The 71,401-nt window shown below is 43.0% G+C and overlaps 4 protein-coding genes across 4 annotated transcripts in view; 3 read left to right on the forward strand and 1 right to left on the reverse strand.

Moving 5' to 3' along the window:
* The first annotated feature begins 4,904 nt into the window (after window positions 1-4,904).
* On the forward strand, window positions 4,905-7,872 carry cfd (complement factor D (adipsin)). The gene is made up of 5 exons (XM_062397390.1): window positions 4,905-5,061; window positions 5,876-6,032; window positions 6,133-6,274; window positions 6,360-6,650; window positions 7,396-7,872. Exons 1-5 carry the CDS (start codon window positions 4,998-5,000, stop codon window positions 7,573-7,575), a joined length of 834 nt encoding a protein of 277 aa, XP_062253374.1. The 5' UTR covers window positions 4,905-4,997; the 3' UTR covers window positions 7,576-7,872.
* Window positions 7,873-9,553: 1,681 nt separating this feature from the next.
* On the forward strand, window positions 9,554-27,863 carry dnaaf9 (dynein axonemal assembly factor 9). Its single transcript, XM_062397334.1, has 37 exons — window positions 9,554-9,708; window positions 10,774-10,853; window positions 11,032-11,157; window positions 11,241-11,365; window positions 11,684-11,780; window positions 11,966-12,072; window positions 12,170-12,247; window positions 12,344-12,445; window positions 12,581-12,636; window positions 12,730-12,865; window positions 13,200-13,281; window positions 13,405-13,441; window positions 13,528-13,612; window positions 13,696-13,772; window positions 13,887-13,931; window positions 14,047-14,092; window positions 14,169-14,280; window positions 14,446-14,516; window positions 14,663-14,710; window positions 14,816-14,906; window positions 15,027-15,130; window positions 15,258-15,401; window positions 15,757-15,842; window positions 15,957-16,058; window positions 16,824-16,941; window positions 17,022-17,110; window positions 17,252-17,377; window positions 17,521-17,646; window positions 20,071-20,108; window positions 20,778-20,913; window positions 21,256-21,342; window positions 22,056-22,162; window positions 22,643-22,717; window positions 23,555-23,742; window positions 23,875-23,940; window positions 25,251-25,344; window positions 25,608-27,863. Exons 1-37 carry the CDS (start codon window positions 9,653-9,655, stop codon window positions 25,712-25,714), a joined length of 3,450 nt encoding a protein of 1,149 aa, XP_062253318.1. The 5' UTR covers window positions 9,554-9,652; the 3' UTR covers window positions 25,715-27,863.
* A 4,088-nt stretch (window positions 27,864-31,951) lies between these two features.
* ky (kyphoscoliosis peptidase) lies at window positions 31,952-37,165 on the reverse strand. Its single transcript, XM_062396565.1, has 7 exons — window positions 37,106-37,165; window positions 35,627-36,219; window positions 34,781-34,895; window positions 34,561-34,678; window positions 34,177-34,368; window positions 33,760-33,950; window positions 31,952-33,652 (listed from the first exon to the last, which is right to left on the reverse strand). The coding sequence occupies exons 2-7, from the start codon at window positions 36,197-36,199 to the stop codon at window positions 32,325-32,327; spliced, it is 2,517 nt and encodes an 838-aa protein (XP_062252549.1). The 5' UTR covers window positions 36,200-36,219; window positions 37,106-37,165; the 3' UTR covers window positions 31,952-32,324.
* A 19,756-nt stretch (window positions 37,166-56,921) lies between these two features.
* The window catches only part of slc4a11 (solute carrier family 4 member 11), a 63,525-nt gene continuing 49,045 nt past the window's right edge, over window positions 56,922-71,401 (forward strand). Inside the window, exon 1 of the mRNA XM_062397452.1 lies at window positions 56,922-57,051. Within this exon, the coding sequence (XP_062253436.1) occupies window positions 57,015-57,051 (37 nt within the window). The 5' untranslated portion in view covers window positions 56,922-57,014. The remainder of the gene's footprint in view (window positions 57,052-71,401) is intronic.

Genomic DNA, 71,401 nt, shown 5'->3' on the forward strand with positions numbered 1-71,401 from the left:
TCAGCATCTTTTTAAACTTTCCCCCCCAGCGCATCACACTGCACTTTGTGTACCTGCCGCACCAGTTGCTCAGTAACTTCCATAAATCACAGCCACACGTCAGGATCCGTGAATGAGTCATGAAAAAAGCTGAAGAGCCGGGGATCATGTGCCAGCTTTAAAAGTTCATTCTGTGTGTTTCGTAAGGTTCCAAGATAAAATCAGTTCTTCAGTAAAACAGAGCAACACACTGCTTTGTTTATCATCTCTAAACCATTTCCCTTCCCAACCATTTGCAGCACAGGGGCACGTACCTGAGCTGCTCGCTCATTAACAGGCTCCAGAGGTCGGCCGGTGCCTGGTCCAGAGTCCAGGTCAAACACTGATGACCACTACAACACAAAATTTATTTGAGAAAGATCCAAGTTTCAAACTTTACTTGCAGAATGATGAACAAAACCCCACAAAGCGTCAGAAGTCAGAGGAATAGTCAACAAGCTGCAGGAATTAAAACTGTTTTCACACATGAGTTGGACTCCAGATGAAGAACTGATGGATAAATAAAGGAGATCGAGTCTTTGCAGTTTTTGGGAACAGACGATTAGATCAGCAACTTTTTAAAAATCGTCTTTAAACTTACTTCTACTTCTGTTATCTGAGCTGTTTGCACTTCATGTGATTCTGTGTAGATGTACAAGGATACACTGTTTGTTCATGTTTGTATTTCATTACTGACACCACAATGTTGTGATTGTTTTGTGTGTATTTGCTTGAAAAGCGATGCACAAATAAAATAAAAACTTTAGGTATTTTGTTGCAGCCTTTGTACTTCATTGTTAAATCATTTAAAACCCAGCCCTGATTTCCTGTTGTGTTGGAAATGATATGAACTTTAACAGCACGACAAAACATCCATCGTGTCAGCAGGTTCGAAGCAGCCACATGTAACCTGCATTCTTCTGTGTGTGATGGACCTGGTCATCGGCTTTGAAATGAAACACGTTAATAGTTTAAGAGCTAGAACAAACTCCAGGGATCTCTGATGAGCCGATGGCAACGAGCGATGAAAGTCGTAAACAGAAAAGTAATTTAATAAGTAAGAAAAAGACAAATAGACGGAGTGAACGATTGATTGATTGATGGATAGAAAACTCTGCCAGACCGACTCACATGCAGGTGCTGACGCAGCGTCTGAGAATGAGAGGCGGAGGTGGAGTGAGCGAGCGAGGGAGGGAGGAAATGGAGAGAGAGAGAGAGAGAGGGGGGGGGGGAGAGAGAGAGAGAGAGTGAGCGAGGGAGGGAGGGAGGGAGGACATGGGAGAGAGAGAGAGAGAGAGAGACGAAGAGAAAGAGAGAGAGAGAGATGGAGAGAAAGACAGAGAGAGAGAGAGAGAGAGAGAGAGAGAGAGAGAGAGAGAGAGAGAGAGAGAGAGAAAGAGAGGGAGAGAGAGTGGGATACAGTGATGAAACATTCTTAAAAACAATAAAGTGGAAAATGACAGTTAACTCACCTGATAATTGGTTCAGTGCCAGACCACACACAGGGATGAGCACTCACACATACACAGACACACACTCACACTCACACTAACACACACACATTTTGCATACCTGGCTGGGTGGGCTCGGTTGCTCAATATTTAAAGTGCAGAAGAATTTGCCGTAAAAAGTGAATCACTGAGAGATTGTGGATGTCCATATTTCCAGCAAATCTTCATCATCATCATCATCATCATCATCATCATCATCATCATCATCATCATCATCACCATCATCATCATCATCATCATCATCTTCATCATCATCATCATCATCATCATCATCATCATCATCGAGGTGGATTCATGTGTCTTTACTTGTTTTAACCTATAATTTCTCACTGTTCTGCTCTTCCTAACTTGTAATTGTGAGAATATGAGTCATGACTTAATTGTCTTATTTCCCCACTTTACACTAACACGACCACATGATTCCCCCCCCCCCCCCCCCCCCCCCCCCAGACACGAGGCAAGGAGGCTCTGACTCAGCACCTGTGTGACTTTAATGATCATAATTGATCTGTTTTTCAGTTTAAGAATGAGCGTGATGACCTGAAACTGACAAACACTTCCATCGATAGACACTTTGCTCATGATTGTAACTGTTTAACATTTGTTCACTTTAATGCAACTGCCTCAAGAGAATGTGTATTTCAGAAATAGCCTATTTTTTGTCTAGTGGCGGTTGTTTGCAGCTCGTACCTGCAGGGGGCAGCACAGGTTTAAAAGTGAAGGTACCTGAGCTCGGGTGTGGGTCTGAGTCTCATAAACATCATAAACTTTAACACAGATGTTGCTGATGTTTGTGTTTTCACTTCATCTGTCACTTCTGCTGTTTGTGTGAAGAATTATTGTTGTTGTCAGTTTATGCTTTTGTTTTGAAGGCACTGGGCCCCAGTAGATTTTACATGTGAGGGAAACCAGACACCAGAAGGGGTTGATGGTTTTTTACCAGAGAGAGAGAGAGAGAGAGACAACAGAAGCCTTTTGAAAGTTTGTTTGTTTGTTGTTTGTTTGTTTGTTTGCAGAAAAGAGAAATAAACCATGTGATGCCTGCCATGGACGGCTCTTCTGTTTCCACTGTGGGACTCAGACTCGTTTCTCAGATGTTCCCGTCCAGTTGGCGTTCCATGTGTGGGCCTGCATCTCACACCATCTTCCTCCTCCTCGTCATCCTCCTCTTCCTCGTCATCCTTATCATCATCAGGTTTCTTCTGTCCCATGTATTCACTACAGGTCGTCGCTCGGGGCCGTCTCCTCCTCTTTGCTCTTTCATCCTGGATCCGGGCTCTGACTCCTTCTGGTCCTCAGCCTCCCTCCTTCTGCTTCCTGTGCATCTCATGGGTCGGATGGATGGGGCAGGAACAATCTACATCCTGGTCATTTACAAAGCGTGTTATTGGACAGAGAGGGGGATTATAACTTGAAGCATCTCGCACCGATCTCAAAAGCATGTGTAAATCAATCTGTGGGGTGATTTCTCAAACAGTTTAATAAGATGAACAAATACCTAATTTATGAAAAGAACAAAAACAAGAAGAGGAATCAAAGCACATGAACACATGTAAGAAAACCACAGCAGGTGAAGTTATATTTCAAATTTAGTTTGATTATTTAGAACAAGGTTGAAAAAGACAAGGATGTTGCTTCTTCTGACTTGTTTTCAGGCTAAAAATAAATTAAATATGAATCTATGGTCAGTAATGTTATTGAATATTCATGTTGTTGTGTTATTAGTTTTTTTTCTACTAATTGATTTGCTGATTTCTATTTTTCGATCTTCAAATTGAAAGAATCTTCTCATAACTGATCATAAAGCTTAACTTTGTTTTGAAAGGTGCGATATGAGTAAAGTTCAGAGTTATTATTCACATTGTTATGATTAATACATGAACTGGGAATGTGGAGTGAAAAGTTATGTGGAGGAGATGAGGTTATTGGCACGGAAACCCAGTTATAATCAAATATACTGCATAGTGTTCATCTTTTATTTATGTGTTTTCTTTAGAGCAAATAAATGCAGAACCTTTAATCAGACGTATTCTATTGAATACTACAGGTAGAATCTGAACAATGTGGCGGCAGCAGGAAAATAAAACAAATCCAAGTTGACAGGACGTCCAGAGAGAATGAATTAGCAGCTACAGACGTGGAACAGAACAACATTGGTAAATTTCCCTGGATGGAATATTGGACCTGTTAATCTCTTGCCTCTCTTCCCAAAGCTCCTCCAGCTCAGATGTAATCAGCTCGACCGAGGCCTGCATTTCTCTCCAGTGGGATTATTCTGTCCAAACAGCCGCCAACAGGAGTTTCAGTAAAACAAACATGTGTCAGAACTGAACTGGACGCAGGCATTAATCTAGGGGTGGAGGTCAGAGACTCGTGGAGACAACAGGGTGAAAGTGGAGGTAAAGCTGCCAAAGCTGCACCGCATCACACACACCGAGAGGTAGCATGTCCCGAAATGTACCAGAGTCTTCTCCTGGGGAAGCTGTCAAAGAAAACAGGTTGAAAATCACTTTGCAGAGAAAATAAATCATACATTCTGAGATAGGTGTATGAATAGTTCCTGTGTGTGTTTGTGCGGTAGGAATGTTTGTGCAGAACACAGAGTTCATCTGACGGGTTGGGATCGTAGCTGCAAAATTGTTTCTCATGTTCTTTCTGCACATTGGCTGCGTTTGGTGTTTTCCTGTCAGATTAACGAGAAGCAGAAGAAGATAACGTCCTCTTCCATGAGGTCAGCTCGGGTTCGTCCAAATCTCAGTGTTGTGTAACTTTAAAATGTCAGATCAGGACATAATAATATAAATGAAACTGCTGGAGTTGTGTTTTTGGCTCTGTTTATGATTTTTATTTATTATCTATACTTAAGATAAGAGATCAGACTTTCCTGTGCCGGCTTGCTCCAACATCACAAAAGATATAATATAATAGGATAGAGTAAATAAAACGTTGCTAGGTCTAAAAATATAAATGTAAATAAGTGTTAAGTAAACTAAATGAAAATATAAAGTGTATAAAGAGTAATGCAGAAATGTGAATAAAATAAGTCTGTTACATGAGACAGTGAAACTAATACTACATAAAAGCTGCAGTAAGTAATAAGATAAAAGTAGAGAAAATAAAATATAATATTACACATAAAACATTACACTCACACAACTTCACCACAAATTGAGAGAGATGTTCCTGTTGTGAAAAATGAGAAGCTGAGCCTGACCCACTGAATTCTTGGAAATACAAAGTTTGGACGCAGTGTGTTAAATAGAAATAAATATCTTTGAAAGTGAAAGAGACGTCAGAGGACATGTTTGATGTTTTCCTGTTTTCCACTCCAGGAAACTGGGACCAGCAGGACGGTCGCACTCCCACTCGTGTCGTGCTCCTTATCTGCTTGATGGATGTTTCCTCTCTTTCACCAGGAAAACTTTAAAAACAGAGACTCGCTGTTTCTGCTTCAGTCAAACCAACATCATGGCGTCGGGTGGAGAACTGTTTGTGGCTGCTGCTGTTTTTGTTGTTTCCCTCATTTCACAAAGTGAGTTTGAGATATTGTTTCCTTATCTAATATTTCATCTGTTGACTTGTGGGTAATCTACGTTTGAAATCTCTTTCTTTCTTATTCATTCTTTTTGCTCATTAAGAATTATGTTTTTCTGACTTTATAGTTACCTCAGAGTCTGGAGCTTCTTCTTAATCAAATCTCAAAACATATTTTTATTACACAAAATTGGCTGATTTTGCCTCATCACACTTTTTATTATTTCAATGAGTGCCTCATTGCTTTAATTTCTGTCGCACATGTACAAGTTGTAGTATTTCTATTTCTATCCTTTCTTCTATTATGACAAAGTTTTCATGTTGTTTTTAAGTTGAACTATTATTATGATATATAATATTATTATTGACATATTAAACCTGCTGCCATGTAGGTTGTTGCTAGTTGTTGTAGTTGGTTTCGTTTGTGGGTTTTTATTTGTTTGAAGGATTTTGTGAAAACCTGGGGAAGTGATTGGGCCTCGGCCGGAGGAGAGCACTTTACATTTTAATGCGAACGAAGATTAAAGAACAGATAAATGAATATTACATGACTTTTTTACTGTGACTTATTACAAAGAAGGGTTTAGGTTTTCAGACAACTTCCTCTTATCTTTATACTTTATATTTCCGCTCTAAAAACTATAAAAAAAACGTGTGTGAGATCAGCCTTGGTGGAGGATTCTGCTGGGAGCCATCACAATGTGACCGAACCTTTCCACATGTGAACCTCGTGCGCTGCATGTTGAGCAAAGATAATTGTTCAGGTGTCTTTGACTTTATCTCCTGTGTTTGTGGGTTTTTGCTCATTTCAGGCGAGGGGATCATTGGGGGCAGAGAGGCATTGCCACACTCTCGGCCTTACATGGCCTCCATCCAGGTGCCAGAGGGGGAGAACCTGACACATGAGTGTGGGGGGTTTGTGGTGGCAGATCAGTGGGTGATGACGGCAGCTCACTGTCTCTCCACCGGGTGAGGAACCTTCTCCAGAGCATGATGTGTGTAGTTATGTGGGAATAACTTTGTTTTGAAGGTTGTTTAAAGCAGTAACATCACTGTGCCCTCTTCACAGTCCTAACGGGAGGAAGGTCGTGCTGGGTGTCCATTCTCTGAGTGAACCCGAGGAAACAAAGCAAACCTTTGACATTTTGGAATCTTACACCCACCCAGACTACAGCCAGTCAAATTACGATAACGACATCGCTCTAATTAAGGTAAGTTGTATATTTTGTGTTGGTTGTAAAGTCACCACCATGGAGAGTGAGTGGGAAAGGTCCATGTCATGCTTGGTTCCTGCAGCTGGATCGTCCGGTCACCGTGTCCGAGGCTGTTAAACCGGTGGCGTTCCTGCGAGTGGGGGGGACAAACCCCGGCACCGGTGCAGAGGTGGACGCGGCTGGCTGGGGTTCCCTGGACGACCTGGGCTCCAGACCCGACAAGCTCAAAGAGGTGTCGGTGGACATGTTCAGCTCGACTCGCTGCAAACGCAGTGACTACTACGGCAGGAAGTTCACCAGCAACATGATGTGTGCTCACAGGGTTTGTCCAGATCCCTGTGATCAGCCGTTCAGGAAAGAAGACACTTGTGATGTAAGCTTTAGCTCCGACAGAAATATAAATGCTCACATCGCTCACAGTCAGAAGTATGATACTGCTTCTGTTTTATGGTGCAAATACTACGCATACCAATGAAGGTATTTGAAGTACTCTGCCGCCATCTAGTGGTCAGAGTGTAAAATACATACTAGCCCCATGGGACTGTGTAGCATATATTTTGAGGTATTAAGCTGTATTTGAAATACTGTGATGATGGAAAAGCAATGATTGTACAGAAAACATATGTTGTTATTCAATTTCAAGCAAAAGCAGCAGCAATATAATAATCTACATGCCAAAATTTGTTAAATTAAGGTTATGCCCTATTATGCCTGATGTCGCTAATTTGCATCATACCTAAATTGATATCAATTTTTTTCGCTATATTGACATTAACAATCTCCACTTAATTTAGCATCTGTATGACTTGGAAATTAATTCAGGCAATAAGGGGTTAACTGATCTCAGTTCAGCTTCACTCTTTAACTGGAGCTGATTGTGACAGTTGAAGCTGAGACTCTCAGTCAGTTCTTGTCACAGGAAATCGAACCCACTCACCAGAGTTACAGGGAACAGACGCTCAGGGAGTGAATGTTCACACTCAGTTTAACAACAACTGCTGTTTAATGGTAATTAAAAGTTGCATTGTGCTGCTTTAAGCATCCTAGGGTCACCGTCGTTCTGTCAGTGTAATGTTTGACCCTTCAGACTTCCTGATTGTCTCTGTCTCTTCCTCCAGGGAGACTCGGGGGGTCCTCTGCTCTACAATGGAGTTGTGGTCGGCGTCACTTCCAACGGGGGAAAGAAGTGTGGCCAAATTAGAAAGCCTGGAATTTACACCATCGTCTCCCACTACACTGCATGGATCGACGACACCATGTCCCTGCAGCCGAGTGCAGCAAGCGACCAGAGCAGCTAGACAGAGCACAGCCGAGACCTGATACACATGGTTTATAGTGTTGAGCAGGTTTTATACAGGCTCAAGCAATTCAAAGTGTTTTACTATATGAAGCTGAGGTGTGCACATGTCGTTTGTAAGTAGAATTCATGACTCTAGAGAAGTCATACAGCAAACATTCAACAACCGCCTACACAAACATATTCACCTGAATAATATCTTGCTTACTAGATTTCACATTAGTATATTTTTTTAAACAAATGTGTGTAGGAAGGAATCGATAAATTACCTACAAGAAAATAAATATCCTATATTTCATACTTTTCTGGTGTTTTATTTGAAGTTTTTTAAAAATGTTTACTTTTACATCCCCTCTCTTAACCTTAAATCTGAAGCTCTGGCAAGAACAGGTCATGTCAGCCAATCAGAAGAGGAGCTCACAGCCTTTTCCTCTTCTAAATGAAGCCCCGTTAATAAACACACGTCCCTGTTGCAGATTGTGATAATAACACATTTAAAAGAAAAACTATTTTCTATGTAATTCAATACAATTCAAATGGAAAACTCACTTTAAACACCAAATCACAAATGATCTTAGATATCAACCTCTGAAACACTTCACTGATCTTAAATCACTGATTTATCTGTTGGAATTAAAACTGAATGTTAGATAAAAATGATTTATGCTCATATCAGTGTGTAACTGTATCTCCCCCTAGTGGGTGAAGCTGCAGCCAAATCCCCAAAAATATAATTGTCCTCCTGCATCTCAGTACTCTCTTCACTTGTGTACTTCTTGACATGATCTCGTAATGTACGGCTGCTAACTGTGTTCACTTTAATATTATTCCTATAAATCCAGATTCTGTAGAAACTCTCAATGAGATGTTGTGAAGTTGTTTGAATAAATTAGATGGATTTGCTTCTTATTCCCTGCAGACAAAGTATTATCTGATACTTTCTGAGCTACAATAAGGGATTATTCATATGGAGAAATAATTATTTAGAAATTATCCAGAATATTTTACCAACACGTTTGACCTCAACCCTTGTTATTAATACTTTACATTTATTTCAATGCAGGTACTTTCTTACTTTAGATAACATTGATGTGGTACTTTAACTTGAGAACATTTGTGTGTATTTATTTGTACTAATACTGAAGTACTACCTCCACTACTATGAAGTATTATTACTATTGAGTTACTGCTGAATCTTAGTGCATCACATGCTGAGATAAACAAAACCTGCAAGTAAACAAAGAGGAAATCATTTCAAAGTGTCAAAAGAATCAGAAATAAAAGAAAATGAACATTGATATCAGATGTAAGTAGTTTAGTGGGTCGCACACACAAATACACACATACACAAACACACACAGTCACTCACTGAGACACATACACATACACATACACATACACATACACACTCCCACAGTCATACACACACAAACACACACTCACACTCTCACTGTATCATACACACACAAACACACACAAACACACACACACAAACACACACTACACAAACACACACACTACACAAACACACACACAAACACAGACTCACACTCCAACAGTATCATACACACACACACACACACAAACACACAAACACACACTACACAAACACACACACACACACACACACACACACACACACACACACGCACGCACACACACTCACACATATTACAGGGGAATTGCACCATCACCCCGAGCAGCTGCGCTACTGATGCTGTCAAAACAGGACTGTACCACTCAGTAAAATAGGGAGGGATGGGGGTGTCTTCCTCTCAGCCCAATTGGTAAATCCCCTGTGAAAGACTCACTCGACATGACACATAATTTAATATTAAAAGGGATACAAAATAAACTTGTAATAAACTCATAATTAAAGTTGTACAGTGTCGGTGTTTCCTCCGAGGTCACGTCAGCAGAGCCTGCCCCCCCTGCTCCCGGATGTAGATGTATCCGCTGTGTTGTGTGTTCTCCAGGGTGATGGAGGAGAGGATGTAGCCGCTCGGGCCCGAACTCATTTTCTGAAAAACACGCAGCGTTCATTCGGTTTTTAAAAAGCACCGCGACCTCGCGACACGATGTCCGGTATCAGGTCCGTGAACGGGAGACTGTCCGGGATCAACCCCGCTGTCAGGTGACGTTACGGGGGTCCGTGCGGGGCTGTGATGGGCAAAGCTAACCGGGCTAATGCTAACCGGGGCTGCTAGCCCAGACGGTTTAACGTCCGTTAACCGGGAGCTCGGTTGAGTTACCGTTAAAAATACGATGCTAACGTTTAGACACACGTCCAGTAGTTCTATTTTTATTTATTTGAATCTGCTGCTGAAGCGACGTTCATGTGTCTGTTTGATTTTAATGGAGCGTCCTGTTTGTCTGAGGCTGTAATAAAAACCCAGCAGTGGTTTGAAATCACATGATATGGAAGATATTCAAATAAATGTAATTTTTAAAAATATATAAATATTCAGAGAGGCATACAAATACAATTGAAAGAGGTGTTATCCCTTTATGTAGGTTAATAGTACAGTTCAGTATCGATTTAGAGTCAATGGGACACATGACGTTATAATAAGCTGTTATAATAAATATATGAAGGCATTTTAATGGTAATAGTAGATTCATATGAAATAAAAGCAGCAGTAAAATCTACTAGAAAGAAGTGAGACGTGTTCATCTATTGTAATTATCCAGTTTGGAATTTGTCAATTGGTCACATGACATAAAAATATGATTAAAAAAGTCATCTAATATGAATAATATTCTAAAACTCAATGAAAGGATGTGTGTCTAATTGTTCTAGGGTAATAATATCTGATATTATTTACAGTCAGTGGGTCACATTAAAAACAATGGAGGTGTTTTCTCTTATTCAAATGTGAATTTACATATGGTTCCTGTGTGGAAGCTCCATGATCAGGAATGAATACCAAACATCCAGCTTCACACTGACATCACAGGTTTCCAATACAACATTCCTGCAATAAATCCTGATTATTAACAGTTGGATAATTTTCTATTGTCTCATAAATTAAATAAATTGTGTGTGTGACTTGAGATAATGTTTGCACCTCATGTGAGATAATTTTATCTCTCTGAAGTTTGAGAGATCAAATTAAACTACATATAAGGTCCAATGTGTTGGTAGTTTTTTTTCCCAGTAAATTACTGGTGGTTCTAAAGTATTTGTTATCTTTTCCAGTTGCTGTCGAATGCGCCAGGTCCAGTCTCTTCTCTGCGAGGGAGGTGCCACAGCTCCTGATGGCGTCCTGTGCTCTCTTGGTACGTTTGTTGTTTTTGTTTCACCTTTTGTGTCTTTACTGGACCTGGTTAACTGACCTGGGATCTGTTGAGTCCTGAGGAAACTATTTATAACAGATGGGCGAATACAGGAAGTTATGAGTGGCCCTAACAACAAACCAGCTAATGAACATCAGTGCAACGTTTCTGTGTGATTCAGGAATTGACAGCAGATATAATGGGGGGTGCACTGAGCTGGCGAAATACCTTTTCTACGGACTCTATGAAAGAAATCCGCTGAATCTGGATCACGCCCTTGAGGAGTTTCCAGAAGAAATGCTCGATGGTGAGTTCACTGGATCGTCAATCATTTATTTGTGCTTATTTTAGTGTTTAGTCACTCGGACTCACAACTGCTCCCCTTGACAGATGTGATCCTGCTGATCAAGGCCGAGTGTGTTCATCTGTACTGCAACCCACTGAACTACAGTTACCTGTTGCCCTACGTCTCCCACTGGAGGAACCTGCATCTGTACTGCATGACAGAGGCAGAGGTAATACACCAATTATACATCCTGTGTGATTAATCTACGAGTAGGAACCTTATCAAGGGTATTCAGGCTTGTTGATTCTTCCACTTGGCTGCAGTTTGAATCCTTGCAGATTCATATCCAACTTTTGCAAGCACTTGTTTACGAGTCAAGTCAGTTTAGGTTGTATTCTAGCAAATAGAATATAGAAATACACCAGATATTTCCTGAAGAGTACTCATATCGCTTTGAAAACTCACATAGATCAAGTAGTTTGTAGTTTGGATTGTTATTCCTTTACTGAGTTGCACACCCCTGTACTTTCCCCACCTCTGTTCCCAGTATGAAGATGAGGAAGCTGCGGAGGAATTCAAAATCTCCAGCTTTGTCAGGATGGTTCAGGACTGCCATCGCATCGGAGTACCGTTCAGCTCCCAGGGTACCTTTCATCACCTTTTAATCACCACAGTGTTTCCACGGCTAACACATTTAAGGGATAATTAAAAGTGTTCAAACAGTAATTGCATGACATTACGTATCAGTGTCAGTGTCTTAATAGCTTGTACTTACTGTGTAATTACACCAACAGCCCATGTAATTACCTTTTATTTACTGTTTTTTAAGGACACATCCAGAAGTTTGATATGTTTATGGTGGAACAGTGGCCCCTGATTCAAGCGTTTGCCTTGGAAGGCATCGGTGGAGGAAGCTTCTTTACCATCAAATACAAGGTTCGTTTAAAAACATGTGACAAATATGTTTTCTAGTCTCTGAGCTTCTTCTATGTGCTTGTTTTATTCACTTTGTTTATTTCTGTTTTTCTTCCAGCTTATAGATATAAGTGAGAAACTTTGGCAGGTGTACACCAGACTGGACCCAGTGTCTCTGGCTAGTCTACTCGCTGAGGTATTGATGACTTGATCATTTGCTGTTTTAACCTTCAACCTATTCTGTTGTATTAATACATGACACCTAACGTTGTTGTTGTTGTTTTAATCTTAGGACTTGATTAACTTTGAGAAGCAGTGGAGTGGCTTTTTCTCCAGCATGGACCTGGAGAGTCATCTGTCCATCCTGGAACTGTCTGAAGCTCAGGCCGGAGAGGTGAGGTTATACCTCTCAGAATCCTACGTGATAGTTATATATTTTTATTCTAAAATTACTAATAAACGTCGGGAGAGAATATAGTACCTAAATGAGATATTAAGTGTTGTAATGTGTTTTCTCATGAATCTACAGTCATTCCGTTCGTATTACTCTCACGGACTGATCTCCAGCAACATCACAGATAAAAGGTATTAAGCATATTGAACGAACTACAGTTTTATTTTCTTGTAGTTTTTATGAAGTAAATTACTATGGCTCAATCAAACGTTTCTTTGTTTCAGGAAAAGCCAGCAGCCCTTTGTGATGTTTGGGAAGCACTCGTCATCAGAGGACCTGGAGAACGATTCCTTCAACTTCCCTTCAGAGAGTCATCAGGTCCGCAACACGGGGCCTCAGGGTTCTACAGCCACACACATGGTGAGAAGCACGGAGAGGAGAGCCGCTGCAGGCTGGTACTCGGGTGGCGTCTGAAACAGGAGTGTGTGAAACACTGAGCAAGCCAACACTGTGAAATCTAGAATGAGGAAAGAACCTCATTAAATGATCCTGAATACAAACACAACATGTCTCCTTTAAAGACGTATGCAAGCCTGCAGCACCACCTGGTGAAGTGTTTTACTACAACCATCAGAGAGTGATGTACCGAGCAGTGTTCTGACAAATCCTCTTGAACCCTTCAGACCTGGAAACATGTGTTTGCTGATCACCTGTGAATAGAGTCCTTTAAAGACACATGTTCCTTGTCCATCAGGTTCTGCAGTGTGTGGCTCCTAAAGGACCCTTAGCCTGCTCCAGAACTTACTTCTTTGGGACGACCCACTCTCCATACCTGGGTGAGTTTTTACTGCATTTATTTACTGTGTTTTACAACTTTGTATTTGTAAAACATTTCATTTACAACAGTTTAAAGTACGAACTAATCCCATAATTGACATTGCTCTGTATTTCACCCACAGGAAATCAAACTAAGGATCCGAAGAAAATCGAAGTCTTGTAAGTGATTTATATTTTGATAGATAACGTTTCTAGAGATTAAATGTTTGAGAATATTGGAATGAGAGAGTTCTTCTATTTTTCAGACTTTTATCACAGATTTATTCAGCTGCCGTCCAAGCCGTCCTTTCAGGAATCAAGTGCTACTCCTGCACCTCGAGTGCCACCAAAGTAAGAAACAAACCAAAGCACCCATTTTAACATTTGTCTCACAGCAAGTACAATCCCTTATAGAGACGTGTTGATTATTCCAGGCCAAGGATGTAGCAGAGACCACTTTCCTTGTGGCTTTGGACTCGATGAGCTTAAGCCAGTACCGCAGTTATCTCAGGTACAGATTGATTTTCATGGTTTCACTGTTGTTCTCTGTGTGAGACGTTTAGCCAAGCGTGGAATGAAATGTATTGTTTGAATCGCCTTTTGATTGTGTGTTTTCTCTCCTCAGGTCCAAATGTGAATTCAGCATTCAAGCCGTGAACAAGGAAGGGAGGTGTGTGTGTGTTGACGTGTCCTGTTAGGTCATCTGTTAAGCCTCTGTGTTGTCTGCACGTCTCCTTCACTCGTTATTTGAAAGAGAATCACAGTCTTTTATCCTTTTGTTGCAGGATCATCCCTCTGACTGACAAGCAAAGCCGTTATGTATTAAAAACAGTAAGTTAGAAACATTGAAATTAACTTTGTAGAATTTTGTTCATCTTCATCATCACTGATTGTACTTTTTTCGAAGGCCTCCATGACCGTCCACGACATCCCCGACCTGCAGAGCAACAGAGGCGACCTGGGCTCTGCAGTCTTCTCCGAATCCTTCTTAGAATCCAGCATCAATATCCAGCAGAAAGGTAAAATATGGATTCAACTCAGTGCAACTAGAAGACAGGAGGCTTTTTGAAAAAACAGCGGAGTCGTCTAAAAATAGACTTCTTCCTGCCCTGAGGATCATGATTGTGATTCATCTTCCACGTTTGTTCTTCTGTGGCGCGTGTTGTCTGTTTCCTCTCCTGCAGATGGCACTGTGTCCTCAGACAGCTGCTACACCATCCTGACTACAACCGTGCCTCGCTATGCCTGCTGGCCGGTACGTGCACCGCTGAAAATGAGATGATTAATATAATATTGTCAAGATCACAACCATGTTTTGGATTTGGAATAATTACTTTGTCTACATTCCAAATACACATCATGAGGTTTTTTATTCCAACGTTGTTTGTTTGTTTTCTTCAGATGGAAGCGGATGTGAAGCAATCTGAGCAAGCCCAGCATCTTACCAAGGTAGATTCACAGGCTTTATCTGCTCACTCCACCAATGCCTGTCTGCCCCCGAGTATTGTACGTATGAGTGTGGTGTGTAACAACCCACAATATGTGTTTTAATAGAAGGAGGAAGGCACTTGCTTGGGAACTGCTCTGACTGTGGCAGATGCTGCATATGCTTTCTCCAGCAGCGAGCTCTCCACGCCTGAAGAAGGTGACACTCTCACTTGACTCACTTTTCATACTTCCCACTCAGCTTATCGTACGTTACGTGACAAAGAGTTGTGATTCTGTGTAATCTATTTTTTATTGCTTATCTAAATTTAAATTATAGGAAAGATCATCTTCTTCTCTGAGGGAATCCTGTTCGTCCATTCTCAGTATGGGAGCATTACTCTGTCCAAGGATCACATCAACACCATCAAGTTCTATGAACCGGTATGTGTGTGTTAATAATGTGACTGGATTAGTTTTCACATTATATCGTCAGTTGTTTTGCACGTGTTTTTGCACATGAACCCATCTGTACATTAACTCTTTGTTTTATGTGTCCTCTTCTCACCAGGACTCAAGTGCCGTGGCTTCTCTCTTTGTAGAGTACGACAACAGCTTCCTCCCACACCTCCCATTCCCTCTCCACAGCTCTGACCAGTGTATGGTCTTTGCCCTTCAGCCGAGGTCAAAGAGCCACAGGGCCTTTTATTCCAAGGTAAGACCTTCGGCCAGTGACCTCTGACAGGGATCGTCTGAGTGGAGCTGATTCAGAACCTCATCACGACCATGTAACATAAATCAAAGGATTTCTTGATAGGAGTGGTGAACACAGTAAATATAGGAATAGTTATTATAGCATTACTCTGTGTCTAAAAGGACACGTTATAAGTATCAACCCCCGTTTATCAAATATATACTTTGTCTAGTACTTCACTCCGACTATGACTGAAAATATTTATTCTCAGTATGAGTTATTGATAAGATAAAATATATATGTTTTGGTTTTCCTACTTGATTCTTTATTCTACCTGTCCAGTGGTTTGACCCTTGTCCTTTATTGTTGTGTGCAGGTTTTCTCAGTTTGGCAAAGCTCTGAATCTGGACTCACTCTGCAGCTGCTGGACCAGGATCGACTGAGCTGGACCCAGAAAAACATGTAAGGCTGCACATTTATATTTCAAGCTGTATACAAATATCTTATAAGCTGTCTTATCATCAATCAATCCCTTTAATAATTAAACAATTGCATTTGATCTCTTTTTAATGTCAGGCACGCCCGACTCCAGAAGCTGCACAACAGTCAGGAGCCTCCAGTGGCCAAACGCAGAGGCAGCCTGAAGCCTTCATACTCTCAGCTGCCAGAGCAGGACATGTTAGTACACAGAGCAGTCTCACACTGAACTCCCTCCGGGTTGCACTGAGAAAGTAATAAAACCTGATGCTGCCACAGGTATTGCTTATTCATCAGTATGTATTCCCAATATAGTATTTAAGCCTGTGTTTCTTGACGCAGAGTTTTTATCAGTGCTGACCAGCCACTCTTGGAAGGTGTATAGAAGATAATGTAGCCTCATTATCTGGCCAAAAATACGCAGCGCACACACTCTATGACTATGATCAGTAAAGCTGAAACAAGGGAGCATGGGGAGGCTCTTCTTGGCAACTTTTTAGTCCTCCCTAATCGCTCCTAAATCTGTCACCGGGTATAATTAGACGTCCAACTGTTTTATGTACTCGTACCCAGAATTAACATACTGTACAGTGCTTATGAATTATAGCTGCTCCCCTTTGCACAACCTCGCATTTTCCGTGTCACATCTAACGGCTTTCCCTCCACCAGAGATTTAAAATGAATTTAAAAATGTTTGTGCTAAAGCTCCAGCAAATGCAAGTGTAGAGAATTCAAAACAGTGTTTGTGGAATGAAGGAAGAAGTCTCAGCTGTTATTTTGCTGCAAAGTCCATAACACAGGGCCTTAAAGTGCCTTAAAGATATTTCATACTTTAGATAAGTCTTTATTTTATTAACGTTAATTTAACACATCACGTGGGGATGTAATTCTTGGACTCTGATCGGTGTGACACAGACAAGGTTTTAAATCTGCTCTCACTGATCGCTGCCTTCTGTCCTTCGTCAGGTTCCTTCAGCACTTTGCTCTGAGCAGCATCGGCCAGGAGCCCATTCTGTACGACCACCTGGGAGTGCTCTTCCCCTCCGCCGAGCTGAAGAACCCAGTCGCTGGCCAGGGAGACAAGGTGAGCGGGTGGAAATGACAACTCTATATGGTAGAGCTGATGAAATAAATATCTGAAGTGGACTTTTTAATGTGTGATAGGTGGTCGTTACCATCGTCACTGGACTAACTGGAAGCCACAAGGAAAGACTCTGTGACTTCCTGATCCAGCTGAACAAGGAACGTGGACGGTAAGAGCAACAACTTCCAACAAAATGCTCTTTGTTATGGTTTTGTGAAGTGTTATTCTTTTCTGCTCATACTTCTATCCTAATAAGAATGACTCCAAGAGAACAGAAATGATTGAAATGAACTTTTCCTTACATCTGGAGGTGGGTGGTGTACGAAGCTGGTACCGACAGTTTCTCAGCCTCTCACCTCCAGCAGTATCTGTCCAGCTTCCTGGAGAGCCAGCGAGGCCGAGGAGGGAAACCCCGTCTGTTGCTGCTGTCCCCTGGGTAAGTCCACTGCTCAGAATTTAAAAAGACCTGCCCAGAAAATCAGAGCGCAGCTAAATTATAATTTTACCACATAGAACGTGTTTTTTCTTAACCTTTGTTTGTCAGTGTCTTTAAAATGGACAAATGTTCTTCTTGTGCAGTTACACAGATGTTCTAGATGTGGTCCAGGCTGTGCTTTTCCACCCTGACCCGGTTATACAGGCGTGTTTCTCCATCGGGGCTGTCACTGCCTGTGTGGACCCGTCTGCTTCCTGTTTGGAGCACAGGTGAGATATCTAGTGCGCCTCTAGCTCTTGACGTAAACACTGAATAAGTATGGACTGGATTGGTTAAGTTGGCAGGTGAACTTGATAGATGATGATGATACGAACAAACAAATGTGCAAGTGTACATTTCAAGAAATCTCACTTTGAACATGAAGAAGAAATAGATCCTAAATTGTTTTGTTTGCTGTGAAGGTTAAAATCCAATTGGGTTTAATTTACATCCAATATCCTGAGTGTCCGTGTAAGATAATATCAATATCAGTGTTTCCCTACAGAATTAGATTCAATCTGTGGCGACTAACAAACTCAGATTTTGTGCTGAAGAGCTCAAAGTGACACGTACAGTGCAGCGAGTGCAAGTAATACACTGAAGTCTCCATGCCTGCTGAGAGAGAGACAATAAACAACACTCTGCCACTGTTTAGGTAATTAATGGAAACACTGAATTCACTATTGATTTAATTATATCCTGCTCTGATCAGAAAACAATCAATATAATGATCAACCTGCACCAAACAGTTGGATCCTTCCGTGTATGTCATCGTCCAGCTGTTGCTTCACAGTTGATACCCTCAAGAGGAACCTCCTGCCTCATGCTCGTGTTTTTTATCAGATTCACAAAACGTGGAAGCAAAAACATATATCTGTGTTTTCAGCTGTTAATATTTTTCGTTTGTGGTCAATTGCAAGAAGTTGTGTTTGCATGCATCAAAGAGCAGCGACCAACAACGACCGTAAGCTGCATGTTCATCCACACAGACGCTGACAGACAGCGGCGGATGTTGATACATTTTTGAAGCGATGGACGTTTCCAGGACGAGGTCACATGACACTTTTAGCTATTAAAACTCAAGGCTGGTTCCCTTTTGCAGAGCGGATCAGTCCTACATTTAATCTCACTCTCCTTTTGTTACAGGCTTTAGATGAAGCTTACAGAGCTTCTCACTATCATAGATTGACTGAGCCGCTCCGCACAATATGACATACCACTCAAGTTAATGGGCTGTGTACAGCCGAGCTGGGCTGCCCAGTGATACTCACAAGCAGTTGGAGTCACACCGTGGTCCTGGAACCCGGAGAAATGTATCTCAAGATGTGCCAATGAAAAGTTTAATAATTCAAACTGTTCTTCCAAACAACAGGAAGAACTAAATCTGGTTGAAAAGCTCCCGCAGTCTCTTAGATGAGATGATTTCCCATCAAGCCTAACTTTAATAATAAATCTGAAGGGTGTTTGGATCCTGTGCTATAAACAAGCTGTGATGTCTCTCCTTGGCTCAGCAGTGGAAAAATGTGTAATGAGAGGTTTAGCAATGTTGTGATCGCTGACTTTTCCATTTGAGGCATCTTCAGCAAGGCCCCTCTCACTGTCTGTTGCTATAGATTGTCTGGAGGTCTGTGGAGCCGTACTATGGCGCTAATTGGGTGTGGTCAGCTCAGTTTAGGCCTGACCTGCCCGTCAACCCCCCCCCCCCCCCCCCCCCCCCCCCCCTGCATAGCCCTCTAATCCCCCAGATCCACATGTGCGACCAACACACCCTCCTCAGTGAAGCTCATCAGTCAGTCATGATCCATTCTTTGGGATGGATGTAGACAGTTCATTACATCAGGACAGGAAAGATAAATGCCTTTCAAATTGCTTACCCCTCACCCCCCTCCTTCAGGCTGACTCAGTGCTGCGGGAGGGGGGGGGCAGCAGTGGCTGGAGGGGGACCAGGCTCACCACGGCTACTCAGAAAGCACAGTGTCTAACTCTGATCGATTTGAAAACTCTGGATACATTTTGTTAAGATTAAATGAGATTTCAGAAAGCTTTCACATTGGTCATAGTCGTCAAAAATGCCTTCTGATGGATAACTGGCTTGTTAGCCGAGGGCCATAACATGGAATTAGTCTGTTTATGGCTGCACAGCCTTGGCAAGCGCCCATTAGTCATAAATAGAGTGATTGTTAGAGATGATATTGTGGAACAAGTCGCGGGTTAAAGGTCCAGCGTGGAGGATTTAGGAGGATCTAGCTGCAGAAATAGAATTGTAATAATCATAATTATTTTTTCATTAGTGTATAATCACATGGAACTAAAGATTGCTGTGTTTTTGTCACCTTCAAAAGAGTCCTGTATATCTAAACTGGGAGCGGGTCATCAAACGTGGAGTCCGCTATTCTTTTCCATCATAAATATGAAAGCATGGTTGATATTTAGTTAACGACCAATTTAAACACAGATCTTTGTTCGTACCTCAGGATCATAAACCTTAGTTTCAACAGAATCTCTATTATCATTGCAGCAGGGACAAGTTCAGTCCAAATACATGTCCAATTGACTCATGGACAGCAGTTTTAATACACAGTAAATTTAGCAGTTTTAATCCACAGTAAATGTTGTATATTTAACCCAAGTTTTACTTGTATCTTTGCTGTTAGGTTTGCTTTTCCCAAGCTGTTGGAGCAGTGCAGCCAAGGTAAGTCGCGTTCTGCTTTACAACAAAACACATAGAATTGAAATCTTCTGTAAGAAGTCGTTTTCAACACAGCCATGTTACCAGGTTGTAATATTAAACTTGTAAAGGTCAGGAAATGTATGAATTTGTCAAATGAAGTCAGAGGAGAGTTTACAGTATAACAACATCATGATTTCAGCTTCTCACAGTAAAGAAGCAAGTTGGACATCAGTGAGGAAGTGATGTGTTAGTGTGACGGGGGGTTGTTGTTACACGGAACTCTGACAGTCTTACTACACCTACACATATTTTTTAATAGAAAAGTAAATCCTCTCTTATCCCTCTTACAGCTTTCCTCCAACGCCATGATAACAGCATGATGGACTTTTTTTTGTTCTTAAAGATTTTATACAAAGTTAAATAAGGACACTGTGACGTTCAAATGTTCAGAAAGCGAAAGGTTGTTCAGCAACACATTGCCCAAACAACAAAATTATACACAATCCATATTCATTTCTGTGCTCATATTACCTCTGAAGCCGCCAGCTTGCAGCCTTGATAGAGCAGCAGTCGAACCAGTAAACAGACAGAGTGTGAAATAGTGTGTTTCAGCAGTGGCTACTGTATTTTCAGTAAAGTGAGTTTCTCCTGGAAATTCATATTCCCTTTTTGTGCCTTGATGCATGTCAGGTATTGTGAGTACAGTGGTGTTCACGGGGCTGACAGCGGAGCAGAAGCACCCTCTCATGCAGCATGTTCAGCAGCTGGTACGCTCTGCCAACCCCACTGCAGCCTTCATACTGGCAGAGAGAGGAGCTGTCACCAGGTAGAAACCCACAGCATCACCATCAATGCTGACATTTAACTGCTTCTCTCTTCTCACCCAAGATATTCACTCTCCGTGCTTCATCTTATTCTACTTTCTGTGTCTGTGTTTAAAAACTGGTCAGTGATGTCATGAACATTTCCCTTGGCTTTCCTTGCTTAAAGAACATTTCAGTGTTTGGCTTAAAAGCCTATTATAGATAGAAGACTAATACAAGTCTTCAGCTTAACTGATTTAGATGTTTTGGGGCTGATATCAATACAGATATTAAGAAGTAAAATGTATCATTGCACCTTTAAGAGTTAAGTATTCACTGTTTGTTGTATTTTCTGTGTTTATTAGGAATGAGGATGTGAATCTGATACTGTCTGAGACCAGCTTCCACGAGCCTCAGATGCTCAGAGCGCGTTATGTCCTCTACCCTGGATGGTAAGACCCTCGGCCTGTGTTCCCCTCTCCTCGCCCTGACCTCCACGTGTCCTCCCGTGTCAACACTCAAACTTTTGACCGCTGAGCTACAGATTGCCGTTGATTCCTGCCTCAGTGTTCCTCGGCCCTGCCTCCCTGCGGTTTAATTGCCACTCGGCCGCAGCGGTGGGGGTATCGGCTGCTGATTGCTGCAAAGCCTCCCAGGACATCTTGTGTTCTGTCACCAGATGCCTCTGGGCTGCACAGTAACAAGCTGTTGGCCATGCAGTTGCCATGTACACAGAGGGGGTCTCCTTCCCTTTGGATCCACTCCATTCAGCCTTCATGCCTCAGTGGTCAGCCTAATATGAACCTCTGCTAAATCCTCCCCACAGATCATACTCTGGATATCGGACCAGTGTCTGGCACTGTTGATTTACTCATCCTCGAGCTTTAGTTTGTTCTGTATGTGTATGTGTGTGAGTTCCAGCTGCTTCTTCCCACACGTCCTTAACGCCAAACTTTCTAAAACCTGCTGATAAGAGAGGTTCCATTTACAAACTCATCAACCCCTTCCACACTTTGAACAGCATATCACACTCGCTGGCCTCCTTCCTGTGAGCAGCTGGTAGAGTAAACAACGTTACAGCCAAAGGAAAAAACTGCAGCACAAACACTTGGCTCGCTTTAGACTTAACTTTGTCACCATTTGTGTCACGTGTTCGGTCTTTCAGGTGCAAAGGGCGCTTCTGCTCCGGTTCTGGGTCTCTGGTCCTCACCCAGCAGCACGTGGCTTTTAACGGGCCCCTGGAGAGGCCTCTATTTGTTACCCGGTGTAAAGGTGAGATGGAAAGAAGCCCCCCCCCCCCCCCCCTCTTCCCTCTTCTCCTTTTTTTGACTCCTACACGTGACAGAGGCTCCAGATATGAGCTGGCAGGGTGTGATGATGATTACATAAGCTGCCTCTCCTCCAAATATGGAGATAAGTGAAGTCTCAGAGTGATTGTCAGCCAACGCTGGGAAATAATCTGTATTCCCAAAAGATGCACGTCTTACTGCCAGTTTGTCTTTTCAGGGATTTTGTTGATTGTATTGTTATCATCCTTATTTGTTTTTATTTTGTTTTAGCTATTTAGATTTTTCACTTATTTACTTTTAATTAAAACAAATTATATCTGTAATATCCTCTGAGTTATTATATATTAATCTCATGTTATGAGGTCATGTATTTGTCTTATTAAAATATGTCATACATATATAAACATAATTATTATTATTTAATCCATATTCCTCACTTCTATTACTGCTCATGTTTCTGTAGCACTCAAGTCATCCCTGAAGTCCAGCCCCTTCCGTGGAAACGTGTACAACGTTAAGGGAAAAGTCAAATTCTCTGGTAAGGAATTTAATATATATATTTATTTTTTATTTCCTCATTAAATAAAAATAATTATGGCTTGTGCTAACTATTACAATTTTCAGATCACTTTTCGAATTGCCAGTGTCTTGGTTTTGTTTAGCATCGATGAACAAATGTGATTTCTGTCCTTGGTAAATATTTGACCTGCATTTGCGTTTCCCAACCTTTTGGGACTGATTAGAGAAAGGCTGCCCTCGGGGGCAGAGAGGAAGCTTCGGACGGTAGGAAATCTGCTCAGTTGTTGCTCTGGTGTCTGGTGTTTAGACTTCAGCTCATAGTCCACTCGTTTGCTTTCCTCCCCATAGTTCTCTCACTCCTATTTTTCATCTGAAAGAGCTGTGTAGAGCTGTTGCATGAGGAGAAAGTGCAGGTGCCTGTGAGGAGATGTGCAGAGAGTGTGCAGAGAGTTTTGTACAGAGTCGAGAAGATGGAGGATGGAGGAGTGAGTGTGGAGACTGTTTGATCCTCTGAGAAAAACTCACATTCCCTTTAGTGTGAAGTGTGCATCTCAGTCACTGTGTGTAGGGTAGTGTATCATTTACATCACCTTCTATTCAGTTATTTTACTTTGTTGTATTTAGCCGTCGTACATCCAGGACATATTTTTTACGTTGGGTGAGGGCACACTTGATGTGTTTATTTATCTTGTGTTGTTCTCACGTGACTTGTGTGAGCCATTTTGGGATCAGAGGGGCTGTATGGATGTTTCAGCATTAACACCCCACAAACAGCATGCTGTTGCCACATGAAGCTGCCACAGCAGGTGTCGCTCTAGGTGTGAACTGTGTGTGCGATGTTGGATGGAACATTCAGACTCGGACCAAGTGATGGAGGTGAGCTACAACACGGTGAGCGGGAGAATGAGCGTGGTCTCTGAGCAGAGCGCTGACCCGCCCCCCCCGGGCCCCAGGGAGACCGGCGCCTCCTGCTTCCTGGTCTTTGATGGCGTGGGCCTGACGGAGGACGGACTGAAGGACTGGATCAGACTGTGCACCAAGCAGGTAGACGTTCACACAGCCCCCTGTCTGTGCTGGAAATACACTCTGAGACCTGTGCATAGATATTTGATCATGAGTAGGATCAAGACATAAGAGAAGAAACTAAATCCAAGTGTCTGTTTCTGTTTTTTACAGAGACAAACAAAGAAGCCAAAGAAAACTAAAAACAGTCTTTCACCACATGAAATCAAGATTATACATGTAAGTGTGTTATATCTATAATCGAACATCTTTATATAATATAGCAGTGGCTGGGTTCTGGGTGGGATGTACTGCATTGACTCCACTTCTTCCCTACTTAGCTACAAGCAGAATACTACTAGCTCCAGGAAAAGATCCCTTCACAACTCAAATGTATTTATTTACATGGAAACTGGAACATGGAAGAGAAACCAGTGTTTTTTCGGGTGAGATGCAGCAGCTTTAGAAAGTTGGAAAGAAACTAATTAGAATAGCACTGTAGCATTCAGACTGTTTGCTGTGGAGCTGCAGTTTTGTTCCCCCGCATCCTCTTTGCTGTAGATATCCATTAGGTATGTCCCCCGTGTGGCAAACGGAGTTGACTGTATATGGCAGAGGCTCACACCTGCGTATATAAGGTCCAACACTTCACACGGTCAGGACACAACCCGAGTCTCTGAAGACCTCCTCTATAAAACTGTGACGAGGCATAGATCAGGGTGAGGGCATAAACCCATTTCTAAAGCTCCAAGTGTTCCCGGGAGCTCATTGGCCTCAATAGTTGTGAAATAGAAAAAAACTTTGGAACCTACCAGAATCCAGCGGTCACTCAAAAGTCCTCTGGGGGGGGGGGGGGGGGGGGGGGGGGGACCTGCTGAAAGGACGGCCGCCGCAGCAGCACTTCATCAATCAGGCCGTTTTGATAGAGTCACTTTGGGTAACAGGCAGGTTGTAGCTCATCAGGAGTTTTTTAGATGACATTTAAGACACTTTGAGGACATAAAGAAAAATATTCTCAGGACTGACCGGTCAAATATTGAACCCTTGTTGTGGAACCCAAAAACAAGCTGTGTAATATCATCCTTATTTTGATTAGGGTATCGAGGGGTCTAAAATAATGCGTACTAGGTCTTAAATATGTTAGGTGGGTCTTAATTATATTTAAGTATATATTATATATTTGGTTTTGTAAGAGAAACGTTTTGTCTGCGTGCTAATAGGCTAATTTATCATACTTTTTAAATCATTCAGGTTTAAAAAGCTCATAAAAAGTATTTTTGAAACCTGCAGAAATACCAAGTATAACCTGCAAACAGCAGCATTGTATTATGATGGTGCTTCTCACTGCCAGAATCCAGATGTGCACAGCTTGTAGACTCATCCAGGAAGACTTGAACCTAAAGGGTCTTTCACACTCGACTGAATGAAGGGTCTTTTAGATGTTTAGACCTTTTACAACTGGAACTGGTGTCTAAACGTTTATCTGTGGGTGATTCTCCTACATTGATGTCGGCCTGTAACTGATCCTGATATGACATGTTTCTGTTCAGATGACCAGACACCTGGACCCACTGCCAGCGGGGTACTTCTACAACGGTTATCAATATGTGGACATCTTTGGAGAAAAAAGGTCCTTCCATCCCAGTATCCTTTTCATTGTGTTCACCTTGTTCTGTTTAACTACACCTGATCCATCTCCCAGGCCTGGAAACAGATTTATCCTCATATATTTTAAAGTTAAAAACGAAACTCCGAGTCACTTTGAGTCAGTGTAGGTTTAAAAATCAGCTTTTCTGACTCAGACAAATAATCCTGACCCTTCAAGCCGCTCTGTTGCTTGCCTCTGTGTTTGCTGTGTGTGTGGTGATTGGTTGTGCCGCTGTTTCCCTACATTGCTAACACCGCAGACATGGAGGAGTTTGAGAAGGAGTACATTGCCGAGGCCAACAAGGAGATCGAGCTATTCAACCATCAGCTGGAGCTGCTGGGCCAGCCCGACCTGTTTGGTCCATGATGGAGTCTGTGTGTGTACGTCCACTGCCTCCATCGGTCATAACTCCAAGGCAACCACTGTGGGAGGGGTAGGGAGGGTTACTGGGTTTATATACCGAACACTAGGGTGGTCAATGTGTGTTCACACCACATGTATCTGCAGGAAGCACTGCTGCTACAGGTCCATTCATTATCTGTGTCCCATGTCACACTGTCTCCTAATGTGGTGGCACCAAATGACATCACCACCCGCGGCTGGTTGTGTCACATCGTGGCTGCTCGCCTCTCTGTCGTCTGCAGCACCGCTAACCGAGTAGTCAGGTGTCGCTTATCAAATGAAAAGTGTCAAATGGATGTGGTCACTCGTATTAGTTCAAATCAAGACACGTTTGTCAAGAGAGGAGACTTGTTCACAGCTGCAGGCAAACCTGAAACCAGAGCCAGAACAAGACTCCATCTTTAAACCGATGTGATTGCACCGCCTAAGCCCGCCAGCTAAGAGACTTTCACAATTGAAGGGAATTTCCAGCCGCTCGCTCCTACAGCTTGTGCCTCTCTGTTTATCACAGTTGGCAAATTAAAACCTCTATTTCTGGACAGGCATGGATAGCCGTGTGATTCTGGTGAGCTCCCTGGTGGGGTTTCTCAAGAATCGCTCCTCCTCTGTTGTCACCCAATCCACGGCCCACCTGTTAGCTTGTCTGCGTGCCGTGCTGCGGCAGAGGGAGCGCTTGGCCGTGGAGCTGTAAACATTGGCCAGCCTGTTGGCTGCAGACAGCTGATGGATGATGCCATTAATCACATAGCTCTACGCCACCCAGTGCTTTATTTTAAGACTCCTAAAGTGAATCTAATGAAAGTTCAGAAAAAAGCAGACTTCAGTCCCCACAGCAGTCGTATTAAAGAACAGCTGAGGCTCAGACTGCTGTCTCTTGAGCATCAGAAACCTTAAAGCACTGTTTTCTGTGAGTTAAGATAGTGCTAGTTAACAGTGAGAAACCAGACAGACACAGAAAGGTAGACTAAACGTCCCTGCAGCAACATTTCACTGTTTCTGTCAAAATGATTTATATTTTATTCACGTGTGAACATTCCTGTTTTGAAGTATATATTTGGGGTTTTTACGTTAGGGTCGGATGAAGGGAAAATGACATAATCTTGTGAAGCGTTGGGTTAGTCTGGGTAAACACGAGTAGAGCCTCTAGTTACAGGTTCCGATCAGTGATGTGATGTTCCAGAGGATCCGAGTTAAGGATCTGATTCAATCAGTAGTTATGCTACTGATTTACTCGTGTGTCACGCTGATGTTCCGCTCCTCAGGGTTCCTCCACAGTTTGAAATTCTGCCACTTTGAAGGAAAATATCTGAAGTTTCTGTGTTGTCATTTTGACATCAGCATGTTTTGGTATAAAACCCAGATTCCTAATCAAATGAGCTTTTCAAGATAAAAGTCTGGTGAATCATTAGAGATGGAAAGTTGAAAAACGTGTAGGAACCCTGTTACGGTGTCCGGAGATTTAATGGCTGTCATTCATTACGGGGGTCAGCAGTGTAACATCCATACTAATTAACAAGGAATTGATGCAGACTGTAAATAAAGATGGACGACACATCTCCACTTCCTCCCATTATGCAGAAAAGAAGCCAGAATATCCGGATATGAACTCGACCATCTTAGAGTCAGAGTCTGAACAGGAGTGATCGAGGATCCATTTTTATAAAATCAAATAACTAATTAAAACATCAGAGTGGTTAGAACTACCTGAAATGACAGAAGACATATTTCAGAAAAATGTGATTGATCGTCAGGTGGAGATCAAGACACTTAAGCTTCACTTTTGGCGGAGCTGTCATGTCGTCCATCTTTATTTACAGTCTAAGGTTCTGACAGAAGAACATTTGAATGCACTTAGAAACGTGCAGCTGCTGAAACGATGGTTCGATGTTTGAGCCTAAATGCAAAGCATCAAATCAACGTGAACAGAGATCTCCTCATCGGGGGAAATGATTGCTAGCACAGATATTATTTAAATCTGTGATGATGTCAGCGTTCACATCGCTGGGTCTTTACATGTTTGTGATATCCAGTGAAATGAAAATGCTCAATAGTTGTGTTTTCAGCCGGAACACAAACAGACGAATGATCACATCATTAGCAAATGGTCCCCCCCCCACCCCCCCCCCCATGAACTGTGTGCATCTGATCAGAGTCAGATAATCCTGAACTCAGCCTGTCACTGCTGCCCCCCCCCCCCCCCCCCCCCCTCAGCAGAGTCCCCTGGGACCTGAACAAGCCATACCCCCCCGATGCTAGATGTGCCACTGTCTCTTAGAAGAACCGTGCATTGTGTAGAATATAACAAGCGGTGCCGTACGCCTCTTTGCCTCATGTGTTACCATGGCATGTTCCACCGGAAGTTAACACGGAGCCAAGTCATTTATTCCGTGAACTTCTCTCTCTCCGTCCCCTTCTCCTTCACGCTATGAAAGAAGTGCAATTGTACCTTGTGCTTTTTATATATTCTACATAGAGCGCTCCTCAAATAGCTCTTTAAGGACAAAGCCCAGCAAACAAGTGAGCTGCTGAATCCTCCGTCTCTCTCGCAGCTTGGGTTCCGTGGTCGGCTGCTTGTTCCTCAAATAACAACATTAAGGGTCTTAACAGCAGGTGAAGGGTTTTGCTGCAAATTGAGATGCTGCTGGGTGGGGGGGGGCAGAAAAAACTCACGTTCCCTCCACTTGTGAATGACTGATGGACCAGAAAGCAAACAGCTTACTGTGCTTGTTCCCTGACAGCAGGATAACATGTAGCATAAATCCTTTGTTGACAAAATGATAACTCTTGTTGAAGCTGGATCCCTGGTTTAGTGATTCCGAGATGCCCTCTGCAAAGCCCCCCCGCTCTGAGCAACAGTTGCTGTCAGTCCGTAGTTATGTAATACTACAGGGGCTTAGGCTGAGTGACAGGGAGATGGCTGTGAGGCTGATGTATGGAAGAGTGAAGCTGCCACCACTTCAGAACCAGCTGCACATGAATGAGAGCAGAGCTGCGGTGGCAAATATTTCTAATTGGACAAGAGACCAAAAGACTTGTCCTTAAAGAGTCGAGGTTATGTGAGATGTTTGTAAAGTTTAAATCAAATGACCACTAATACACACACACACACACAATACTTCTACTACTACTACAAGTATTTCTATACTATTTTGCATGTGTTGCGATGTCATGTGATAATGATACCACGTATACTCTGAGAGAATTGCCTTTCACCAAACTGGTACAACAAAGAGAAAACTGTCACATTTATTTTACATATCTGCTGCGAAAAATTTGAATTACCTCAAAACGACAAAGAGTATTTTTGTAAAACTGTGAATTGAGCCGCGAGCGAAACGTCTCCTCTCGCTACAAGCTACAAGCTACAAGCTACAGGCTACAAGCTACAAAAGGCAAAAGCAGATGCAATTTCTTTTTTGTAAGAAGAGAATCTGATCGATGTGAGATGTCAGGTTTCTCTGATCCAGCAGTGCCTCGGCTACGGCTAAGAAAAAAGAAAACAGAGATTAAAAGCTGCATCCGGAGCTCCATCCTTCTCCCTGTCACTGGAGCAGGAGGAGGTGTGGTCAGGCATCCGTCCTTCAACAGTGTTGGTGAAAGGAATCCGTGGAGTGGTTCTCTAAAGCAATGTGTGTGTTTTTAACTGAGCCAGAGGGTAAAGCAGACGAGGCCACGTGGGGGATCGGCCACTGGAGGGCTCGGGACCATTCAGGGTTTCAACAGACCAAAAAGAGTGAGAGAGTAAAGAACCCAGTGTAGTGCTGGTATTTAACAATGATTTATGTTTTTGCAATGGTGCATTTCTTAGTGATTTATTTTTGGTCCAAGTAGTGGATTTACTGAAGACGACTTAAAGGGAAGGTGCGCTTTTGTCTGTTTTGCTTTAAAGTCAATAACAGGAACTCACTTCTAGTTGTGATGAGAATCCTCCGTGTTTATCAGAGTTCAGACGATAGACTGTGAATCAAGATGGACGACTCCACTTCCTCACGTTCTACAAGAAGGAAGCTGAAATACCCGAAGGCGGCCATCTTGTGCTTTTGACATCGTTCGAGGTATCGAGATCTTCTCACGTTCAGCTGTCAATCAAGATCAAACCTAACGTAAAGCTCGGGTTGGTAATCCTGGATAAATGTATCCAGATGAGCTGTTCTGCATCCAGCCACCAGGGGGCTCGTTCATCTTTATTTAAAAGTTTATGATACAGACAAATACAAAAAACGGGAGGATTGAGTTTGAGACTAAAGTTGGGTGACCCCTACTCATTGCACAGCGGGGCCCCGCCGAGCCCTCCACAGGCCCCCCCACTGTGACTGCTGCCCCGCCCTCTGGCCGACCGAGCACCGTGTGTCTTCATCCCGTGTGTGGAGGCTAACGATTTTGTAGCTGAGGTTATAGGACAAAAACAAAGTTTGGTGTTAATTGGTTTTTATGTGAAGTTCAGGAGACTTGATGTTCTTGTACTGCGATGTGGGGGTGGGGGGGTGGGGGGTGGGGGGGCAACAACGTGGAATGTACAAGCTTCTGGAAGACGTTGGTATTCTTATGGTTTTTTGTGTTCTTATTGGCGAAAGGCGGCTTGGAAAATGGATTTTTAACTGACCAAATGTCTCCCAGCCTCCAGGCGACTGTTGGTACTAATTGTTTGGGCCGTTCCGTCCCGACGAGGTTAAAAGGGAATCACAGGCTCGTCACCCGAGCGTCCTCACAGACAGCGAGAGGAAGCTTATTATTGCCCCTACCTGAAATTACACACTTGCCCCAATCGAACCGAGTGTTGTAGACGGAGATGGGGGTGAAATTGTGGTTAATATCTCGTGTATGTAGCCACACACCGGCTGTCCGCACAGCCGCGTGTTAAAATAGGACGTTGTTATTCGTGTCAAGGAACACTAACGACTGAAGTTGGGACGTGTTTGATGTCACGATGACAGAATTAGATCTGGGGGGGGGGGGGGGGGGGGGGAGTGGTAATTTCTTAATCTGCAGGCCGTCCAAAGTAAAACGTCAAACTTCTCGTGGTTTATTGTGATGAGAAGCAAAAACAAACTTCTGAAGTGCCAAAATTCCACATGTTCACAGAAAAGGAGCAAAACTGAACTGAATTGCATTTGCACTAAACTACTGTAACTTCTGTTTTTTTCCTGTGACTGATGCTTTTATAATCTAATTGTATTTATTGCACCTCGTAATCCATTAAATATTTATATGGTTGATCTGTATGATGTTTGTGATCTTTGATTGATTAATGGAATGAGTTTAAGGAAACCCATTCTGTCTCTGGACTCTGGTTTCGTTTGTGTGTGCGGAGTGTGTTTGTGTGTGTGTGTGTTTGTGGTTCAGTCATTCACAAACTTTGTTACATTGAAATGTTGAGATTGTGCAGAGGAATCCTGCTCTGCATACATGTGGCTCTGTTTCAGCATTTCCTCATGCTGAGTGTTTCTCTCCTGCTCTGTCTGTGTGTATGTGTTTTTGTCTGTGTGTGTGTGTGCGTGTGATTATCTCTGGTTGTGTGTGTATGTCTGTGTATGTCCTCATATTGTTGCCAGGCAGATCCTGTCCCCCACATGGCTGACCTCTGACATCAGCGTTTCCTTGCCTCTCTCCTGCCATCACCCCTGCGCCGCCAGTTTCTCCCCAGCGACTCAAGACAGGACACCCCCTCCCCCCTGCCCCCCCACCCAGACACACTCTTACCGTTTCGCCTCCACCGCCCTGTTTCTTCCTTACTGCCAAACGATTGTCGTATTTTTACTGAGGCAGTGAGCCGGGTCTATTTGTGGGCTATTATGACAGCCTCATGTAAACACTCATCACGCTCACCGAAGCCAGAGTGGACCAGGGTCACGGCAACAATACTCCAGTGTGCGCTGCTGGAGCTGTTCACTTTCACTCAGTGGGGCTGTGGCCCGGTTTCATTCTTTCCCCGGCCTTGACCACAACTTAAGCCGTCCTCCGGGTCCGACTGTTTCCAGCTGCGTAAGACAATGACTTGATTTTGTAACCGATGTAAAGAAGGTTGTGTTTTCATCCCAGTCCGATGGTTTGTCCGTCGGTTGGTTTGTTTATAATCTGAGTTAAACTAAAGTACCGAATGGAATGCAACAAAATTTGTTGGACGGAGGAGACAGGGTCCAAACAAGACAGTTTGGTTGAATAATGTTAAAAAAGAAGTCTTTCATATTTTGATATTCTCATAGTATTTCTTTAATAGCATGCTGACAAACTGATGCATATTTACTTGCTTATAACGTGAAAAACCACAAATACACTGATCAGTCTGATATTTAGCACCACAGCTGAGCACCTCTGTCAAATCTTAATAAATCCTGGATCAGATCACAGCTCTAAAGATCCAGAGACAGACAAGTTTAGTGTCACATTCCTACAAAATTACACACATTCAAAGAATCAGAGATAATATTCATACACCTCAGTGTGTGGCAGTAAAACCTGAGAGATTGTGTCTCACAGTGCGTCTGATTTGCATTAGTCCATATCAGAGTCTCCATAAGGCAGAGAACAGCTATATTCACAAACGTGTCCATCTGGTTTCCTCCGGCCTTTTCATTCACGCCTCTCTCTCCAGCTGCTTGATGTCAAAGGCCATCAGAACAGCCATGTCGCTGGACTCCCCCATGGACGCCGCCAGCTTCAGTTGCTGGAGACCGTTTCCACTGGAAACTTCCCCCTCCCAGACTCTGCTCTTGTTCAGCTTGAGATCAGTTCTGGTCTCTCCCACCACGCTCACCCTCTGGGCCCCGGGGACCCTCACCCTGAAGCGCACCCAGGAGAGGGGCTCCAGCAGGCCCACGCGGGGCTCAAAGAGCACGCAGCCTTTCCTCCAGGCGGAGTAGACGCAGGGGAACGGAGGCCCCGGCTGATCGCAGCTGTTCCTCAGAACAAAGTCACACATGGGGTTGAAGTCTCCACCGGGGGCGGTCCTGGCGTACAGGCCCAGCCGATACACCCCGGCCTCAGGGAGGCTGGCGCTCACCGTCACCTTGCTGTCTGTGTACGTGCAGAAAAGGTGGCGTGAAAGTGGAATAGCTGCTGTTTGCTTCTCTTCTCTGCTGAGCACAGTGTGAAGCTCCAGGTCCCGCTGGTTGTGGAAGGTGACGTTACACTTGCCTTGCTGGGTGCTCACCAACGCCGTGGTATGGCTGAACTTGGACAGCCCCGCCTCCGTGGTGCGGGTCCCGGGGCCACACGCCGAGCCGAGGTTCGGAGGGAAGAGCTCATCCGGTCCGACCGCCTTCCCTTTGCAGTGTAACAGGATGTTGGCAGCGTTCTGGAACTTGACCTCTGTTTTGTCGTAGTCCCGCACAAACACCGACAGGCGGTAGAAGCCACGTAACGAGCACAGGACGTGGCAGGTCAGAGCATCCGGCTGAATCTGAGTGGCCAGGCAGCGCTTGGCTACAGCAGCTTCCAGCTCCGGATGAACCAGTTCACACAGCAGCATCAGAGGCCTGGATGTCTTCAGCACCAGCTCAAAGACCCCGTCCTCCACCTCAGCCACCTCGCTGCCCTGACTGCTGCCTGTGATGCCCAGGGACCAGGCGCCAGGCTGCAGGCCCCAAGACAAGAAGGGATTCTCTGGGATCTCCTCCCTGGCCCGGGGGGTCTGACACTCCACCGTGAAGGAGCACACCCACGTCAGAGCTGTAACGGCTGCTTCAGGTCTGGCAAACACCTTCAGGTCATATGTGCCGCTGGCAGGAGGCAGGAGCTGCAGCTTCATGCTTCGATGGGAGACGGTCAGGAGGCCGAAGGACGAGTTGCCGGAGTCCTTCTGCTCCGACGCTCCACAGTGGAGGAGGTCCCGGTGCTGAGTGATCTCATAGGTGAAGGTAGCAGGTCTGGAGAAGCCGAGGGACACGTTCGCCTCACCTCCGTCTGCAGAGGAAGTCAAAAGGACAAGATGATTCAAATCATTTCACTGGAAAGACAGTTTCCAAAACCAAAGGATTGGTTTTGGAAACCTCGACAGAACTGAGGCCGACCTGTGACCACGTGGAAGTGATGAGGTTGAATCAGCCTGAGCCCCATGGTGAAGAAGGCCGAGGTCTTGAAGACCCTCCTCTCAAACTCCTCCAGGGGTATGGGCGTCTCCAGGAGCTGCCACTTCTCCTCATCGGGGAAGTGCGACTCGATGAACTCCTCTGGGTCCGTGAGGAAATAGAACTCGTCGAACCTTAGGGGGAACAGATGGAGAGAGACTCAACTCACTGCAGGTTTCAGGAGCATGAAAATAAACAAAAGGTCAAACTGACAAACTTTTGCATTGATGTGATGCTTCTAACTTTGCAAGAAGAGGAAGGTATGGTCAGGCTGGGAAATCTCAGTTTAGATTTAATAAATAAGACACAGGAATATTTTCTTGATGAAGATGGTTTGAATCCCTCTTCCTCTTTCCGAACCTTTTCACGAAGCTCTCATGTTCCATATCCACCCGTCCTGCTCCCCAACAGGCGTCCAACAGGAACCACTGTCCTCCGAGGAGCACGGCGTTCCACAGGTGATCCGATTTCACATTGTTGAGGCTCTGGCCCTGACGGTACCCGATGCCCTTGCTGTGGCCGGGCACTTCTTGGCACTCGATGCCCACCTCTCTGGAAACACAACCACAACAGAGCAATCACCACCTTTCGTGTTACATCCAGTGGCCTTAAACTCCACGGTTCTTAGAGCTCAATCCAGTGAATCTTATTTGTACGGTTGTTTGGGCTGATGAATGGTCACCAGTGAAGCTATCTGTGCAAAGTTGACTTATCTAAAGAACTTTTGAGTTTTGCTGGGTTTACCTGCACATCTCTGTGCAGAGGCTGGAGTATCCGCAGCAGACGCCCCGCCCGGCCGCGATCACCTCCTCCGGGGAGCTCAACTTCTCCGAGCGGCCGAGGTACCCGCTCACGTCGTACTCTGCGAACACACAACGTTTATAAATCTGCTCTGACACAGAAAGGACGACCATTATGGAATGATGGGATTCATATCCATATTTATGTAGCTCAGTAAACGCACCAATGTTGTGGCACAGCCAGACCCAGATGGCACGGAGCCTCTCCAGCTCAGTTCTGACTCCCTGTGTGATGCTCTGCACGATTGTCTTCACATCAAACACACACTTATCCTTCAGCTGCAACACACACAAAAGATATTCTGTTAGATAAGATGTTTTTTTTTTATTCCGCTCATCAACCTATTTCCCAGAGTTCCTCAGTGTCATTCGCTGCATTGATCGACCCCTCCGAGGATGTGAGCTGTGCTGTTTGTTGTGGTTTTATTTATTTATCCTGCAGAGCTGAACACAAAGAAGCGAGTCTGTTGTGGTTTTGGTTTGTTTGGCTCATGAGGCTTTGTGTCTTGAGGAGTGCTCGGGCCAAACATGAGGAACAAATGCACAGAGGAAGATTTTCTTTTCCTTTGGCGTTTAGAGCATTAGGTGAAAATGTTGAGAACTATGTAAGATTAGATTTGTTTCCTAGCTTCTGTGGTTTCTCCCTCACATCAGTCAACACAAGACCCACCACAGGATATAACACTGTTCACTCAAAGAGAAACATTTAATCTATATTCCTTTAAATTTCAAGGTTATTTTGAATTTGTTATTGACATTTAAAGTTAAATAAAATAAATATCTTTCTCTATCTTTGGCAGTTCTACTCTGCCACAGATATTCTCTGATTGAGGTCACCTGGCCCTTTTCTTCACCATCTTCTTACATCGATAACTAAAGTGTGGACTAAAACAGAATTGACTGTAACAGTTGTTTGAAGCGAAACACATGTTAGTCCTTGTTTGAGTGAAGATGTAGTTTTGATAATAAGCAGTACATAGCAGGTGAATGTTGTGTTGAAGCGTCCTCACCTCTGCTCCTGCTCTTATAACATGAGCATCAACCCTGTGAAAAGCCTCTGTGTTGGTGAAGAGGTCTTTCCGACGCCTCCTCCTCCCCGGTGCTGCAACGTGCGGCGTCGCCTTCTGTCCCAGGTGTGTTTTTAGTTTCAGGTGTCTCTGCTCCTCGGCCTCCTTCCTCACCGCGCTCTTCTTCACCACACTGATGGTCTTGGCCGCGCTCTCACACGACAGTTGTCTCTTGGCCGCAGGACGTTGATCCTCATTCTCCACAGTCAGTTTCTCAAAGACGCTTCGCCCGGAGAGCAAAGCACTCTGGGAAGCTTTGGTGCAGACCAGGACCTGGGCAGCGGCCACGTCTCCTCCAGGAGAAGCCGCTAGCCGCTCCTGATGCTTCTTGTGCACCGGAGCTACTATAACAGGACCAGAGCTTGGTTTGCTTAACGCTGGACTCTCCTGGAGGTCATGAAGCTCCAGGGCCTTCACCCGCACACATCCCATCTGGGTCACCCCATCCTGCTGAGAAAGACGCGCAGCGCAGGAGAAGGGGAAGGAGAACTTCTGAATCGCAACTTCCGCCGACATTATGCTGGAAGCATGGCGTCCTATAGCCGGAGGAGAGACAAACTATTCAAAACACAGTATCCACTTTCTCGCTGCTATTTTTATCTTAATCCTGTGAGCAGGTACGGCTTCGGTGCTTTGTTCGGTAGCTTAACATGAGACACGTGGCTGCTGCGCCAACCCATCACAGAAGAACCATGGCCTCGATGCACAGGCTGCACTGAGGGAGGATGAGAGGATATTCCATACAGTAGGTTCAGTGTAAGACAGTGATGAAGAGGCAATTAGATCATTTCTATTCATGACCCTAATGAATGCAAAGGTTGGACTCGTTAGTCACTGTCTCAGCGCAAAGAGAGTCAAAGCCTCCACTGCATTACTTTGACCTTACGGCTTCCTGTGTGTGATGAACTTGTGTATTGATGATCATATTCATCACGTCTCAGAACTAAGCAACATGTGTAAACACATATTCTTGACTGAAACTTAGTACCTGTTGAAAAATCAGAGCGGAGACACGAACCGTCCTTCCACCACATGACCCATGGTCGCTGACAAGTAGTCAACCAGCTCAAGTGTCCTTCAGCAGACCACTAAGTGCTATCAGCTCCACGCTGCAGCTGACCCTGACCCCTGACCTTCCTAGAGTGCAACTCGAGTGACGGCCACGAAGGAGACTCGAAGGTATGATGGAGCACGTCCAAGACAAACGACAAAATATCATAATAATACTTGTTTTCCTAAAAACGTCTCATGTAATTTCTGCCGTTTTGCATCACAAATTCTTCCTTCAGTGTTTGTAATAAGCTAACGCACTTCTAAATGCTGATTTATCAGATTTAAGCTGTGAAGAAAAAGACGGGTAAAGCCCGCGGAGGTCGTTTGAGCCGTCTCCACATCCCGGAGAGTCGCTGAGGCTTCACTTACCCTGAGAGGATTGGAAATGCCTGCTGGATGTTTGCTGGAGTGTCGGGCAGAGATGTTTCCACTGTGTGTTCTCAGTGGTCCCCACATGCAGGGGGAGCTTATATACTCTCCTAGTGGCCTGCCAGGACAGGCCCCAGAATATCAGACCTAAAAATACTACAAAGCAGTTAAGACCAGCCAATAGAGTAAGCCCCAACTGAGGAGCGTGACGTCTCTGTGTGTGTGTGTGTGTGTGTGTGTGTGTGTGTGTGTGTGTGTTGCTCACTGATGTATGGTCTGATGTTTATTCTCTACATGCATTTGCTAATCAGTGCTGCGGCATATCAGGGCACAAGAGTGAGTGTGAACGTGTCATGTGGTGTGTGTGCGGCGCTGCTGGGCGGGCGGAGTGTGGGGGGGGGGCTGGTTTGTGCACGTGTTGGCTGCGACGGAGGGGACGGATTCAGCGAAGAGTTGTTGGTCATTCGAAGAAAGCGACAGAAGGGTTTATGAAGAGACTGGATAACGTGCATGCTCACGTCTCACACACACACACACACAAAGATATAATTTACTCTACTTTAGTGGATCAATATTTATTAGATTAGAGACACATGAAGGTGAGCACGTGACAATAGTTGTTGCACCTTTGAATTCAAAGTTAAACCAAGTGTGAACAAGCCAGAATCTCCTGCAGTTATAGATCCTAAACCCTGCCTCCGCCATGTTATTGGACGGGGCATGAATGGAACCTGAATACCACGGTAAGAAGCGAGTGTACCAGACTATGGCGAGCGGCTCCAGATCCTAACCAATACAATGGTTAGGATCTGAAGAAAACACACAATCAATGTTCCATTACTGGTGATGTCAGCCACAAGGTTTTGATAAGGAATTTGATCATGTGAAACACAACATGCAACAAAATCTGTGCCAAACTGTTAGTGATACTTTTAAAGCTGCTAAATGTTGCATTGCACACCATCTAAACTACCTATGATTTAAAACACTAGATTTTGTTTTAAATAAGTGAATAATAATTAGTTCAATTGAGTAAAACCATGAAAGAAGAGAGTAGAGACATTGAAATGGTCATAAATGTGCACTTTAACTTTAAGAATGATCTCCTCTACTCTCCTCTGCCCACATTCACCACAGGTGCTTTGAACCTGAAGCATGAACTTGTTCCGTTGCCTTTCAAGTTATTTCTTGAGGCTGTTTCCATCCAGCGGGAGCTGAGAGCATCAAGGCCTTCTCACCGATACCGTCGACTCAACACTGGATCTGTCAGCTCCGCTCTGTTCGTACACACACCACATAAATACTGCAGGAAGCAGAGCAGCCTGAACCCAGCGTTTGTCAAAGGGCATCACCATAAAAAGCTGAGGCTAGAGGAGAAGAAGTTGTTGTTGGATGATCACTGCAGCATATCAGCCAACAGATTCCCCATTACATAACACTGTCATCTGCTGGAGTTGATATTGAAGCATTGGCATGGCGAGGGGCAGCCTCCTCCGCTGGTGGTGGGTCCTCAGCCAAGTGCCAGCGAGAGCGTGGAGTAATAATGCCATCTGGAACAGCTGTCGGCAAAGGGAACTGGCCCTGGCTTATTAGGGAGAGCAGAGGGGGGGGATTCTCTCCAAAGAGAGGTGAGACACATGGAGGACGAGAGATGTGCAGCTCTGATGGCAGAGAGTGAAATGGAAATCACTTGAGGCTGAGGGGGGAGGATGTTCATCTGCTGCCAGGAGCCAGTGAGAAGATTGAAAGTGAGAAAATATAGTTTTTTTTGATTTTTCGATTATATTTAGAAAACCATATAACTGTAGAGGAAACATCAACACACTACGTAGTTTATTTCCACCACAGATTCAGATCCAACAGCTACGTCCCAATTCAGGAGCTGCATCCTTCATCCATCATGTCTCCTTGTACCGAGCTGAGACCGTCTGGTTTACACAAGTGTCAATCAACCGTGATGCCACCCACTGGTTTGCGAGCTGCCGTTCTGAAGCCTTGACTTTGTCGTTTTGTTCAGTGCAATTCAAACTTTTTGTTAAAGACCTGTTTCCAAGGCCAGATAGGAACCTTCAGTCTGAGCTTACTCTGTATTATTAAAGTGTTTCCTATAAAAAATAAATAAATGAGGCCTGAAAGTGGCCAAAGCTTGAATGAATCATCAGGTTGTCCTTGGTGTTTGTAGCATTTTAGGTAAATAAACCTTTACGGTGTTTGCTTGCGATTGGAGGCATGAGAAACTGTTTCCTCGAGATCTGAGGGACCCACTGGGTTTAGATTCTACAAGCCTTTCAAACATGTTTTGGCCTTTGGCTGTTATGCGATTTATAAACCCAGTAGAAGCACTTTAAAAATCTAATTTTATAACTATACCTCGGAGCTGGTGTGATGTGCTCCGTCTCCTGCTCATTACCGCAGCTTCACAGTTGTCACAGTGCAGTTGTCTTTTGGGGAAGATGAAGAAGAGGAGAGCATTGCACCCTGCTGGAGATGAGACATGAATAAGTTTCTTTAAATCTCATGTGGACACCACACCTCTGATTCTAGATATTTTTAGACCATGAAAAGCTGGTAGTCTCTCGCTGTGGCAGATACAGTCTGAGAGTCCATTAAAACGAAAAACATTTCTAGCCTGAGACTTATAGCAGAGGTAAGAAGGAATGAGAAAGTTTCAGAGTACAGTTCGACTGATTTGATCAAAGGTTCGACTCCCACTTACAGATACCAAGAAAAACTTTGGGGGTCTCTGACATACAACCTCTGTAATCGCGTGCTAACAAGGGTGTGCTGTATAAATCTCAGCTACCTGCAGGTTCACAGCAGGAAATAATGAAAGAGCGCCTGAGAACTCCATCTACACCAACGTCCAGCTCTCAGATGAAGGCAGCTTTGTTCTCCTTCTAAAATCTGCTCAATGCAGCTTTAAAAAAAGATCATAATCTGGACAGCTGGAGTCTAAAAATAACTCTAATAAAGGGTTATGCATTTTAATTTGCACAGTTAATAATCCATTTCTTAAAAACCACCAATGGTAAAAACGCCCTGTGGTGATAATGAGCTTCTTGTTATTTCTCATTCTGATACCTGGAGAATCACAATTCTGTAATAAAGAAATTATTCATGTATGACAGTTTGGTCCCCCCCCCCCAAGCTTTAGTTTTAACAGTTGACAATATGAAATGATTTCTGACATAATAATAATGATAAGGATACTACTACTATTACTACTACTACTACTACTACTAATTATACCACTGCTACTACCATCACTGTTACTACTACTGTTACTGCTAATACTACTACTACTACTACTACTACTGCTACAATTACTACTACTCTTACCAATAATAACAATAATGATACAACTATTACTACTACCACTGCTACTAATACTGCTACTTCTACTATTACTAAGAGTGATAATGTTGCCAGTACTACTAAAATTATTAATAATAACGATACCACTGCTACTACCATCACTGCTACTACTACTGCTACTAATAATAATAGCCGTAGTATATAATATAATAATAATAATACTAATACTACTACTACTATTACTTACTGCTACGCTACTACTATTACTACTACTAATAATAAATTGATAGATGTACACATCTTGTAAATAATATCCTTGACCTAAACTAATATCACTAACTTATGTTGGATCCAGTTCCTATTGGTTGTTCACTTCTCAGCAGGTGATTCTTTATCCAATGACAGTGCAGCATCCAGCCGGCTCGTGCTCGACCTGCCGGCTCGTGCTCGTGGCGGTCACTTGGAGGTTAGAATCAGCGGAGTCGTGCTCGCGGCGGGCGCGTGCCCTCACGAACACCTGTGATTTGCTCTAATCGACACGTCGCTTCCCGCCCGGTGGAACTTTCTGGAAACTGGTGAAGACGATGGAGGAGGTGAATTTAAATCAACTCACTGCAGGTAAGAGTCATTTAACTTTTTAAAAACATGTCTGTTCACTGTTTCTTCCAAAGCTGGTAACAGTTCTGACTTTTAATCACTAACTGATGAGCTAACTTGTGCTAAACGGCTAAGTTAGCTAGTTAGCTAGATAGCTCGAGGGTGGTGCTAGCTAGTTGCTGCTGGTTCAACCTAAACTGGGTGAAAGATGGAGACTGAGGGCGAGTCTGAAACTAAACGAGACACAAGCTGCACCAGAGATGAAGTAAAGTGTGGAAACAGATTTCATCTTTCTCAATTTAGCTTAGCTTAAATTAGCTCTGTGTTTGTTTAACGGTTTAAAAACAGTGGCTCTCAAACTTTAGCCCCTCAAGGACCCAGGTACTGACACAAACTAGACCCAGGTCCTCCTTCAGGGATGATGTTAGGTTTTAGATGAACTGTAGGAAATCCAGGACCTTAGTTGTCACGCATTAAAAATGATTGGATTCCCATTTTTTTATTACTGGGGGCGACCTGGAACCCCTCAAGGATCCTCAGGTTGCGAGAGGTTCAACACATGGCAAACTAAGAAAACACATGCAAGTAGAACAAACACATGCAAATCAAGAAAAACAACAAAAAGTCACAACACATGCAAATACAGAAACATGCTGCAAATTGTGAAAACAACAATGGGAATGTTTCTAGGTGAGCCAGAAAAGGGATGAACCAGCTGTAGGTCAATGCTTTGTGAAGTTATTAAAGTCTGCTGCTCATCAGTGGTGATTGAACTTCACAAAGCATTGAACTAGAGCCGGGTTCATCACTTTATTTCAGGTCCCCTTGAAATATTTCCTTTGTTTAAGACACATCTCGAGAAAAATAATCTTAGCATTTGGCAAAATTTGGCGATTCATTTCTAAGTCTTTATGACAAAATAACGTAATTTAGGCTATATCATTTACAGTTTTACCTAACCCTAACCCTTACTTTATTATAAATGGCTATAAATAAAGATAAAACAAAAACAACCTAATGCTGTGCATGTAGAACTGAAAGATATAGATAATAAACATAGATTTTCAAAAATTAGTAGCACATCTTAAATAAATCAGTGTGGGCCTAATTGCTAATTGAGATCCTCACATTTTTAACTCGAACACATGTCGTGACAGCAGAACTCATGAACACATGGATTGAGGAAATGTCGAACACATAATCAGAGTAAACAGTGTCATCTCTGCCAAAACACGTGTCAACAAGCAGCTTTAAATCCAACAAACAGTGAAATGTGGCGTCCTGAAAACATCCGTCCCTGCCTGCAGCCTCACTTTTACATTCGAGGCAACAAGGGCATCGCACATGAAATTGTAGAATAAGTGTGACCTGCTAGACCATCAATATTTTATAGTGCGCTGACCAAAGCGGAAGGTGGCCAAAAAATGAATTCCCATAACCCCATTACAATTTAGAAGAGAAATACAATGCTGCATAAAAGAGGAAATGGCTGAATTCTGGAAAGCAGTTCAACAGTAACACAGAAACAAACAGTGGGTCATCTAGCTATACATGCAACCTATACAATTAGCACATTTTATAATTACAATACATTGATAATAAGTATTAGGTCAATAATGCAGCTTTGTTTGTGGATTGCACAGTAACCCACCGCTGGTTCTGCAGCATCTTGTATATCATCAAATAGAAAAACTGTTTATTATTTGGTCAGTTGCTCATAAACAAAATTGATCGGCAACATATCCAAACATAATAAAACATTTAAGCCATTTATTGAGCAGAAAGTGTTGATACTTGCTGCCTCCACCCTTTTAAATGTTGCTCAGCTTTAATAAATTACAAGAATAAATGTTTACAAGTGACGAAAGACAGAATTCACACTGTTATTATATAATAATAGTATAAATTTTGTCTTCTTCTACTGCTCAATGTCTTCTTTAGAAAATGAAGGCACTTGTAATTGGAACCGTTCACAGAAAGACACTATTAGCCTTTTGAACCTCCCTTTGCCTTATCTTGTATTTTTAATTGGACCTGGTGGAGCAGAAGCTTTATAGTCCTGAATCCTTGCAAAGTTCAGAGCCTTGGTTTTAAAAGAAGCCTGTATTCCTGTGACCTTGGAATTTCCTCAAACAAGCTCCCCCCCCAAAAAAAACCCATCATCCAGTGTGTATTGTGTAACAATCCGTCTTAACCAGGATTACTTCTTTTTTTTATATATATATATATGCCATTTGGCTGGCACTTGCATCCTGAGCCCCTGGTGGACTTGAGAGTGCAAACATGTTGTTAGTTACCCGTGGGAGTGGAGCCTCTATCTCTGATGCTGTTAACGCCATGCTCTACATGAGGTCGTGCCCAGGAGGATACACCCATGACCCTGATAATACTCTACACTTCACTTGAAGAAAAAAACATTGCAAGGCTCATACCACATGGGTTTTTAATGGTTGATTTCATTTCGAATGGAACTCACTGTTATAATGATTTAGATACTGTACATGGTGTAATACATGAACTAAAATATCTGCAACTATAGTTGAAATACTGTCTTTAACTTGTACTTTCCATCGCTTTGCATCTGATGCAGAAACTTGACATGTGCAGATGCTCGGTATTTTGAGTCGGGAAATTTATAGAAATATTTAGACTGTGATTAGCAACATAACAACCCCTTGGTGATTGCAGGGGTGTAATGATACAGTCTTTTTAATACAGTCCATTTGGATTGAAACCTTCCTTCAGTTCCGAATGCCTCATGAAGCCACTGAATGACCTCTGACAGACCTTTGTCACAGCTCATCCTCGCAGGAAATGTGAAAGTGTAATTGATATTGTTTAATACTAGAAGGTTGCTCGGATCGTGCATCCCTTCTCCACGGCTAATGCCATATCTCGCCATTGTTAAAGAGAGTGGGGAAAAAAATACTGGATCTGCCTGTACATTCGGATTCGCTCCAAAGTTTAAAGGGTTGTTCTTTCCCACCCCTCGACATAATGAGCATCTCCATGACAAGTCAAAATGTATGTCTGTGTCCTTGCAGGTGACACTTGTCGTCCATATAGTGAATGCAAACGAGGAACCATTTTTTTTTAAATCGGTTGTTCGGGAGCCTCACGGTTTTAGTAGTAAGTTAGCACTGGACAGAAATAGGACTGGACATGTTGTGTCTCGGTAACACAATAAAACATGCTTAACCATTCACAACAGTTTTATTGATCACACAACAATTGATTTACGAAAGGCTGATATTTGCCAATTCAGTAAACTAATTGTTGCAGTAATCCTTTTTGTTACATAAAGTTATTCTGCTAATTAATTTAGACCAATTCACCCTTTCATTCAACAGGTTTTGCAATTTAAAATAATAAACTTTCACAAAATGTTGCATCTACGTTTAAAAAACGTTTATTTATCCAAAAATCCCATTGACAAGAATGTTCATCTTTAGTTCACCTTCTCTGCCTTCAGTATCAGCCTGAAAGAACAGTGTCAGTGGTGTGTTCATGGACGGATGGTAAGTTGGAAAACAGTGTTAATTATTTGCTAAGTGTCTTTAATTGAGTGCTGTCTCGTGGGACTGCAGTGGACTCTTGTCACTACTGGTGAAGCCATTAATCAATCAGCTCAGACACAGCGACTCTGGACAGTTAGAGCTCCCAGCGACCTGAGCCACTTCTGAGAGCACTTCATTATACAAGATATTTAAGGCTTTATTCAAATAGGGGATATTGAATTTTTATTGTTTAAATATTTAACCTATAATATCTCAAAAGATTGATCCGTTTAATATTCTGTGGTGACAAAAAGGGAGCCCGTTACTGGGAAGCTAACTATAGTATCATATTGGATGTTTGATGTGAGTGGTGTGAGCCAGCCATACAGTCTACAGTGTGTGTGTCTTTCCAATGTCCATAAATGAAGCCTAAATTTCCAGGATTTGGGGCCGCCATCTTGTTTTGGTGACGTCACCTGGAGCCAGAGTCTGCAGTAGTGATTGTGAAGTGGACACTCGGCCAATCGCTAATCGAAACCAACCTTACCAGAAACATGTACACACTCAAGATTGATCAAATCAAACAAAAAGGACAGTAAGCATCTTTACTGTCTTTGATCCATGTCCCTTCTGTTAACGTGGAGTTCATTTTGGGAGCTGTCATGTCATCTATCTTTACAGTATATATACAGTCTATAGTGTGAATAGAGAACAGTAACACTGAGCTGCAGAAAATGTGAGTCGTTTCTCACTCACTTTGACTCTAAACTAGACTATTTGACATTATTCTGAATCATTTCTCTATGTGTTAACTTTACGTCATGCAGCTTCAATAACAAGTTATGATGTAAAACAATAAATGTTAAGTGCGTGATTCCATGACGGACGTCTTTTTGTTTAATCTCCTTGGCGAGCTGAACTTGGCCAAGATCTTAAACGGACAATGTCAGGCAGCAGCCAGTCAGGAGCAGAGGAAACCCCACCCTGTGTTTGTCCACTGTGTCGCTGTGTCTTCCTGCTCGCAGCACATTACAACAAGGTGCCCTTTGCAGTTTTATTGCAGTGTTTTTAATGTGCTCTGTAGGTGCACAGAATTTTAACGCTCTCTGCAGCATGACGTTTTTTTCTCCAGGAGCCGTTCGCTCAAAGCAAGTATTATCACAAAGTAATATCACAAAGTAGGAGCCTGTAGTCCTCGCTGATTAAATGAAACACTTCTACTGGAGGAATCCTGAATGATGAGCATCAGGAAATTGTAAATTTCTCCAAAAGAGATGGGTAGTGATTTCAAAATTAAATCCTTAAACTCACATCAGATAAAGTGAGTAGCAGCACATGCAGTTATATTGGATTCACCATGAGTATTAATCTACAATCACTTTGTTAAGGGTGGAGTGAAATATGACACACACACACACGCACAAACGCACCACTTGATGACTGTAGTGTCTGTCATAAGCCATCAGTGCTGTATTTGTTGATTATTCTGCTTTACAAAGAGGCGTCAGCTCTACTCTTCGTTTCTTAGAGACACTTTACGAGGAGTTTAAACTCATGAAGTGTTCGCCGTGTTTTGTCCAAGTTGTTGTTGTGTGAGTGATTTACAGCGTTTCACTCGCTCACTTGAAAGGCAAAAGTGTCCGTGTCAGCATTGCTTCCCATTCAGACTTTTGGAAATGTAAAGACAAACAAACATTTCCTGAGCTGCGGGTCTTTGTGTGCGTGTGTGTGTGTTTGTGTGTGTGTGTAGAGCATCACATGGAAAACATGTAGGGGAAGCTGGGGGTCAAAGGGTACAGCTGCTGTTTTTACTCACTGCACATTTGTGTATCTGAGCAATTCAAGATCAGACAAGCCTCTCTGAGATAAACATCTTGTCTTTCTATGAACTTTCTCACTTTACTTTTAGTTTGATTGTATAGAAATTGATAGAGATTTATATCATCTACTTATTTTCACGTAATTTTGCTCTCAACAGACCTCCAGTGATTAGAGTCTCTGAGGTTTCCAGCAGAGGGCAGTGTGTATGTGTCTCACTGGACAACATCATTTCTCCTGTTGAATGTGCAAACGATGCCACTGAACATCCTGCTCAGAAATCCTCAGCCACTGGGATGACTGGGAGTCCCTCATCATTATTCTATGATTATTTATGATGCACAGGATTACTATCAGAATTATATAGAGTACAAAAAGGCCATATATAAATCTATATGTATTTATCATTGCACTTGCATTAGTGGATGTGCATTAGGAATTACTGATCACATCTGCACATCTGTTGGCTATATGTTAGTCTGAGGCCTCTAATATTCTGCTGATGCCAATGTGGAGAAGCCCTCACAATAAATACACTATAATTGTGTACTATTGTTCCAGAGTAAGGCTTTCGCCCTTGAGGATAAATGAATTCCACCTTTGTCTCGTTTTTATTTAAATATTATTTATCTTGCTTGCCAAACTGAAGGCGTTTGCGAAAGTGCTGCTGGTTCAAAACTAATTAGCCTCTGGGAAGAGCAAGGCAGGGAAAGTCAATAGCGTCCTTGAGCAAGTGAGGCCGTTGCCTGTACCAGCTCCAGTGTTGTGGGCGCGGAGGTGCAGAGAAATGAACGTGCTCAGTCGACCTTCCTCATTTAAATGAGCGTTGAAACTTCCACACTGCTCTTATTGCACTTGACTTCTCTCGTTGCGATTCGGGCACTTTCCTCCTGGTGTGTCTCCAGGTGAGCTTACTTCAGGCGAGCAGTGGGATTTAGTGGTGCACCTCCCTGGGGCACGTGGTTGTTATTGGACATGTGAGGATTGATTCTGTCGGGCTGCACGCCCGCCTGGTATCCACAGTTACATTAACAAAGTCAACCACTACTAGCACGTTTATGAACTGTTCAAATCAGTGGTTGTACTCGTGACTGAGTCGTCGTCGTAGGTAAAGTTAAATAATACTTCAATGTATAATTATCCTTTCTGGTTTGTCCTGATTTTAAGTTAACGTTTAAAACAGAAAAAGCCTTTTGATACAGTCCTGTTTACCAGTCAGAATTAGTACTGGACACCCAGTGTTAATTGACTGAGCGATTACCAGTAGATCAGTCAAGCTGCAGGCTACTCAGATACGTTGTGTTAGTGTGGGGGAGGTGGATCAGTTTGAGCCTGACTGATTGATCGGTTAGACGATAAAAAAATCAGCCGATCTAAGACTTTTACAGACGTATTGGTATCTGCATGTAATGCTGATATATGTGCCAATGCATCAAGATTGAAATATAAAATATACAAATTTAAATAAACCTTGTAAGATTATAGTTTTCACAATATATGTCAAGGTCATTGTTTTGTACCACATATAATGCACCGTGTAATGTACTATATCAATATAATATGACAGGCACAGCTCGAGGTTGACCTGTATGAATACAAGATGTAAATAATACAGAGTGCAGCATTGTGTGTAAAGCAGGTTTGTCATGAGATCATATGATCCAGTCACGAGTGAGTCAGTGTAGTTCTGGTCACATTTGTTTGTTCGGCGACAGATCAGCCTCACGACCAAAGTGATGTGCGTGAACTGTCTGAGCGAGTGATTTGCTGAGGCAGCCAACTTGTAAAATTATAAAACAGAAATGTTCCTTCAGAGGTTCAGACATCCTCTGATATGACTGATGAGTTTTTCAATATATTCAAATTGAAGAAGATCATATTTACCCTTACAACAAGTCTAAGGTTTGAGGAATACATACATTTCTTAACTCCTCCCAGATTGTTTGGAAACAAGCTGGTGATTGAACTTTAATCGGATAATTTAATTTAACAGGACAAAGTTAGAGCCTGAATTCTTACTAGTTTTTTGGTGTTTGTTTGTTCTCTACTTCCTCTATCTCAGCTGGTTCACTTCAAATCTGTGGTCCCCGTCAAAAAATCTCCATCACAATATTTTCATTTTTATCATTGTACACAAGAGTTGTTTGTAGTTTTTCACTACACACTCGGACTCACTGATGACATAATCGCTTTGTGCTGATGTAATCCCTCACGTGTGTGAGTGATTGCACTGTGGTCCGTACAAAATAACATTAGTAAACAATACCCATAATGAGTGGATTTGAACGTCCATTATCTTTCTCTCTCATAGTCATCGTATAATGAAACAGCGTTTGGCAGCTTCCCTCCGTTTTCTGTTCAGTTGGACATCTACAGACGGCTCAATGTGGCCACTAGTCACTGCGTCAAGTCAATTCATGTCTCACTCGCTTTCCCACACACAATTATTTTCTCTGACATTTATCATATTTCATGTTTTCAAGAACTCTCTTTGAGCTCGTCCTTTGTGACAGGAACAGTTCTTGGCTGTTTGACAGCTTGTCTATTTCATTTCTGCAGTAAAGACGTCAGGAGGACTTGTTTACTCACTCGACGTGAATTTGTTTCCTCTCTGGCAGCAGCACATGTTACACCAGCCCTCAGAGAGGCTGCAGCTTAAACTGGACAAACCCAAAAAACTCTTAGGACTTTATTAACTGACAGACTTATTATAGACACACTTGAAAAACACTTGCTAGCCTACAGCTACATTAAGGCTACAAACAACCCATAATGCTATTATGTTATGATGTTTTAATATTTGGACACTGAAATATGAAACAACTCACTATGTTTACATGACTCGCTCACAGAATATATCCTTCATATTCCTGTTGACATGTCACCATCTATCCTCTTTGTCATACGTGCAACATTCATGCCACAATCTTGCTATTGTACCAATTCAAAGACCTCAATATATATATTTTCCTGTTTACACTCGAACCAAGGACATGCATCATCACATGATAAGTGACCGTCGTATGTTAATTTCGCAAAAATGCTGCAAAGATTCCAAGAGGAGTTAAAATAGGAATATTATAAAGGGCATTACGTGAGGATGTGCTTATAATTGGACAGTGACTGTACGACAACACTAATGTTACCACTGCCTCATTCGGGTGCACAAAATATTCACACAACAAACAAACTACCAGTGCTAAATTGTCCATCCACCCCTCGTGCACACAGTATGTCTGATTGTATGTGCCGCTCCATGCCTTCACTGACGTGTGTGTTCACCTGTGTCGTCTCTGTTATATTTCTCTGAGCCAATTTTTTTGCTGGAGAGAACATAATTAAGTTGTTCTTCTCCAAATTAAATCTGTAGCTTGTTTGTGACCTGAAATATGCCCTCACCCCCTCGGCAATACTTACAGCTCAGAACTGAATACACACACACACACACACAGACACATACAAACACACACACACACACGCACACACATCGGTACCCGTACAGAGGGAATTGCGGGAGGCTGTACTCTGATAGCAGTGATGTGTGCGGGCAGCAGCGTAACAAGAACCAGCTGCTCCCCCCTCATCTTCCTCCTCCTCTTCGTCTTCGTTCCCCTGTTTCCTTAATTTCTCTTCGGCCTTTTATTCCCCAGTATTATTATGATTAAAACTGTGCCCCTCTCTTCTCCTGTGCTGGCATTAACAACAACAACAACAAAGATGATGCTGAAGGAAAAATGAAGAGACAATGCTCCCTTATTGCATGCAAACACACGCACCCACACACACACAAACAGACACACATAGACTAAAGCTGGCAGCTACACACGCTTATAAGCACAGACTAACAGAAAGAAAAAAGGGACGCCTACACATAGTCACCAAGACGAGATAGACGCCTACACGTGCAGACACCGAGGTGTAGTTAACGCCCATGCACACACAGACCGACATACACACACACTGGCACACACAGCAGCTAATGAAGGTTATTCCCAGTCAAAAGGAAAGAGCAGGATTCCCTCAGTGATTGATGACTCATTGAGGCGATGGCTGTGGCTGTTTGTGCATCATTACTTGCTGTGGTGTATCACCATTATTGCTCCGCTACTGCAGACACACCTCAGGAGCCCCACGGATTCTCGACAGAGGGTTGACAGGCTTTAAAATCACCGCGTGAAAAGTCTTAACTGCGGTTGCAGAGGCACATTGGCATCCTGATGAGTTGTTCACCACATCCTGACATCTGGCACAAGGACAAAAGGACGCTACATAGACTGCAGCAGCACGGTCCTGAACAATACCAGACTGCAAATCAGTTAGATCTCATCATTTGTGCAGGTCTCATCATGGCTCTGTTATAAGAACCACCACAGGGATCAGGTTGGCAAGAAGGACCATGCGCCAACGACTCGTACTGTGTTAAAGATGTGTTGAAGGTGCAGAAAAACAGGAAAAAACATCAGAATTCAGTAGAACTGTAGGTTGATAATGAGAAATCATCTGCAACTGTTTTAATAATGGATTAATCCAGTTTTGCTTTATTTTTCAAGGAACAATTACCAACATCTGGATGGTTTTATAGGCTCTGAATTGTGAGGAGCTTGTTCTTGTCCGGCTTGATGGTACATTGAATATCTTTGGGTTTAAAAAATTGTCGGTCAGACCAAACATTAAATCCCGCCTCTTCAGGATCTAGGTCGTTGTCGGTCATTGTTCTCAAACTCATTAAATACTAACAAGTAAGTGTTGGCTGCAGAATTGCTTTTTGGTGTCTATTTCATTTTGATACAAATTTATATTACGTAATGATAGTGATAATAATCATGACAACGGAAAAATGGACAGAACAATATGTTGTACATCACTGATCCTCCAGTTTGCTTTGGTCCTCAGATCATTCACTTCACATTGAACGTTTCCCTCTAAAACACTTCACACACTCACTATGTTGACTTACTGTGCAGCTTTGTTTGCACTGTGGGACTCTCTTTGAAGTAAAGAGACTGTCAGGTCCGGCTCTGTTGTTTAGAAAAGGTGTTACACAGCAGATACCTGGCCCATCTTAGTTCACTGCAAAGTACTTGGTATTCATCAGTCCACAGAAGTTCTCTGAATGTTCCAAGTGAGAATGATTTATATAATTTGACCTCTGTCTGTTTGTTTAACGTGTTGGACGCCGGTTTGTGACAAAGGGTTGATCAGGAAGTTCTCACTCAGCACATTCTCTGTGTGTTTCTTCAAGACCTGCTTAACCTTTCATGTGCAACCACTCCATCAGTGAGTGTTACTCCTATTGGACACAAACCCTCTTATTTTTTGTATGCTTTGCTTTCTTCTTCTTCTTTTTTTTTTTTTATTGAAACAGCAGGAGGGCGGACAGAGGGACAGTATGGACGGTTCTGGCAGGATTCAATCTCAGGCCAGTAGGGGGGTCTATTTGCTTCCCGAGGTGGGGGTCCCAATTGCTAAACTTTCTCTGTGCACTTTATTTCTTTTTAGTGGTTAAGGCAATTCACTAGCGGTGATTCATCACTCACTACCATACACACAGACACACACACACCCAGCTGTGAGGCTCCCGGAGGCCATTCCCACCTCCAGCCTCATAACACCCGCTGATGACTAGTCACAGAGTAGCTTCAGGGTCATTCCAGATGCCTCCCTGCACACTCAGTATCATCTCAACCTGAAATTTGATCTCTTTCTTTTACACATACACAGACCCCCCCCCCCCCCCCCCCCCAGACACACACTCCATACGTGTGGTGGAACTACCTTGTTTATGGCAATTGCTCTAAGCAGAAAACTGGGGACGAACTGGGCTCAAGACCTCAGCCGAGGCACAATGGGATTTTTTTTTTTCTAGAGCAGAAAAGCATTCAACCAAACCAAGAATCAGAAACTCAACTCTGAAAAATGTGTTCCTGCCGAGGCACTCACTGTTGTGAAGTGACAGGGGACACTCGAACACAACATATGGCTCTGGCACGTTATGTGATGCCACATGGTGTGGTACTCCTCTGATGCAACTTCACTACACCACATGTGACAAACTCCAATACCACAGTTTAGAACTTCTACAGAAGTATATTCCAAGGTCTGAGGGGAAAGTTGGTGTGGGATAAAGGGATAGTTCACCCCCCCCCAAAAAAAATTTTTTCGCTCATAATCTACTCACCATCCTGCCGATGAAGGGTTTGAGTCCAGAAAACACTTTCGGAGTTTCAGGGGTGAACAGTGTTGCAGCCAAACCCAAAACAACCACTTCTTCAAACATATCATAAAATGTCTCACATAGGGTTTGACTTGGAAATGGTCATTAATAACAACATTTAGTTTATATTCCTGATTTTCAGAGAGAAAGAGAGAGAGAGAGAGAGAGACCACTGCCCATCACCTGAAGTTCTTTACGTGAACTTTTAATGTAACAAGCCCTTGTAGCTTTAAATTCGACCCACAACTGAACCGCTCTGTTTCATTCTCACTGCTTTCAAATCCTAATTTCTGGCCAAAGCAGACATGCCTCCAAAAACCCACAGAACATTACCTATGCACCAATCAGCAGACGGAGCATTTAGTGGCAAAACAGCCCGAATTTCCCATCAGGAGTGGACAGGAAAACAAAAGCAGTGAGTCACATTCATGAGGTGGCTTCAGATAATGATAATGGTGATCTGTAATTTAACTTCCAAGCATCTGTACATGTGAACTGACGGTGGCTGTGCCTGCCAGCTGCGTCTGGCTCCAGGCTCGATTCCGACAGTTGACGTCAAACAGGACCTGCGTTTGCATTTTCTTTATTTAATAGGCTGATTCCTGCACATTATTTTTTGTTTAAACGCGATGGGATTGGCTCGTGCAACGGAACCACAATGCAGCGTATCCGTTGAAGAGTCAAGGTCACTGCCAATTGCAGACACACAACTGTGAGGCAGTAAATCTAGTTTCTTAACATTACCACGCTATGGGGCTTAATTTTACACCAAACTCAAACCACCTCAGCTTCCCCCAGGAGCCACCATGTTAATCAGATTTGGATTTCAGGCTTCGGTGAATGACAGAGATCAAGGCACGTGTGAATCAACCTCAAGGCTTCAACGCGTCCCTTCAAATACCTGTAAGACACCAGCGTGCTCTTCAGATTATCAGCTCACTTGCTTTGGTTGTCACGACATTGGTTGTAGCGTTGCGATGCCGTTTAGTGTTTAACTAGAGCGCCGCCATCATGACACCTGGGTTTGTGGTGGATGAGAAGAATTATCCTCCAGGGAGAATGCACCCTGGCTCAGTGACTGACGCACTTGCTCTCTCAGTGTGCAACAGTTCTTATGCAAAGCAGACCCACTGGCCATACCACACACAGTGATGTTATATATGCAGGCATATGCAAATGAGTGACCTTTCGCAGAGCATTTTCATCAGGTTGGGAAATTAATTTTGGGGGGATCAAGTAGCGTCCCTGTCTGGTGGATTTATAAAGTCAGTATCAAGAGAATACAGAATATATTCAGGAGTAAATATGAAATCAGGGAAATTTTACAGGATCATAGGAACGTTGGATTTAAAGATGCAAATTTGAAGGAATGTTAAATATTTGATAATGACAAAGGCAATGATGTGTCGATGGTATTATTTACATTTTTTCCCCATTCATTTAGATTATTAAATGTAATTCTATCACTGTTCTAGTTTGCTTTGTGTTTGCCATAATTTAACAAATGGTCCACAAAATGTAAAAATTCCTGCATGTGCAGTGCAAAAACTTTATGGTGCAACTATATATAGTGAACAGAACTTCAGCCATTATTGTTTGTACAGAAAGGTTATAGAAAAGTGAACTGGCAGACAGGTCTCCTGACAGCAGAGATTTTTATTTATATGTCGGAAATACACTTTTAGAGCCTGATCGATTTAGCTGTTTGCCAATAATATGAGCGGATATGAGCCTCTCACAGACATTGGTGTTGGCATTGGCTGATATGAAAATAGTCCTAATAAAGTTGAAGTTTAACAAAATAGGGTTTCTGACCTTGTACAGATTGTTCAGCCCCATGAGGCAAATTGTGATATGGGCTATGCATAAAAATAAATTGATTGATTGATGTGTCCTGCACCAGATGGGTCAAAAGCAGCGGTTAAATTTCCCTACCTGCATGAGTGTGCCTTTGCATGTCTGTGCATGTGCTTGGGACTAATAAATGCATCTTAATCTTAATCTCAATCTTAATATCGGATATCGACATCAGCCCTGAAGATCCATATTATAAGAGCTCTAATGAATATTGTAAATGGGGATTTAAAGAAGAGGCAGAAACACTGGACTGTGATTTCAGTATTATTTCTGGTTGTAGTTATTATCGGCATGATATCAATCAAGAAAATAAGATGCTTATTCATCACAGCAGCTAATGTTTAGTGAAAACAGCGACGGTATTGTTCGCGAGAGCTGCAGTCAAAGTGTCTGGGATGAGTTGTGCTTTGCTGTGGCACAGTTTGTGGGTTGAGAGTGAACATGCGTTGTTTTCTAAATAACTGGGTCATTCTGTGTCAAGACAGAGAGAATCCAGGAGAGTGGTTACAGCACCGTCTCAAGATGTTCGATTGAAGTTTGTTCTAAAAATGTTCGGATGCCAAATCTGAAGCCTTCCGTTTTTTATTACACACTTTAAAACACCACATCTTGAAAAGTAGGAATATATATATTCCTTAGCTCTGCTTTTCAGCTCGTCCGTGATGACCCAACTCCTCACTCGATATCTAAGGCTGAGTCCAGACATCCAACAATCATAGAGATACTGAGGCTAAAATCCTCAGTGAAGTTTTTCTGACCCAAAATATATCTAAAATCTGTCTATTTTTGGAATCAATAGAAGCACATTGGCTCATTGAACTGTCAATAACTGTACACCAAACAGTTTCTATGTACAATTTATGTTGCACCTCCTATTGTGTGACCTCATACGTTGCATACTCGCAGTAAACAAAGTTTCATGAGGGTAAAAATAAATCATCCCAGATAAAACATTTTGAGGCAATAAAAGCGAAATCTAGTCTAGGGCTGAATGAATATGAAAAGAGCAATTAGTATTGTGTTGTTTCTGGTGCTATTTCCCTATAGATGCGTTGGTGAGGGTTTGAGTCAGGTTTTCTGGGCAATTGAATTTTAATGCAAGAATAAGATCACATTCGTGTTTTGCAGTTGTTGTTGTAGTACAAACCTCGGGCAGACGCTTGCAGCAGCATCTCGCTCCTGTGAAGAGAGCTGCGGTTACTTGTTAACATGCAACACCGGAGATTTTGTCAACTGAACACTGAAGTGCCAACACAGACCTAATCCCAGTCCCTGTCACTTCAGCTTGGCATGATTGACTCGTCTGTGATCTCGGACATAATTTTCCCTCTTTGGTGTCAGTCGAGGGAATGTAGATTTGTTAGATTTAGCACTAGTGTTGACTGTGCTTTACTTTTCAGTTATTTTGATATGCTTTGCTTTCTCTTACTGTCTAAAAGTTATATTTTAGCACAATAATTATAGATTCATGAAGTCAAATAGATCATAAATAACTATTACTAGCCTATGGGTGCAGGTCGCAGGTGTATGTGGGCGTGCAGTGTCCATAAGCTCTCAGTCAGAATCCACCGCTGCTCCTCCAAATATAGTCATATACATATGGCTTCGAAAACAGCTCATAAACCATTGGGTGATGTCCCAGTGGGTTGCCTCTTGCATGCGACAAAGGCCGGCATTGAAGCCACATGGTCCTGTACGGTCCAACCTCTCGTCCTCTGGCCACGATCATAAGATCTATCAGAACAGAAACAACGAAATGTCACATTTGAGGAGTTGGAACCAGACCAAGATCAGAGCAAGACTATAGTTTGTTTATAGCTTGTTTGTCTGTTTTCAGACTTGAACTCTGAACATCTCGGAAAGGAGTAGGTGGACACCTGCATTGGCCCTTATCACCAAAAGCTCTAGAATGTCATTGTCTTCCGTTGCGTTTTAGAAATATCTTCAACATGCCTACTCAGAAAATAGCTGGAGCAACTGACTTTTCTCTGAGACAGTCCTACTTTGTAAAAATAGACAAAGCAATACGTCCAAGATAATTGAGAATGAATGCATGCATTGTGACACGAATGCACGACAACAACACGTGACGCCCTCGCCTTCACGCCATTCATTGTTTGCCTGCGTCCTAACACAAGCACGACGAGGGGTTCAGCAAAGAGATGTTCCTCAGGCCAACATAAGTCACGCTGAGCTTTGAGAAAGCGTAGTGGTGACCAGTTGGTTCAGTGTGGCTGACAACAACGTGACATGTTGCAGGGCGGCTGGGATGTGCTCAGAGGAGACTGATAGAGGGGGTGTGTCCTGACGTGAGGTTTCGCCCTGCTGCAAGGCGGCCTGCCATTGGCTGCTATCTGGTGGGCTGGAGCAAAGGAATGGATGGAGATGCACGAAGGCACTAGGACCCAGCGGCGAGGCAGCGTGCTGGCAGGCAGAGTGGGGCTGAGTCACTGCATGTGTCTGAGCGGCAGTCAGAACCAAGAGAGAGCCAGAGAGCAGAGGTGATCTCACTCTCATCAGCACAGGATAACACAACCATGATGGGTTGACTTGGGGGGGGGGGAAGCGGTCGGAGAGAGGAAGTGTGCATTCGTCCACCACTTGCTCAGCCATGGAGACCAACAAAGTTCTTCATTTCGTGCCCTCGGGTAAGTGAAGCAGCAAAGCTCTCCAGAGCTGCTCCTCAGCTGTGCACGACCCAGCGTTCACTGGGAGAACCTCGGGGTTCCCTGCCCATAGTGAAACCTGAGAACCTCCCCGTGCAAAACATGTGTAGCCCACCTCCACCTCCACTTGGAGGGAAGGGCAGATGTTTGGGTGTGCATGTGTTCTACTGTACATATCAGATGTTTTTTTTGTTTGCTCTTTCTGCATACTTAGGAATGTGACTGCTTGTTACAGAAATCCTGTTTTGGTGTTCCTTCTCAGGGGAGTTGTAGAAGCGATATTTTGCTCACAGAAATAAGACCTCTTTTTCTTTTTTGTATTTTAGACTGAGCACGCTTTTGCCGTTTCTCTCTCTCTCTCTCTCTCTCTCTCTCTCTCTCTCTCTCTCTCTCTCTCTCTCTCCTCCTCCTTCTTGTTTATGTCTGGTATGCGACACAAGAGGTTCCTGCGTCGTCAGTTTTCACAAGCTGAACCTTGAGAAAAGATTGCATTGGAAACCTTTCAGGAGAAACAGCCAGTATACCTGTCGAGCAGAGCACAGCTGGAATGCAGAGAACGCCCGGGCTCATAATGCACTTTCTCATGTGTTGCACTGGCGCGGCTCGTGCATGTGCGCCTGCTAGACAGAGGGGGATCGACACAAGAAGAACTGTGTGTGTGAATGTGTACAGCAACATGTGCGTGTGCCTGTGTGTGTACAGTTGTGTGTATGTGTGAATGTGTTTCTGTTCATGATAAATTGAAGGAAAAAAACAGCTTTTGTGTGTCTGTGTGCATGAGAGGGAGAAAGACGGACAGATTAGTGTTGGTGACAGCCACAGGGGAGCAGCGACTTCCCCCCTCACTCAAAGTCCTGAGAGCCTGCAGCCCATGGAGGTGTGATGCGGCTGCCTTCTCACTTTCATTTTGTCTGGAAAGGCAGAGCAGGATGCTGCATCTTGGTGTGTGTGTGCATGCATATGTGTGTGTGTGTGTGAGAGAGGACATTATATGGAAAAATGCAAACGCCAGAATATTATGTGAGACTGTGTGTATGTGCATGAGGGTGTTTTTTTTTAGAGTAAATCCCCCTGTGTGTGTGTGTGTGTGTGGCTTAATATGCACCAATATCTGCGTGTGTATTTGTGCGTATGTGTTTGTCAGAGTTCAGTCGTGCTCTGGTGAGAGATGTGAGATTGTGTGTGTGTGTGTGCGTGTGCATGTGTGTGTGCGTTTGTGCACCAGCGTCATACACTGTGCACACTAACTACATTTCCGAGTGTGTGTCGGGGCGTAATGGACACTGCTGTGGCTCGTCCTCTGAAGAGTAATTTGCATTCATTTGCTTAGAAGCTGATCAGAGGCGCAGAAAGGGCAGGTTTGGTATTCACAGCAGAACAATTGTGTTCTGTGAACAGAAAGGTATTCCAATGGATTTCCATTGAGGAAGGTTGAGATTTGGGTTATTTGGTGACAGCAGGGAATGTCTAATTCCGTTGATTCAGTCATATCTAATCATTTTAATCCCATTCATTCTGTAGATTTCACTGTCTCGTAACTTAACCTTGGATTTAAATGCACATCTGAAGGTTTAAATGCCCTGTAGACCAAGATAAAAAGAAATACAGTCTACCTGCAGGACTATGATTGAGATATTGATCCTTGACAGCAGGGGTTGGTGATCTGAAGATTGTATATCGTGATCGATTTTTAAGTCGTCCACAATCTTCTTTTTCAAGTGAAACGTAGAGGTCGTGATATTTTATTACATTTACAGTCGGTCCACCCCGATAACATGAATCTGCGTTACATAACTACGTAGGTGGCTGCGCGGGCTGGTCCAAATTAGATCATGTGTCTCTTTCGTGCGTGACATATGTGAAAAACAATTCAACTTGAGCCAGCAGCATGACTATATGTACAAAGTTGGAAAGATACAATTAACTGTAAACATTCAAGAATAACACAATGTGGGAATTACACCACATCAACCACCCACAAAGGAAGTGTCTGAGGGAATCTGTTAGTGTGTCCTATAGACTGTGCATTAAGGTGGACGACATGAAAGCTCCTCCACAGGGAAGCTGAAACCATCTGGAGCGCCCTCTGGTGGCTTGCTCCTGTATAGGTCATAACCTTTGCCTCCTCCATGTTAGCAGTTGGGACATGGACCAGAAAAGTCAAAGTATATCTTAAATACAATGATTTGGCAGGAGATGACAGCGTTTGTATCGCAGACACTTTGGCTTTTCTGGATTCTGGATTGTGGATTCCATCTTTGTTTTTTACTCCATTACGTGTCCTGGGTGTTTCACTGGGGTCAGGAACAACCCCACTCATCTGTGTCACAAACGGTTATCACTGATCTGGAGGTTTCTTTAATGTAACATTGTGTTGAGATGGAGCCAGTAGATTTTGGGCTGGTGGGAGTCTGGATATTCTCACTGGTACATTTAAAATATGTGGAAAGGGTCACGATACAAATCGTGAATAAATGTGATTGTTTGTTTTTTCGCAAGAGAGATCCCCCACGTCCCAAATTCTCTTTACTCTGGATTTCATATTGTTCTCATCCCACTGTACATAACAGACTTGAATCTCAATGAACACACACACAGGCCAGAGAAACTGTCTCTCACTGGTGTTTACGTCTCTGAGCATGAGAGATGCCTTTTTGCAGCATATTGTGAGTAATCCTCCAGATTGTGTCATTATCGGTGGAAAGCTGTCGACAGGTGAAGGAGCAGCCAATGCCGTGGGAGGAGGTCAGGTGATCTGGGATTCGTTTCCTGGACTTGTAAATTACAACAGAGCTTCCTCGTATAATTACTCAATGTGATAATCCCCCATTTAGTTTTTTTAATATTCAAACCTGAGGTGTTAATGGTTTTAAAGTCCTGGACCCTCCAAAGCCTGCAGTGTGTAAACCCACTTACAGAACATTGTTCATTAGTGAAAACGGGGAAAGCAAATAATTGGCTTCATAGTTAATTGACGTTTAGTTGATTCACATTTTCTTCTCAACATTTCTGTGATCAGTTTTTATTATGCAGGTGACATTTAAATCCCAGTTACTTAAATTTCTTGCTTAATAGTTTTACATATTTAATTGTTATAAAGTTATAAATAATCGAAGTAACATCAAGTTTTATGCATTTTTGCCATAATATGATAGCATAATAATATATATTCATCTCAGAAGATCAACTCAATTTAACTGCTGTTAAATGAATAAATAAAAAAATAAAATTAAAACGCACGATTCACAGATGCGATAACAATTATTTCTTTATCATAGAATTTTTCTCAACATATAAATCTCTTCAGTAAAATGTCTGTGAACATAAGCAGTTTATTATCACTTTTTAGTTTATCACCTAACACTAAATTCTTAGAATCTGAAACTAGGGAATATTCTGCAATTTTTTCTTGAAATACAGCTTGAAATTCAATAACCCCATTTTTTGTCGATATATTTGTAAATATTTTTAATTTCTTTGTAAGAGCTCCTAAGAGAGTACAGAGCCACTTCTGGAGACAAAATGCTAACGCTGTGTTATGGTCGTTGTTTTAAAGTGTCCTGATTAACTAAGGTCATTATGACATGAAGCTGAGATCTCCAGCAGGGCGTCGAACCTCATGTGTGACGGACGGCCTCATAACCAGCGTCACCGCAGTGACCCGCGGAGCCAGAAAAGATCAGCATGGAGGACACATAGTGGCTGTGTGAATTAGTAGTTTGACCGTGTGGAAGTGGAGGTGTGTGTGAAAGATGGATGACGTGTGGCGGTGTGTGTGTGTGAGTGTGTGTGTGTGCTGTAGATGTGACAGTGATCTCTGATCAGTATTCACCACTGGCAACAGCTCTCAGAAGCTCCAGCCTCTGAGCACAGCCATCTGGGCAGAGGAGAAACACACATCGACACATACACATATACAAATTATTATACAGTAACACACTGAGATATTACAAAGGCGCGTCTATGCCAGATACGACACGACGGACACACACGTCCAGGTTTATTCACACAGAGAAATGCACACTCACACCAACTGTCACAGATATTGTCCATATACTGCACGTAATTACCTACACAACTCACTCTATCTCCATAATTTGTTGGTTCACACGCAAAACAAATTATGTAGATGTGTCAAGACAGACACCTATCTTATAATCAAAACACACACACACACAGACACACACACCGACACGATTGTCTATATGTCTCTGCCTTGCTCCATCTTTGTTTTGTGTTTTCTGGTGTCCCTCTCCCACGCACACATTTACATGCATGGACTCTTTTTTATCTCACTTTGTGTTTTCCGTCTTCTCATATTTATTTTTCAAGATGATATTTATCACAAATGCGGAGAAATTAGTGAAAATAATAAAAGTCAGGTCCCGGTCAGATGCAATGTGACCTCGCTGCTGTTAATTTATTGTGTCAGGAGTTTTGGAACAAACACCTCTTCTGTGACCGGTGTTTGTTTTGCGTTGTTATTTTAATCACTTAGTGTGTCAGTGATAAAGGATTTTATCACTCTGACTTCAATGAGGTGCAATTACCAAAACAACAACAACTGCTGATACAAATAGAAGTACAAGTCAAGCTAAAAGGATTTCAGCAGCAGTGGTACCATGTGGACTATTTTGAGAATTATCTTCTCAACTGAAGTAGAAAACCACTCGTGTGGAAAACCACATTTATGTTATTAAAGTCCGAATACAAGAAAGCCTTAGAGCTTTAGCTTTATGAGTTCATTTCACAAAACATGAATTCAAAATACATAAATGAAATGTAAAAGTTTGTTGTAGGAGATTTGGCAGAAACCAAATTTCATCGCTAAGCTTAAAAGCTTCGGAGCATTTTGGCCCAAGTTTCCATCCTTTCAAGAGACACATCTATGATTCTGCATGTTCTTAATGAGAATCTGAATTTCCCTCTATAAAAATGGACTGTATTTATGACTGGGGTTTATCTAGTCCAAAAGCCGGGGATTGAACCCTTTACCTTCTGGTCAGTGGATGACCCGCTCTACCTCCTGAGCCACAGTCTGTCCTTCTTTTCCATTCTGTCAGTACATTGAAATAATCTCCAATGTTCAGTTTTTTCATTTCTTACCTCACCAAGTTTCTACATTCAGCAGAAAAAAACCATCCATGTCCCAATAAGCATGAAGCTTGTTTTAAATGTGCTTCACACCACACACCTTGATACACAGACATTTTGATTAAGGTTACGAGAGCGTAAAAATAAGCTTTTACAAAACAAACAGTGGGTTTTTTATCAGAGCAGTTGTTTGATAAATGTATTTGTTCTTCCTCACCGCTGGGTTTCCTCAATTCTGCAGCAATTTTCTGGTTCCTAAGTAGCTATTTCGTTCGATGTGTCTCGCTCGTCTTGTCTCGGGCAAACATTCGATTTTTTATTTAAATCGACGTCCGTGCTCCGGTCTTTCCGTGCACAGTTTGTGATCTGAAGTTACAGACACTCGTCTTTGGTTAATTCAGTTTGGGGGGCAGTTGGGAGTGCTTGATTAGATGCACTGGGTCTCCCTGCAAAACGAAAACTTGGCAGAATCTATTGTCACATTAAGAATGAAATCGCACAGAGGCATAAATCAAGATCTTAATACGATCAATCAAGCCACCCTAGAATTGATCAATTAGGTAAAAACCAGTCCAGCTAAATGTGATGGCTCGATTGATTAAGAACAATGGTCAGATTCCTTTTTTAGTAATAAATGACAGAAAGCAGTGAAAACGTCTAGAACAAAGTAAAATCCCCCAAAAAACCCAGTTGAGATAAATGCAAATCAAACTCACCAAAAGAGGTTTTGAGACAAGATTTTAAAAGAATCTCTTTTAGTGTACAAGAAATTCTAAACTTACATGTGTCAAAGTAAAAGTACTAAGTGGGTGATTAAGACCAGGCACACGAACATCAGTAGGTAAAAGCCCGGAGATATAAACGTAGCCACGCGTTTATGCACCAGATGCATCATGACTGTAATTGTTCACGACACTCGAGGAGGTTAGCCTCCAGTTACTTCTGAAATCACCACAGAAAGAGGAATTGTGGTTTCATCGCAGACGGTATGAGAGGATCTTTAAATCAACAACCGCCCCTACCTTCATGTAGTTATTGTGTTATTGTGTTAATTTCTGAGGACGTGCACAATGGAAACACACCAAACAGATGCGTGATCCGTTAGCCAGGATTCGTGAACACGTGGTCATAAGTACGTTTCTCTCCAGCAGAAGAAGGATGTGAACTCAGCTCTTATCTGTAATGAGCTTTGGTGATGTCAAGAAACGAGCCAAACATCAGTTCACTTGGTTGTGTTATTAATAATAGTTTGTATAAGTACTGTATTGTTGTACAGTAATATTTTCAGCACAATGCTGACTCTATACTGCTCTGTAACATCACAGTATTCTGGTCTTCACAGTCAGCAGAACATACAATGTGAAGAGTTTTAATCACTTCTCTCTCCCTCTCAAAAATCTATTCTGAATTCCAGACTAATGTCGATTTTATAAGCTAATTAAACGGCCAATATTTAGCAGAACCAAGTACTAAAACAGCCCTTTAGTTCCAACATGGTCTTTAACATGTGACTCTCACAAACCTCTTAATTCCACATGTCAGTGCCTCATTCCCTCCAGATGTGGATGTATAAAAAGCATCTATTGTTGTATGGATGAAAGCTTCTTCAATGGTCAGATGAAAGGGGGTTTTGGGGTTTAAAGACCAGTTTGCTGACTCCTGGAAAAACAACCAGTGATCACAAATGGAGTTACAGCACTGCAATTATTTGGAACCCCCGATTATAATGGCAGAAAGTGTCGGAAGCTATTAGAGTTCAGTTTTATTCACAAAATCATAATGAAACACTTGTTTGTCCACAGTATTTAGTTGAGTTTCCTTTGTTTTGAGGAGCAGATGTGTTTGGATCTCAGTAGTTTAGAGTTTCCCCCACTGTGAACGATGAGAGATGATGTCGCTGCAGATTTGATCCACTTTCATTTGACTTCTCACAGAGTTTGTGTCTTAATTTCATTCAAAAGAGAAGAGATGCTTTTCACTTGGTAATAAAACACATTGTCTCTTTGAATTTAAATAAGATCGCAAGGCACATAATCACTTCGACAGCACATACACACAAACAGATGAAGGCGTGGTTAATAAAGCTACTTTTACACACACAAATGCATGTTTTGAAAATAACTGCTGTTGTGTAGTCAGGCTGCAGTTAACCAGCTCGTGCACACCCATCCACTGCACATGGAGGCGTCCCCCACAGGTTACAGTACAGGAAGCAGTGCCGTGCACAGGCTAGGTACTTGTTTCACTTCCTTCTCGATGTCGCTCTGCACAGAGATGTGTGCTGTGCAGTTTATTCTCTCCCCCCCTTTGCAGTGAATTTAATTTAAGAACCAACAAACAGAACACAACAGAGCGGTAGAGATGGCACTCGGCTGCACACACACAAACACACACTCACACATTACACAAGTAATTATTCCAGGATGTCAGAGGATGTCGATGAATTTCCAAATCTTGATTGGAAAGCTGCCTCCACGTGTGTGAGAAGAAATATCAATGTGCTAAGTAGAGTGTGGCAATATGAATTAGAGGAATGTGACAGTTTCACACACACACAGGCATGCAGAGACACACACACACACACACACACACACACACACACACACACAGGAGCATGCAGAGACACACACATGTCCTATCATGTATGAACCACCCAATTCAGGCAAGACGCATTCTGAGCTGCAGAAACAAGTAGCTTCATGTAGGACGAGTCCTGCAGACATTTTCTCCTTCACGCTCACACCATGGTTTTTCATGCCGGCCTGCTATTTTCAAACAGCTGTTGAATGCCGAATTTGCACACACAAACGCACACACACAGACACACACATGCACACACTAACATGTATGTTTTTTATCCACGAGCACTGTTCCGCTCCTCCGTTCTTTCACACTGAGTCGGATGTCCTCTTTGTCCTTGCCACATGTCGTACCAGTGTAATTTATATCCTCCGTATGCCGCAGTGCCAGAATTGAATTCGTATTCCAGCTCACGTTCTGTAGTTGATGTTATATCTGTAGTTAAGGTCTGTGTGAGTAACTATGTGTTGTAGAATAAATGTAGAACAACATGTGAACACAAACAGCAAAGTCCAGACTGAGTGACGTGCGAGGGCGAAAGGATCTCAGCTCCGGAGTAAGAGGAAGACTCACAACGTCTAACAGACAAAAGAAGACACAAACCCCTCCACCCCCAGTGTCAGGTGGAGGATTAAACAAAGAGTACTAGTGAGACATAGATCTGTAATCTGGAGAACAGTTGGAAGCCACGGTTCTTTAATTTAAATTCTGTCAGTGGTGGAGTGGGAAACAACCGAGCCAATCAAAGAGACAGCTCCTGCACAGGGCAGGGCTCTTACACTGCTGAGGTTAGCGGTTTGATTCTCACCAGGACTCCTGCATACTAACAAGGTACAAATACTCACATTTTTACCTCTTTTTAAATGAGCCGTCCTCTGTCTGCTACCGTGGGTGAAAGTCAATTATTTCCACATGAAACAGGCAGGAACGGGCACATTTTAATCGAGGACCTCACAGATGGTGGAGACTGACAGCACGTCACATTTACATTAGAGTCTTCTCCGCGTCCGCCTCACATCGATCCAGTGAGAACTGTGCCTGTGTAGTTTCAGTGGGGGAACACCACAAAATGAAAAGCAGCGAGACGGGCTGTCGGGAGCGGCGTACAGTAGAGGGCCGCGTGGAGAGAACAGCCGACTTTAAAAACGAGATGGTGGCCTGGCTTTAATCGAGCCGGAGGAGGACGGGAATGTGCAAGCAATTAGCAGGAATCCCCCAGCACCGACTTTCTTATTTCTCTTCCCCCCCCTTCTATGAAAAACAAGAAAGCCAATTGCTGCAGCCAGCGGTTGGCTTGTGCGCGTGCGTGTGTATGTGTGTGTGTGTATAGTGGAACAAACCTCTCAGTCACTTGCAAACTGAACACACACACACACACACACACACACACACTGTTGGTCTCCCAACTGCAGCACCTGAGCAGAATTCGATACCTGTGTGTGACTGTGTGGGAATGAGAGGATGGGAAATGAGAAACACAAGCAAAAGATGTAAACATGTTAAATATCTCCAAAATAAAGCCCAGAAATGGAGACAGGATGGAAAAGGGAAAACAGAGGAGGTGGGGGTTTGAATTGGGGCACGCTCCTCCGCTAACCTCCGTCACGATGCCTCCTCTTGCCACGCCTCAGACGAGGCCAGATTTATCTGTGAACTGGCAGTAGCAAGCTCACTATAACTATCAATCCCTCTCAGGTGAAGGAGCAGAGGATTACTGCAGAGCTGCTCAGTGCACAGACCAGACACCAAAAGACACTTAAATCCACGGAGAGAGGAAACAGACAGGCTGGAAAAACAGACGTGTTGCGGGACCGATTTTGTTCCTTTTGCTCACATGTAGATTTTTGATTAGAAAAGAAATGAATTACATCGAGGGCACACTGGAGAGTTGAGTTTTGTTCTATGGCTGAGGCCTGCTGCCCATCCAGCTGTCAATCACAGTATGAAATATTCTCGTAGAGTTCTAGTTCCTGAAAAATAATGAAATCAATCTTCTGTGTTGTTGAACTTGTTTGGTCTGCGCCGCCTGTGGCTGTCTTCCTTTTAACGCTCTGTCGTTGCTGCACCTCCACCTCCAGCAAATGCAGTTTTTTCAGATGGAATCTTAGACACATTTACGAAAACATACATGTACCAGTAGCACATACATGTAAATAAATTTACAGTTTGTTTGCACACCCTCCCACTGCCGTCCAGCATCACTCTCTCTCTTGGCCAGCTCTGTGGTCAAAGCTCTGCCGTGAGATCATCAGCGTCAGACACCAGCCTTAGGACACAGCTGTCATCATATTAATCAAACCATGTCCAAGTTTAGTTTTTTCTTACCGGTACCTCCGGTGCTAATTTGCCACTGAGTAAACATTTTCTACATCAGTGCTAAAATGACAAAGTGTCACGTATTGAAGAAAACGGGACGAGGCGAGTGTTAGCAGAGTGAATCCTGAAGAAGGAGATTTTTATAATTATTCTTTTTGTTGCCACTCACATGTCACAACGTGGCATAACATTTCTTTAGATTTCCTTGTTAACAGAGTAGGCGTCCCTCAACGAAAACACAGGTGGAGGGCGGGGGGGTGGGGGGGTGGGGTGTGTGGTTCATTATACCCTTGAGATTGAATAAGGACTTCTAGCTATCTTTTTTTCAAGGAGGCATGTGGACGGACAAAAGTAGATTTTCTTTTACTGCGAATGCAAGTCATTGTATTTCAAGGCTCCTCGGATAAAAGCCTCCATCAAACAATCCTCCCCCGACTGGAGGATAGTACAGTAAAAGCATGTTTACTCTAATGGAAGAAAATTCTCCCTCGGAAAATCAATTAAGAAATCACTGAAATAGTTGCTTATTTTGTGTCAATCGACAATACAATTAATTAGACATTATGGTTGTAAGATGGATTAGTTGATCAACCTTTGAATGTGTTCGCTGTGTCCTAAGAATACAGATTTTATGTGATAATAATAAAATTCAGTCTCATAATCTCCAGTAAATAAATGTGTCATCACAAGAACGGTGAGATCTAATCGAAATTGAAGGGTTACGTCTCAATTTGTGGCTGTTTCCAAATGAAACCTCCAGAAGCTTGTTACCTGCAGAAGGCTTTTCGTTGACAGCTCTGATGAAGCCAATCGTGGTCTCCTCCAGACGTGGTGGAAACCACTCACTGGTGTGGTTGTGTTCGGCTCAGTGAGCACAGCATGCTACAGAAACTCTCCGAATGTCAGGGTGGCTCCTCACCTTACATTTGATATTTAATTATAACCGAGCAGCCTCTTCTCCACCAGACTCTCCCAGGTCAGCGTGACGTGCATTTGACTTCAGCTGGCGATGGAGGGGATAGGATCCCAAGTACAGTTTGCAGTTTGGGCTTGTAGGAGCGACCTGAGATATAAGATGATGAGCGAGATGTCGGGAGGAGCACAGTCTTGCAACAACTGCAGCATCTCTGTCACATGTAGAGTTATTGTTTGACATGCTGTAACTGAAACACTTGGTTTTAGCTCCTGTTGGGATTCGTCATCCACTTCCAGTTCATTCAGATTCAGCTTTACTCCAAAATGCACAGATCAGGTTGCAGGTGACATTTAAACATAACATTGAAACACGTTATCCACATTACATAAGAAAGAGAGCAGCCTTAAAAGCATCATGCATTGGTGATATTTCAGAGAATGCCACCTGATTGGGAAATGCCATGTGAACACATATTGCAAATTTACAATGTGTGTAATAAGCGTGCTAACTGACGTTTCTTAAAGATTTAAGAAACGGATGAAGGCCAAATGCCGACGTGCTGTTTAAAAAGTGCACACGTGCAAAGAGCTCGTCCAGAGCCGAGCATTGGGAGGACTTCCCTTTCTGCCTGGGATCTCTCAACGACCACAGCGCGATAGACGACGGGTGCCAAGAGAGCCTGTGGGCACAATTAGCCAACAAAAGGCCCAGCCTCCTCCCTGGTGCTGTCCCAGCCCTCGTAGATTCCCCTACAAACACAGCAGGGACGCCTTTTAATCCCCTGCCCTCTTCACTTCAGACCTTCAGCCTCACCTCCACTGTAAATTCCACGGTTTGTCCCTCCTGGGGCGTCAGGCATCTGTTTTGCATGTACCTGCAGTGCACTGGGCTGCGATCGAGAAGAAGGTTGGAGCGGTTTCAGCCTGGCTGGTTTACGCACACACCCAGGGTCGTAAGAGTTGACTTCCTGTTGTCTTGGAGTATTTAAATAACATCAAAACGCTTTATTTGTTGCTGTTAAAGCCGAGCCTGCACTGGGTTATAGTAATGAGTGATTTTTACCTTTAAAGTCGTTCCCAGCGGTTTATAGAATGTACGAGGTCCCTCCCTGTGCGTTGATTAAATACCTGCAGCCATCAAACAGCAGCGGGGATGTTTAGGTGTATTACATCTGCAGTGTTTCAGCAGCACACTAATTAAATGCAGGTCACAGACCGTGGGTGCCTGCGTTTAGAAATGCAAGCTATCTCAATACCATCTATAAGCAAGTATTCTCAGGATGGTGACATTATATAGTATTCTTTTATTTCTCAGCTGAGTATAGTCCCTAACAAATTCACCTTTTCCAAAAAATAAAAGCACACAGTTTATTATGGTCCTGTTTTGAAAGCTTTGCATTTTAATGCCATAGACAGACTGAAAGCATAAAGGGATGGACGCCCGTGTTCTTGAAAATAACAAATATTACATCTCGCCAGTCTCGTTCTTTATGCTAAGACACCGCATTTCCCGTTGGGTCAGTAATATCTCAGTATCTGACTCTGAATCTTCTCACAGTATTTGCCAAAACTATTCTACTTTGGCACATGTTAAATATGTTCGGATAAGAACTGAGATTGTTTTAATCTCTCTCACTTAACAGCACAGACTGCAAACAGTAATAAAGTGTTGTAGCCAAAATACTTTATGTAGAGCTGCTTCAGGCAGGGGCTGAAGTCCTAATGTTGTCCGGAAACTTTCCACAGAGGCTGCATGCGTGAGGCAAACTCCGGAAAATGTCCGGAGTGTTTTTATGGATCGCTCTGTACCAGTATTTAGTGAAATTGTATATTTGTTTCTTGCCACTCTCTAAATCATCTGCTGTTTTTAAAAGGGGATTAGAGGTGATGGCAGTTATTAAAGCTCCCTCCCGACTCCCCCCCGCTGCAGACTCTTTCAGATTGTGCCACGCTGCACCAGGATTGCATTTGTGCCTGTGGTCACCGAAATTGCATAAAGTTGTCTTGACTTTCTGTTTCTCTCATATTTCTCATTAAATTTTTCAGTAAATTGGAAACTGGACCTTCAGCCTGCATATATGATATTTTCTTCTCTCACTGAGGATCCTCTCTCTCGGCTTCACTCGCTGAAACAACCTGCCAGTTTTTCCTCCCTGTATGAATGTGTCGTGTGTGGGGGGGGGGGGGGAGTCTGGGTTTCCTGCAGTGTTTTGCTGTAATGATGCTGTGGCTTAGTAAGAGAGGTGGTAAATCAGATTAAATGGGAGCATGTCGTACAAACACCTACAGGTCGTCAGCGTAGTCTTTGCCTCTGGCGTCTAAATCATTAAAACTATCCCTGGATGTATTTCATCAGGACTGTGGGAAGTCACGTTCCCCTGACTTTCTTTTTCTCCTTTGAGTACACAGAGATCAAAAAGGTGAATTCAGAGCAGAAGCCAGGGGTCGGCCGCTCTTTGATTTGTAGCCCACGTGGGTGTTTGTTTTTCTAGATTCAGAAACGTTAGGAAACATCTCAGGTAACATTTTCCTCTCGCTGCCTGTGTCTCTGTCAAGAAGCTGTTAACTCGCTCGTGTCACATCACGAGTCCTGAAACTGATGCAAAAACCGCAACAAGCAGTCGCCTGCCATCTCTTCTGCGGATAGCTCGTATCAGACGACAGTTCTGGTTTATCAGGAAGAAAGAGTTTGTCGTGTGGCGTGTTCTGACACCATATCAAGAGAAGAACGGAGCCGCTGCCTTGCTTGTGGGTTTGGGACATGGGAACTCGACTGACTGACACATATTCCCCTCGTGTTTATGATGAAAGGCCTGACTCTAAGTAAGAGGCTCGCACACAAACACACACACACACCCACACAAACACACATACACACAGCGTATCAGTGAACACAATGACACATGCGTGCGATACTATTCAAACCGACTTCCTGCTCACAAGAAGACAGCTTCCTCTTTCCTGCAGAGAGTTATCATATATAACATCTTTCTCTCTTACTAGTGTCTGACTTGGGTCTGTTCTACCACTGTTTGTATTTATTTCATTTCTAAAAAATAATGTTCTTAGAATTGGCAGCAAACAGCTGATAAAATACATTATAATGTGTTATTATCAATAGTTTTTTTCAATCACACAATCCTAAAATCAGTAATCAGACTAATGCAATTTCTCTTTTTTCTTTAATTTTGTTATTTATTTCCATCCGACATAATTCATATGTGGCTCTAGAAAAATTTGGATGGATGATCTGAAGCATTTCACTCTTTTTTTCCATAAATCCCCGTTTGTGTGTTAGAAATAAAATAAGATGTCTTTGTTCATCATTTCTACATCTTGCTCCAGGTTTGGGAAGTGAGTGATGAAGGCCATAATAATCACAAATAAATTACAATAAACGTTGCCATTAAAAACGTTTGCCCTTGTT

Source organism: Platichthys flesus, chromosome 10 (genome assembly GCF_949316205.1).
Source record: "Platichthys flesus chromosome 10, fPlaFle2.1, whole genome shotgun sequence".
Classification (NCBI taxonomy): domain Eukaryota; kingdom Metazoa; phylum Chordata; class Actinopteri; order Pleuronectiformes; family Pleuronectidae; genus Platichthys; species Platichthys flesus.

Excerpts from the sequence above, each read along its gene's own strand:
- cfd (XM_062397390.1), top strand. The coding sequence starts at position 4,998 with ATGGCGTCGGGTGGAGAACTGTTTGTGGCTGCTGCTGTTTTTGTTGTT. Across the intron at positions 5,062-5,875 it reads TGTTTCCCTCATTTCACAAA|GCGAGGGGATCATTGGGGGC; the intron begins GTGAGTTTGAGA and ends TGCTCATTTCAG. Across the intron at positions 6,033-6,132 it reads GCTCACTGTCTCTCCACCGG|TCCTAACGGGAGGAAGGTCG; the intron begins GTGAGGAACCTT and ends CCCTCTTCACAG.
- dnaaf9 (XM_062397334.1), top strand. The coding sequence starts at position 9,653 with ATGTCCGGTATCAGGTCCGTGAACGGGAGACTGTCCGGGATCAACCCC. Across the intron at positions 12,248-12,343 it reads TGGCTAGTCTACTCGCTGAG|GACTTGATTAACTTTGAGAA; the intron begins GTATTGATGACT and ends TTTTAATCTTAG. Across the intron at positions 17,378-17,520 it reads CTGTTGCTGCTGTCCCCTGG|TTACACAGATGTTCTAGATG; the intron begins GTAAGTCCACTG and ends CTTCTTGTGCAG.
- ky (XM_062396565.1), bottom strand. The coding sequence starts at position 36,199 with ATGTCGGCGGAAGTTGCGATTCAGAAGTTCTCCTTCCCCTTCTCCTGC. Across the intron at positions 34,896-35,626 it reads TTATAAGAGCAGGAGCAGAG|CTGAAGGATAAGTGTGTGTT; the intron begins GTGAGGACGCTT and ends TGTGTGTTGCAG. Across the intron at positions 33,653-33,759 it reads TCACTTCCACGTGGTCACAG|ACGGAGGTGAGGCGAACGTG; the intron begins GTCGGCCTCAGT and ends CTTCCTCTGCAG.